The sequence below is a fragment of the Abrus precatorius genome, unplaced genomic scaffold (assembly GCF_003935025.1).
Source record: "Abrus precatorius isolate BTA unplaced genomic scaffold, Abrus_2018 Scaffold11, whole genome shotgun sequence".
Classification (NCBI taxonomy): Eukaryota; Viridiplantae; Streptophyta; class Magnoliopsida; order Fabales; family Fabaceae; genus Abrus; species Abrus precatorius.
In genome coordinates this window covers 313,721-385,447 of record NW_020874303.1, presented here as the reverse complement: position 1 = coordinate 385,447, position 71,727 = coordinate 313,721, and the positions used below count along the sequence as shown (strand labels likewise).

The 71,727-nt window shown below is 31.6% G+C and overlaps 6 protein-coding genes across 17 annotated transcripts; 4 read left to right on the top strand and 2 right to left on the bottom strand.

Annotated features, from left to right (window-relative positions):
- The first annotated feature begins 4,618 nt into the window (after positions 1-4,618).
- LOC113854722 (elongation factor 1-beta 2-like) lies at positions 4,619-7,938 on the top strand. 2 transcript variants are annotated; one of them, XM_027485902.1, is made up of 6 exons: positions 4,619-4,889; positions 5,011-5,127; positions 5,234-5,309; positions 6,294-6,411; positions 6,809-6,922; positions 7,020-7,938. In XM_027485902.1, the coding sequence occupies exons 1-6, from the start codon at positions 4,804-4,806 to the stop codon at positions 7,181-7,183; spliced, it is 675 nt and encodes a 224-aa protein (XP_027341703.1). In that variant the 5' UTR covers positions 4,619-4,803; the 3' UTR covers positions 7,184-7,938. The 2 variants fall into 2 exon arrangements, with proteins under 2 accessions (XP_027341703.1, XP_027341704.1); XM_027485903.1 differs by having other exon boundaries at positions 4,754-4,889; positions 5,234-5,291; positions 7,020-7,352.
- Positions 7,939-16,708: 8,770 nt separating this feature from the next.
- Positions 16,709-19,598, top strand: LOC113854157 (probable E3 ubiquitin-protein ligase RHC1A). 9 transcript variants are annotated; one of them, XM_027485035.1, is made up of 3 exons: positions 16,769-16,984; positions 18,094-18,156; positions 18,382-19,545. In XM_027485035.1, exon 3 carries the CDS (start codon positions 18,459-18,461, stop codon positions 19,380-19,382), a length of 924 nt encoding a protein of 307 aa, XP_027340836.1. In that variant the 5' UTR covers positions 16,769-16,984; positions 18,094-18,156; positions 18,382-18,458; the 3' UTR covers positions 19,383-19,545. The 9 variants fall into 9 exon arrangements, with proteins under 9 accessions (XP_027340838.1, XP_027340837.1, XP_027340836.1 ...); XM_027485034.1 differs by lacking the exon at positions 16,769-16,984 and adding an exon at positions 16,999-18,002; XM_027485037.1 differs by lacking the exon at positions 18,094-18,156 and having other exon boundaries at positions 16,709-16,984; positions 18,399-19,598.
- Positions 19,599-26,514: 6,916 nt separating this feature from the next.
- LOC113854839 (4-diphosphocytidyl-2-C-methyl-D-erythritol kinase, chloroplastic/chromoplastic) lies at positions 26,515-32,477 on the top strand. Of its 2 annotated transcripts, none has more exons than XM_027486096.1 (11): positions 26,515-26,805; positions 27,008-27,103; positions 27,186-27,254; positions 27,370-27,474; positions 27,572-27,619; positions 27,762-27,962; positions 28,509-28,601; positions 28,687-28,786; positions 29,174-29,273; positions 30,772-30,857; positions 32,210-32,477. In XM_027486096.1, the coding sequence occupies exons 1-11, from the start codon at positions 26,617-26,619 to the stop codon at positions 32,299-32,301; spliced, it is 1,179 nt and encodes a 392-aa protein (XP_027341897.1). In that variant the 5' UTR covers positions 26,515-26,616; the 3' UTR covers positions 32,302-32,477. The 2 variants fall into 2 exon arrangements, with proteins under 2 accessions (XP_027341897.1, XP_027341896.1); XM_027486095.1 differs by having other exon boundaries at positions 27,563-27,619; positions 32,210-32,415.
- Positions 32,478-33,596: 1,119 nt separating this feature from the next.
- Positions 33,597-41,244, bottom strand: LOC113854838. 2 transcript variants are annotated; one of them, XM_027486094.1, is made up of 3 exons: positions 40,932-41,141; positions 34,693-36,342; positions 33,597-33,643 (listed from the first exon to the last, which is right to left on the bottom strand). In XM_027486094.1, the coding sequence occupies exons 2-3, from the start codon at positions 36,311-36,313 to the stop codon at positions 33,627-33,629; spliced, it is 1,638 nt and encodes a 545-aa protein (XP_027341895.1). In that variant the 5' UTR covers positions 36,314-36,342; positions 40,932-41,141; the 3' UTR covers positions 33,597-33,626. The 2 variants fall into 2 exon arrangements, with proteins under 2 accessions (XP_027341895.1, XP_027341894.1); XM_027486093.1 differs by lacking the exon at positions 33,597-33,643 and having other exon boundaries at positions 34,317-36,342; positions 40,932-41,244.
- A 3,136-nt stretch (positions 41,245-44,380) lies between these two features.
- LOC113856679 (nudix hydrolase 3) lies at positions 44,381-68,574 on the top strand. Its single transcript, XM_027488639.1, has 21 exons — positions 44,381-44,544; positions 44,627-44,806; positions 46,424-46,501; positions 46,973-47,069; positions 48,657-48,790; positions 50,711-50,792; positions 55,844-55,930; positions 56,251-56,357; positions 56,759-56,930; positions 57,243-57,472; positions 57,576-57,657; positions 58,820-58,885; positions 60,040-60,117; positions 60,216-60,311; positions 60,720-60,826; positions 60,954-61,122; positions 62,666-62,749; positions 63,321-63,415; positions 63,503-63,593; positions 63,689-63,835; positions 68,078-68,574. The coding sequence occupies exons 1-21, from the start codon at positions 44,435-44,437 to the stop codon at positions 68,129-68,131; spliced, it is 2,346 nt and encodes a 781-aa protein (XP_027344440.1). The 5' UTR covers positions 44,381-44,434; the 3' UTR covers positions 68,132-68,574.
- A 610-nt stretch (positions 68,575-69,184) lies between these two features.
- Positions 69,185-69,835, bottom strand: LOC113854132 (Werner Syndrome-like exonuclease). The gene has a single exon (XM_027484998.1). It carries the CDS (start codon positions 69,818-69,820, stop codon positions 69,185-69,187), a length of 636 nt encoding a protein of 211 aa, XP_027340799.1. The 5' UTR covers positions 69,821-69,835.
- Positions 69,836-71,727: the final 1,892 nt, after the last annotated feature.

Below are 71,727 nucleotides of genomic sequence, written 5' to 3'. Positions count from 1 at the left end.
TTAAAATAAAAAAAAATTAGTTAAATGTAAAAGAAGAAAAAAAATCAGGTCGTCTTACGCAACCAGAAATGCCATTTTGAACAAATTTAAGCACATTCTGATAGTCAAAAGCCACTATCCAACTATTTTCTCACCAACAAGAAATGCATGTACCTGATCTCAAATCTGAACCCAACTGCAACCAGAATTTTTCTTTTGTTTGCCTCATCCCATCTTTCAGCTTCTGCGTACATATTTAAAACTTAAAAGGAGTATATAGTATCCACAGTGATGAGGCTTTAATTTAGACAAATGCTCGGCTGGGCAGTTCCCCAGTTCTATGTTCCCTTGTATTCATCATGCTCCAATCAGTGCACCCAAAATTAGCATCTGGTACAACACAGAGGCCTGTAATAAGCTCTGCAGCTTCTTCCATTAGACCAACCCTTCCATGAGCTTGCATTAGCATCACTAATTCTACAGTTGCAAATTCAAGTCTGTTCTGAGCAATATTTGCAACCAGAGCATTCCAAGATACAATGCTTCTTTTACCCATCCTTAAACTGAACCCATGGGACATCCATTCCCAATTTTATGAGTCCCAATTCTCCTAATACAAGTAGCATACTAGAAATGGTAACAGTGTTCAGTCTCATTATCTTAAAAACATCCAAAGGATCCATGTATTTCCCTCTAAAAGAAAAACTAGTAATAACAGCATTCCAAGAAATCTCATTTCTCTCATCAATTTCATTAAAACTTTCTTGGAAGCCTTCTCACTCCCACATTTCCATAAACATTAACCAAAGCATTTTCAACCTTAACATGGCCCAACAAACCAAGCTTCATAACATGACAGAACACAACTCTCAGCCATCACCTCATCCTCAGTTTCTGCACCCACCGGCAACACACTAACAACAGTAACCAAATCCGGTTCGGTAACCATCCCTTTGAAAAATGCAAATGCCTCTTCATAAAGCCTATGAAGAGAACACAGCCCAATAACAGTATTCCACGGCACCTTATCCCTCTCACACATTTCTTTCAAACACCTTCATTGCATCACCAAAAAGCCCACAATTGCTATAAAAGGCCAAAAGGGTATTCCCAGCAAAGACATCCCCGTCAAGTTAACAAGAAACCATGCGAGGGTCATGCCAATCCACAATTTGTCTACCCGTACAACTACTTGATCCATGTTCAAAACAAGGTTGGATTTGGATGTGATAATCAACTCTTCTTTTCTTGATTCCTTGACCATGAGTTGTTCAACATAGATCATGCATTCATCAATGACATCTTCTATAGAAAAAGATGCTTCTCTCAACTGCTTCATCCATGTTTTGATTCCATCATTTGTATTGTTTCTTCTATTTCAACCCTTCTATCTGCATCCTTGAGGAAGGCTTGAACGTTTTCTAGTGCATTTTTTATATCTGCAAATTCTTTGGGTACATTCCAAAGCAAATTTGCTTCATCCCTTATAGGTGGAAACAATTTCTCTCGTGCAAATGACATTGCATTTGAGTCTAACTTTGATTTCATCTGAATTGTGAACTGAAAATGGTACTTTCAGAATTATTTTTCACTTGTATAACTAAAAATTTAAAGTTGCTTATGGTATTAATCGTCTTGTATGTATAATTTCATTATTTTCAATTGCCCTTTGTCTGCATATATTCAGGCTTATGATTACTATGAACCCTTATTTTCTTAACGTGAATATGAGCTTTGCCACAACTAAAATGATATACTAACTTGATTGACGAAATGCCAACTGACATGGAAAATTTCATGATGGAAACAGCCTCCAAACTTGAAAGAATAATTATAAAACACATATTTATTACATTTTAAAGAAATGAGCGAGGAGTAGAACCTGTAATTTGTCATGCCTCACAATAACTTAATGCATTGTTTTGATCAGAAGAAATAAATAAAATGAAATAGGATATGAATAATATATTTTTTATTGAAACTTTTATTTAAGTTATTTTTTTCTCTTAACATATTTCTTTTATAAACCACTTTATTTATTTGTATTATACATATACAATGTAAAAATTCGTTGAAAATATATATCAAACATAAATTTTTAAATTATTTTATGTTTTCATAGAGTATGAATTTTATCAATTTAATCATTTATTTGAAATTTTTTTATGAATTTGATTAAATTTATAAAATTTCATTAAAAAAGAATTAATAAATATTTATCAACTTACTTTATTTTAATGTTTTATATTTTTAAAAAGAATAAGTGAATATCAATTATTAAATAATATACCTATAAATATCCAAATTGTAAATTAAAAATTGACATACATGATTATAAAGATAATATTATATAACTTAATGATTAAATTGATAAATTTTACATTATACAAAGATAATATTTTTCTCTTTTAGATTAACTTAGTGGAGAGAAATACTCTATCTTGAATCCGAATCTCAATAAATGTAGTTGTGTTAAATACACTTGTGATCTAGATAAATAAAATAAAATTGTGCATTTCATGGATTACTAAATTAGTAATGATAAAACATGACAGTAACAAACAAACAAAAAGTATAAAGGTAAATTAATAGAGAAATTGGTTATTCACACTCAATCATAAAACACTAAATCAATCGTTTGATCCAAAACACTAAATCAATCATAAAAAAATAAATTCAATTAAATTAAAGAATCACATTTTATACCGTGGTTTGATTCAATTTTGAATTTCTTATCTTAAAATTAAAATAAGTTGCGTTTATAATAAATTTATAATTTTTTTAATTGTATTTTTATATAAATCATTTTTCACTCAATTTTATCATAACATTGTATAAATATATAGTACATCATTTCTATTAACTTTAAATTCTCATTTTTTCCAATTAAATATATTTTGTTTTTTTGTTTTCTATCAATTTTTTTTTGTAATATTATCCTTTTAATCATAATTTCTTCTCTCTATTTTTCATTTTTTTCAATAAAGTCATTTCAATTTTTAAGCTACTGTTTGTTCTAAACTTAAAAATAGATTAAAAATCATATAATAAAAAATTAATTTTTGAAAAATAAAATAGTTTAATAATAAATAAATTTTGAAAAAATAAATTCAAATTGAACTGATATTTTGCAGTTCGATTTTCAAATTATATTCAAACTTAACCGAACTAAGTTACATGTTATTTCTATATGCGGTTGAAATGACTTTTTTCAGTAAAAATCAGATCAAACCAAATCATGAACATCCTTATTTTGTATATATATAAAAATAAATAAATATAATGATAAAGGATCTGCTCTATGAAGCCCTTTGCTAGAAGTGAAATCATGAAGTTTAGATTTATTAACAATATGTTAGAGTACAAACTCCTCACATGATCAGCCTAATAATTCTAGAGGGAAATCTAAGAGAGAGTTGAATAAGAGAAAAATAGGATAAGAACGTAATCATATCCAATGTTTGATGCAAGCTTAATAATATATAGAATAATTTCAGAATATGATATAAATATACAAAAAATTGATAAAATTGTCCTTTTATCTATATTTATTAAATTAAATTTTATTTTTTTTACTTTGTATAAGTTGTTTATTTTTAATTTATAGAAAGCATATAAATATTTTAATATATTTTGTAATTTTAATACAAAGAAAGGAGAAAGAGGAGAGAAAGAAGTAATAAAATAAATAGTTATTTTATGGAAGACAATTATTATTATTTTTTTACCTAATTTTATTCTCAAGATTACAATTACACTAGTCAAATAAGATATAATAAATTAATCATATTCTAAAACATTTGATTAAAAATAAAAATGATATGTTATTTTATCTTATTTACTCTTTTCCTGACCATCCAATAGACCCTTAACCTATTAACATAAGATAAGATAACTTAATATGATAAGTTATCATATCATGTTACTTAATAAATACTAAAAATAAAATAAAATAAAATAAATTATCTTATCATATTTTCTTATTTTGACCGATAAATTGACTCTAAAAGCGCTTATACTTTGAAAATACACCTAAAAACACTCCCATTGAATAATATTCCTAAAAATATTTTTATCTATAAACTAATATTTACAATTTATATATTGTCTATTTATTTCCTAAAATTATAAAAATAATTTTTAGCTTCTTAAATTATAATAATCATTCAATTTCATTTTTAAAATTAATTATTTAACTCCAAAATTATAAATTCATATAAATTTAGTCCTTAAAATTAAGTTTCTAAAATTATAGTTAATAATTTCACAAACTAAAATATAAGTCTTATTTAAAAAAATAATTAATTTTATAATTCTATGAATTAAAATGATCGATTTTAAATTTTATGGAATATTTATTTATAAATTTTAAAAATAAATTGTTAGATATGTGTAATAAAAATTTTATAAACTAAAATAACGTGCTCATAAAATTTGATTAAAATAAGTTATTATTCTGAAAGCATTATTATTTTTACTTTAATTTAAAAAAATTTGATTTTAGTTTCTATTTTAAATAGAGATTTCTTAATTTTAATTTTGTCCTATAAACTAAAATATGCAATTTTTTTTATCATGTTTAAAATTTATATTTAATATTTTTATAAAAAATAAAACCAAAAAAATGGACCAACAACTTGTTACTCAAAAATTTTTAAGCGGACAATTGTGAGTCATCTCTGGAGATTGGGAGGAGAGAGAATATACCTTTATTCCCCTGCAACTCAACTAGGGTTTGTTGTTCACAAAAATATAAATATCAACCATTGAACTCTCTCTCTCTCTCTCTCCCTCTCCCCTCTGCATCCATTCACTCTCCACAAAATGGCTGTTGTTTTCTCAAATCTACACACAGAGTCAGGTCTCAAGTCCCTTAATGACTTCCTCTCTGGAAAGACCTACATTTCTGGGTAACCCACTATTATACACTCAATTTTATTGTTTTTCATTTTTAAACAATAAGTTTCAATCTTTAATAGCTCTTTTCTTGTTTCTGGTTAATTCCCGTTCTGGGTCTGATTGGGTTTTCAGGGATCAGTTCACAAAGGATGACATCAAAGTGTATGCTGCTGTTTTGGAGAAGCCAGATGGCACTTTTGCCAATGTTGGAAAGTGGTACGAGGTTGTCTCTTCCCATCTTGCTGCGAGGTTGGTTCCAAATGGGTGTCATTTGTTTTGCTATTTTTTTAATCCAAAATTGGGTTTTTATTTCGTTTTTGTGTGTTAATTTTTCATTTTGGTGTGTCATGTGAAGCTTCGGTGGCAGTGCTCAAGGGGTAAGATTCAGTGGCAAGGCTCCTGCTCCAGCTGAGGCTGCTCCTGCAAAACCGGTGTGCATATATTTGATGCCATTTTGCTATTTATTAAAAAAAATGTCGAAAATGATTATGTATTCAAGTTATTGATTATATATATATTTGGTGTAATTCAACTTTGATGATGACAGGATATATACTGTAATTCCCCTTGGCGCACCATAGTTGCATTAGCTATTATAAAGGATAAATAACAAATAACCTCATGGTGTATCAATTATTTTCAACTTCATACATAAAGTTTGTTTTGTAAACATATCCCCTTTGAAGCTTGGATAAGAATACAAAAAAAATGTTAAATTCACTAGTGTCCCATTGCTAGGATGGGAAATGAGCAGAGTCAGCTTGCAAACTACTCAAGTGTCACTTTTTTTGTCAAGGCGCATCTAACTTGTGTAACCTATAGGACTTTGGGACTCAAAATATAATGTTTGTCATTCAAATCCAAACTTTTGAGGGTTGTGTTATAACTTATGTAATAAATTTTTATGTGTGAAAATTGAAAATGGATGAAACATCCGGTGGTTATTTGTATTTGTACACCTTATTAAATATGATATGCTTTTAATGTGAATTATTTTTATTGAGTGGATTGAGTGATAGAAAGTGTTGTGGAGTGGTTTATAATGGTGATAGTGGAGTGGAAATACTTTGTATAATTTGCTTGTTGAAAAAAGATGATTAAAACATCTTGTAATTTGTCTTTTATAAAGTAATGTATCTCCATGATTAGAAATTCTTGAGTTGTCGTGGTGGGAAGGGGTTTGGTTAAGGCTATGAACCCTACTAACCACTCCCCCTATTGCTCAAAAGTTTCCTAAATATTGGTTTGCGCTTTGCATCATATGCTATCCTACTTCATTGCTCCCATTGGATGCTAAGTTGTGACTACAAATGGTAGATTATTGTTGTTTTAGTACTTTTACCTTGGCTAATACGCCAATTACTTCAAATCTTCAACTAGTTTGGTTATTGGGATTTTTTTTTTTAATTTGCCAGGATGCTTCTGCTGCTGACGATGATGATGACCTTGATCTCTTTGGTGATGAGACAGAGGAAGACAAAAAGGCAGCAGAGGAAAGGGAGGCTGCTAAAAAACCTGCCAAGAAGAAAGAGAGTAAGATGTCTTGACTGTTGACTTAATTTTTGCAGTTTGTAAAAGCATTTCACATTGATGAAATGTTGCAAAAAGGTTGTCCTTGAATTTATATAATCCATTTCATTACCTGTTGTGTGAGAGCTAGGAATATTGAGTTATATAATGAAATTGTACTATTTTTTGCTTCTTTGGTTTAAAGTTGAGTGGAAGTGATTTTGATGAAATTGATTGAGCAGTTGAGTATAATTGAGATACATGCATAAATTAATCTCAACCACATATTTTTATTGGAATGTGTCCTTTTTTAATTGGAAACTGGGAGCATTGATTTTCCAATTGTAAAACAAACACGCGCTTTGTTTGCTCTTGTTTCCCTTCTTAAATGCGGCTGAAATTGTCTATTGGCATTTTTTAGGTGGCAAATCTTCGGTTCTGCTTGATGTTAAGCCGTGGGATGATGAGACAGACATGAAGAAGCTAGAAGAGGCTGTTCGTAGCGTTGAGATGCCTGGTCTATTGTGGGGAGCATGTATGTTACTTTCTTTGCTTCTCTCTTAAATATTATTCGGATGTGTTTAACTTGTATAGATAATGTGAACAAAATGCTTTTGTTGATATTTATGCAGCCAAACTGGTTCCTGTTGGTTATGGGATCAAGAAGTTGCAGATCATGTTAACCATTGTTGATGACCTTGTATCCGTGGACTCCCTTATTGAGGAGCATCTGACGGTTGAGCCCTGCAACGAGCATGTCCAAAGCTGTGACATTGTTGCATTCAACAAAATTTAAGTGTTTCTTGTTGGACTTCATGCGGCTGATAGCTTGCGTTTCTTTGATAAGTCTAAACAACGCCTTTTTCATCATTAATGTCTAGTCTGTGTTTCAGTGGTGGTTTTTTCATACTAGAATTCTGAGAAGTAAAAGAAATATATATTTTGAATATATATCTTGTGGTATTTCCTCCAATGTTATTCTTGAAAAAGTACTAGGTGTGTAGGATTAACGTTAATTAGTGAGGGGTTTCAGTTTAATTGTATATACGACCTTTTGTTACTTGCTTACATTGGAGGTGCTAGCACTGGAAAAGGTGAATTGGTGATGAATCAAGTCTAGCATATCTGCACACTCAACTCAAGTCTTGCTGAAGACAACGTCTAAAATAAAATGGGTCAGTGCCCTTCCTCTTTTTCTCTTTACCTAGGTGGTCAAAATAGTAGACCAAAACCAAACACCCCTTTACAAAGAAGAGTGTGTTTGGTGAACATGATAAGATATAAGAGTTGGACAAGAATATAATTCGATAAGAGCAGGATAGTTTTTTTCTCTTATTTTACAGAGCGTCATTTTTTTTCTGTTTGTTTTAAACTTATGTCTTTTCATAGGATAAAATTTACATTAGAATGAAGACTAAGACAAGGTCATAGGATATATTTATTATATTTTGATGGTTGAATTAAACATCAAATAGAATTGGATGAGGCTGCAGCATAGACTTGTGTTGTACCAAATGAGTTTGAAGACAATTATTAATTTTGAATATTTTTATAAGATTGTGTATTATAAAATAAATGTGATTTTGAGATTTCATAATAAATCACATGCACTAAAATTCTAGGATTTGAAAGGAACCAATCTAGCGAAATCCATATTGTTAAGTAGGATATTATCCTTCATCAAACCCATGCTTAGTACCCTTAATTGAGTAACAGGTATGAATGCATGACATAATTTGAGGACAAGTCTTGAATTTCAGGGGTAAAAAAGAGCCTTGCACAAATTTCAGTGTAAGCATTTTTTCCAAGATTAAAGACCACAGAATGTTCTTAAGTTGAAACGATCCAAGACAAATTCCAACTTGTAGTTTGGGACTATTGTTAGTATAAATAATTTTTGCACAATCTTCAATTTGTAAGTTGGACAAGCGTGATAAATTTTCAATTCTAATGAAATCGATTATTGTGATTTAACTCAAGTTCAATAACCAAAATATCAAATTTCATTAAAAAAAATATCTAAAACGTTTCTTTCATTAAACTCTAATATCATTTACGATAAAATCCTTCAATTTTTTTTTAAAAAAAAGTAAAAAATTTCTTATTTCTTAAAATTTAAAATTATTTAATGTTCTAATTCTATTGCAAACCCCTCCTCCTCCTCCAAAAAGAAAATTGATTAGAAAATAAAAATATGGAGAATTTTAAGTAAAGGAGATCAACACGGCACCAAATATGCACCATTTTAAAGATAGAGGATATAATTGGATTGAAAAACTTAAATCACTAAATATAAACTAGAGGGACCAAAAGGTACAATTAAACCAATATGTTGCTATAGGAAAAGTCGATGGCTAACTAAATGTGTTGGTAACTTTAGATAAGTTTACCGACTACATAAAAATTATACCAATTTATATAATTAGATTAATGTTGCTGAGGTAGTTAAAAACATAATATTTTTTATGGGTTCACATAAATTAAACTATAGATACCCAATAATAAAAATAAATTAATTTTGCTTTTTATTCGATGAGTTGCATTAACGGGTGTACCCTTCGGTAATAATTTAATAGTTTTTAAAAGTAAATAATCTAAATTATAAAGATTTAGTAGTACCACTTGTAATATGATTAATTTATAAAATAATAGAATAATCAATTCAAATAATATTAATCGCTTTGCACAAAATAATACAAAGTATTATTATTATTATTATTATTATTATTATAATAATAATAATAATAATAATAAAAAGCTAGTGAAAAAATTAAGAGAGATTATGGTCAATGATAGCAGTGATATGTCAATAATAGTTAAAAGTTCTGACAAATGAGTCAGAGACATTTAGAGTGGCTTCTTATTGTAGTCTTATGTATCATAAAGCTCATATGTTCTTAAAAACGATCATCACATTAGAACATAAGAAGTGATATTCTACGTCCTCCTGAACTTCAACTTTTATATTATTTAACCTTCTCCTATTGGTATTGCTCTATGTATAATTTAAGTTGTCAATTTTTCCTCATCTCTTACTCCAACGTACTTGACCTATTGCCTGTTGCTGAAGCTACTAGTGGAACTATGCTTGTTACTCTTGTTAGATCAGTTGGGCCTGGTATTGCAACTCTTAGTTAAAGGCATGCACATGTTTTGTAACATTCTTATTTTGTTATGTTGCATTTTATGTTAGTTGTTTGTGCATATTATTTATTTAGTAGAGTTTGATTGGAATATTCTGCAGAACATCTTGTTATAGTGAGACAAATAATCCAAAATTAAGATGTCTAGAACACTCTCACAGTAGCCAAAGACTCACTTTAACAAAAAGTGAATAAGAATAACTCAGTAACCCTCTTGATATAGCTAGAATTCTCGTTGTAGCGACAGAGAAATTCTCACTATAGTAAAAATGACATATAAAAGAGAAAAACTATTATTTAATTATTTGTTATAACAAGAGTTATTCATTAAATGAGCTTGAATAACTTACTCTTCTTGATATTATTCAACTTTTGTCAACATACGAACCATTTCAATGCCTCCTATACTAGACTTTTGTTGTTCCTTTTCTTGGATCACCATGATATTGTTTTCTAGCACATTTTAACCAAGAAATGAAGCATACAAGAATTAGACACTGAGACATCAATCTCTATACTTCAAGAAATCACTTAATCAAACAAGTATTATCTAAAAAATATCATGATAATTTGTCACAATTTTACTGAAATATGACTTCCTTTGTTTTTGACATATAAATTCAATTAATTAATATTTTAGTTGAAGTACATATAATTCATATTTACTTGGTTATTTTTTCTAAAATTTGCAACAAGTTAAAAAAGAATCTTGTGCAAATTTTAAGGATTGCAAAAATATATGAAAATTAAACACATTTCCATTCAGTGATCTCAACTTTTCATCTAAATTTAAGATTAGTATATCCACATGTTTCTAGATTTTAGTTAGCAAAGTGTTATATTTGTTTTATTAAGAGGCAAGACATAAATAAATACTAATTATGAAGAAAGTGGCTCTATACCCAATCAGTAGTTCCTCCTATGAACTTGAATTTCTTTGTTGGAGGAAGTGGTTCCATGTCTAATAACTGGTCAGGATCTTTGGATCTTTTGGTTTTAGCTACTAATGCCAATTGGTCATTGACAAATGTGAAGCATAGCCAAGGTAGATTCCCCACTTTGTTATTTTCGTTGGATCCTAATAGGATCACAAGAGTATACAATAGAAAGAAGTGAAAGGGAATAGGCGAAAAATTCAATAACTAGCCGTTTAAGTGGTTAAGACAATTGTAATTTGATATTAGTTATTATTATAAATAGTTACATGATGGATTAATGGAGAGTTATGTTTTTGGGGAATTAGTAATTGAGAAGGCTTGGAGAGTGGAGTTCTATTGAATAACTTCAGTGATATTGCTTTATATGTTATTATTTATGTAAACTGTGTGACATTATGAGAATGTTACAACTAAGTGAGAAATACTAGACCACGTTCTCTTCTGCTATCTATCATTTTCGTTATAGCAAGAGCCTCTCTCACTACATCGACAACTTCTTACAGCGAGAGTATTTGTTGAGTTAACCTTATACACTTTTTAACTCAGTGCAACCATAATTTAAACCTAGTTTGGCATGCTAGTGCCTCATATCGTGATGGCAAATCCAAAACTCAGTACACATGTACATTGTGTAGGGTCACCCACATAGAGCTTTGCAAAGAAAGAATATTAAGCAAGCAAAGGAAAAGATTGAATTATATCAATGCGAACAAACAATAACACAGTCCTGCACCCAATTAAGGTGCAGACTATTATCATACAATGTCAGAAATATTCGAGAGATCCTAGCTGCTGTCCTACACAAGCTTTTCCACTCACAAAAGACACCTCAATTCTCCTAACTTTGAACTTTATAACAACCATCACTTGTAAATTGCCCCCTAATTATGAGCTAACTGACTTGGGCCTTAACATTAACTTGCCCACTCTTCCTTTTCTTAGAGTATACTAAAAATTCTACCAGAATCAAACTCTTACGTAACTAACTAAAATCAACTAACAGACAACTACTAGACTTACTTTGTAACATTGAAGGGAACAATATCGTGAGTTGCATCGAGGACATGTGTACTGGGAAAACTGCTTCTGACATCTGTCTTCGTATGAAAAGGAATTAAATAGAGCAGTTGATCAGTTCTCTTACCGGAAATAAATCTTTGGTACATTAAAAAAATAAAAAAATAAAAAAACTAGCGTATATATGGACTTAAGTTAAAATATGTTCAAAACTAGAACTGAAAATCAAAATTTTACTGCATACAAGTCCATGATGGAGCTAAGGGTGCGTGTATGCTTGGAAAGATGAGAATTAAATTTTTTTTAGTATATATGTATATGAATAGAAAACAAAATCAGGCAGAAATTTTTTTAAACTTAATCTTAGAATAATAAAAAAAAAATATATGTAAAAAAGGAAAAACTATAATAAGTTGTAGATGAACATACACATGGCAGATTATTCGGGCAAGGTTCAGTGAGGGCACAGAAGATTTGTCAAATGTAATTATAGTGGCATCCATGTTCCAAAGTGTTGTGTTTCCAATATTTCAAAATATCAAGATAATGTTCAACTGTGTTCAAATTTTATGCATGGGCCTTCCCTTGTTTGCGATCAGAGTCTGCAAGCAGCAGAAGAATAAACGTAATAAATAAACAGTGAAGTTCATAAATAAAACAAGGCTTGGAAAACTTCAAAATAACATTCCATTTGTAACTGAATGGGGAATATAATGGTTGTATTTCATGAATAATTTATATACCAATGTAACATAATGTATCCCTAGAGTTTTGGGATTAGAATCAACATTATACATCGGAAGATGTTATTATAGATATGGAAAAATATACTGCACACATCACACAGTTTAATTATTTAGAAAAGATATACCATTTTAAATCTGTTGGAAACAAAAGTTGAATAAGAAGGTCCAAGGAATTAAGACAGGAAATGAATAGACTCACACCAGCCAAAAGCTTACAAGTTATAAGGAATTGATAGAGAAGCATTGAAAGCACAGTTGCATAAAAAAGGCTATCTGCAAATACAACAATGAAGTCGGCATGCCATATAATATATGCAAATACTAACAATGGGTAGGAGAAGGTGAATATTTTAAATCCGTGAGACATCAAGTTTACAAATGGAGGTTTGGTACTTATTTTGCATTGACAATGTCATCCTAGTGAAAGCAAAAGCAAACTAGTCATAAACTACATCAATGCATATTTAGCAAATTTCAAAAGGCTTCTTGCTAACATGTGCAGATTCACTTCACCTGATGAAGCCAATGTAAAAATTAGCTTCTAATCTCGGATAGCGGCAAATAGCGTAGGCCAGGATGACCGCTATTTGAAGATCTATAATATGCGTATATAATATTGCAAAACATTACAACATGAGTGTTATATTAAACAAAAAGCTTTCATATGATAAAGTTGAAGCAAGAGTGATCAGTGAACAGAAAAGGGGAGGAGACGCTCGAAAATCTGATTTTTCCGGTGAACAGAAAAACAGAGGAGAGATGCCGGACAAACTAATTTCTCCGATGAACAAAAAAACAGAGGATACGTTACATACGCATGAGAGGAGACGCCGGAAAAGCTGATTCCTCCGGCGAAATGGAATGGATGGGCCGGTGGAATGGGAGAGACCGCTCAAACCAGTATAACCCTGGACCTTTTGAATAACAACTTAATGCGAAATAGTAAATAATTTTCTTGAATAAATATTTTTGTTTGTAGGTTCTGTAAAATGTTACGCGTTAAGCGTCAGAAACTGCAGCGATGATCTTTAAAGAACCTTAACAAAAATGGCAAGAACAATTGTAATGAAAAAACCAAAGAGTGAGAATCAATAAACAAGAACAATTGCAAAATGTTATATCTTACTAAATATTTCATTATAATGTTTTAACTAATCTTATGTTTTTCACTAAATATATTATTAGATTTTTCATCTATCTCTATAATGAATATTTTTAAATTTGTTAAATATATTAAAAAAAAGAAATAGGTAGTAAAACTTTTTTCTTTAAATATTAGCGTACTAGATTTTTGGGAACTTAAAATCACGGTTAAAGTAAAATAATCTCACTTTAGTTAATATTACATACTAGTTTGTAAAATATATATTTCTTACGAAAGCATTTATTAATTTAATTTATTAATAGTCAATAACTATTTTAGAGTTTAATTTTGCTCACTTTTATGATAAACTATTTTATATTGTAAAATAATTATAATATACTTAAATATAATTTTTATATTAATTATTACAAAAATAAGAAATTCTTACTGATATGATAATTTATAATTAAATAATATTGTAAAAAAATTTTACACTATTAATACATGTATATTAAATTTATCATTTAATTACTTGTATAATATTTTATGTATAATTGATTTCTATAATTTATTTATTGATATAATTTTACATAAAAAATGATTCTTCTATAATATAATTAACCCTAACTTTAGAAAAGTCTTTAAAGCTCCAATGTGATAAATTAAAAATAATAATAAAATATAAGAGTTTAATAAGATAAAGTGTAAAATAAAACCTTACCTTATCGTATTTTTTTTTTTTATAAATTTCATGATAATTAAATAAATATTATTATATCTTTTGTCGAGACAAAAAAATTATATAAAAATTAAATGATAAAATTATCCTTCTCTAAATTAATATAAATTTTTAAAATTAATGTTTACTATAATTTATGACTTAATATTAAAAATATTAAAATTATAAAAAATTGAAAAATATTTCTATTTACAAATGATATTGGAAGGTGGTATTAAATTATAATAACTTTCTTAAAAAATACAATTAAAATTTAATAATAGAGAAACCGCTCAAACTTTTCGCATACAGAGAATGGGAAAGATGAAATCAACTTATATGTTTTATAAAGGGTAGATAAACTTTCTACCCTTGAAAAATAATCCAAACGGTGAGTTTTATAAAAAGATATAGATAAAATTTCTTTCTTTCTCCGAATCACGCAGCGTTAATGTCTCCTTATTTTAGTTGCAAATTTTTGCAATTGCCGAAATAGGTTTAATCTGGACTAACTTATTAAAATAATAAATTTAATTTAAATTTTTTTAAAAATTTAATTAATTAAATTAATTAAGCTTAAATTTAAGAAAAAATTTATTAAATTTATTAAAATATTTTATTTAAAATTCATAAAATTTATAATAATATATTAAATAATTTTATATAAAAATTATAATATAATAATATATTAAATTAATTTAATTTTAAAATAATAAATATTAAATTAAAAATTTTAATCATTTTTTTCAGAATTAAAAATTGTCTTTACTACGTATTTTTTAAGAAAAAGAGATAGTTTTTTTTACATATTTTATATAAAAAATATTATTATTTATATATTTTAAATTTTTGTTTGTTGTATTTGCTAATTTTAGGTCTAAAACTTATTTAGTTATATTATTTTTGTTGATTTAATATATAAGACTTTATTATATTGGATTTGCTTAATGATTTATAAATTAATATTTATATTATTGTATTTTTGTATATGTGGTGATTTACTTATTTAAATTAAATATATGGTTTGAAAGTTATAAATAGAAATATGTAATTTTATTATACATATTCAAGATATTGAATTATTTTTTTAATAGATAAATTAGATATAAGTCTTATGACTTTTAAAAAATATATTTATTTAAATAGTTTAACAATTTATTTATAAAGAAGCTTAACGAACACCAACGAAAGTTGTTTTAAGTAGCAAACAGTTCAGTATCGAGTTTGAGTTTTTGTATATGCAAAAAATCTCTAATGGTAGACTCATTTACCACATCCAGGTGTACGACCTAAGTTAGATCTAGATTAAATTAGATGAGAAACAAAAAAAAATAAAAATTAATGACTTATTAAATATTTTAAAATAAAATATTATTAAACATGTCAGATTTATTTATATAAAATTTAACATAACCTATTTTCTTTCTTACACATAAGTATGCTTAAAAGTATCATATTATACACATGATAATTTTGTGTGTGTTAATTTGCATAACTTTGACATTGTGACAAATTTTAGTGTACAAGGCCAGATACTTTAAGGTTAAACTTATCTCTCACTATACAAAAAGTTATATTTTTATAAATAATTATAGGATATTATTTTTTATAAATAATTTTAAAACATATTAATTTAGTAGAAACAAAAGCTGTATATACATATACGGGGAATTTTCTTACAAATGTTTATGTCTTTAATAATATTTTTTTCTTTTTCAAAACATAAAATTATACGTCATTTATAAATTGTATTAAAAAATAGGCATGTGCTTTATTTTTTTTTATTTTTGTTACAGCATGTGTTTACTTATTTATCAAAAAACTACCTCTGAGAAATTATTTTTCAAATAATTTTAGTCATTTTAATATCTACAAGTTTTTTTTTATACAATTTTTCTCTACTTATTATTATTGTAGTTGTTATCAACAATTAATTTTAAATGCATATTATCAACTTAAAGACTTTAATAGATAAAATTAATTTTTTTAACGAAACTCCAAATATTATGATAATGCATTTAATTTATCATTCGAGATCTATCACACTGTATAATAAAAATATTTATTTATTTATTTTTATCAATCAACGAAGGCTAATGCAGTAAGAATCAGTTGAAACTTTTATGTATAAAAGAAACATAGTTTGCTTTTATCTTATAAAGTTCTGAAATTATTTGTCATTCGAACTTAACTGTCAATAATACTAAAAATTAGAGAAGGTAACTCAACTCATACGAGACTTTTATGCATAAAAAATAGTTTGCTTTTATCCTATAAAGTTCTGAAATCAATTGTTATTCAGACTTAATTGTCAATAATAATAAAAATTATAAAAGAAATTTTTTAAAAGCATGTTTATGCTCACTCAGAACCATTAAAAATCTCATTTTTATTAACATAATCAAGACAAATACAATTCTTTTATTTTTCAAGAGAAAAAATATTTATAAACTAGAAAGAAAAGACAATAACTTTGAAATATCTTCTAAGAAAAGACAAAGTAACATATCCTTTAAATATTTCGTACAAGAAACTAAAATATAAATATCAATAAAAATATTCTATTTTATTTTTTGTTCTTTTTCTTAATACCATGCATGAGTACAAAAGTCCATGCGTATCAAATCAAACAACACATGACATATACAATAAAGATTCTTTAATAATATTGCATTATGTTTATCAACACATCATATCATTTTTTATGCATTGTTTTCTCTTTTTTATGGAATTAAACAGAATAGTCAAAATTCTGGGGTGAAAATCACAAAGACTTTTCCCTGAAACTTAGCCTCAGTGGGAAGACCCCATCAATTAGTATAGAGAGAAAGAACAATGAAGGTTCTCATCTGCTTTCTCTCTCCAACAACCTCAAAAATCTCACGCAACTATGTTCTGAATTTTCATTCAGTGTAGTTTCTTCCTTTTCTTCTCTCTCTTCCTTTCCTTTGGTAAGTTCACTCTCATGAATTTTGAATATGTCTCCCTCTCCTTGAATTTCTTTTTTATTATTATTGTTATTATTATGTGGATTTTATGCAATTCAATATGATGTTTGGATAATGGGTTTTTATTTAAATGACACCCCATTTGAAAGTTACGTGCTTTGATAACAACAAGGTGTGATTTTTGTGGGATTTCAATTTTCAGTTTGGATTTGTTGTGCTGCTTTCTCTCTCTTCTGTTTCTGTCTCTGCGGTGGTGTGATTGAGGATAAGTTCTATTTCTGTGGTTGAACTTGAAGCTACCTATTTCTTGCATGAATTTTTTTGTCCTCTCTAATGTATTTGTAGTGATTGAATTTATTGTTTAAGGGTAAATTTTAATATAATTTCAATTTGCATGTGTGAATTTATGGAGCTTTGTTTCCGTTCTGTAATTGTTGGACTTGACCTGTTCTTTGTTGTTATGATGGAAGGAAGTATTCTTTTTATCTGATAATAATAACAATACATTCATAACTGAATAAATTCGAAATCCATTTGAAAATTTTTGTTTTGGGTGATTATAGTTGTGGTATTTTGCATCTGGGTAGGCTGGTTTACTCAATGATTCTGAATTGTTTACGTTTTATTATCTGTAATTAGTGTCAAATTTGTTGTAATTCCTCAAGATTTAATTCGAGAGAGTTGACTATAAGCTAGAAGCTCCAGAGTTCCTGTGTTCATTGTAAGACTTCATTTATAATTTCCTTTTTACTGTGGCGGTTATTTTCTTGTTTGAAATATGTTGTCATAACCATGAAATTCAATCTAAAGCTTTCTTTATACTTTAATTGAAGGGTAAAATACTAAAATATCTCTCGTTTGTATGCCTTGGTCACATTGTTTTCTTTGAATCAACTTTTATGGCAACCAAAAATCACTTTTTGAGGTTGAGAATAACATGATGAAACTACCTGATCTGACGACAAGGTAGTGGCTGGAGTTAGAGAGAATGTTCTTTATTTTACTTTGAAACCAAACTTAGGTACAATTCTCTAGGTACTTTTGGTGTTGTTTTCCAAACAAAATTTGAGTTTCATGTGGGTGAAAAAGGTTGACATTTATTGTTATCGTAGGTTCCTGAGGTGAAATCTAATTTTGAATGGAAATTAGCAGCAAAATTACCTAAATAATTGCACGTAAGTTTTGTCCTTAATATTGGTCTCTTTGCTGGTTCTAAATAGTTGGAGCTTGCTTATTCCTTTCTCTCTTGAGTCTACCATTTTACTACTGTTAAGGATATACTTATCAGTATTAAGCATCTGGTGTTCTGCCAGAAGACTTTAGGACTAGTTAGCTGTTAAATGTTGTTGTTAATTTTTTAACCCATTTTTTGGCTTCATTGGTGACTATTATTTCTGAAGCGCTACACTTGGTGCAGAAGCAAAGTGAACTTTTGGTGCATCATTTTCAATTTAAAATTTCTAGTGAAAGAGAAAGGATGTCAAGTGGAGCAACATACTGGTGCTATACATGCAGGCAACCAATCTGGCTTGGGGGAAGTGATGCCACATGCCCTTACTGCAATGGAGGCTTTGTGGAAGAATTTAATGAGATACAACGAGTTGCAACCCGACGCGGTTTTTCATCACAGCCAGAAGATTTTGTTCCAATGCCTGACATAGTTGATGCTATACAAGCTGTTATGGAACAAAGAGGCTCTGAACCAAGAGTTGGACTTAGAGATGCTGTTGAAAATTTCATGAGGCAAAGAATGGCTGGAAGATACTCAAACTTTGATGTTAGAAGGAGGTCTGGTTCTAACTCAGTTCCTGAACAGAATTGGGATGTTTATAGTTCAGGTCCTTATTTGATAGTTCATGGTCAAGGTGGTCAAGCTCCAGGGTTCACCTTGTCTAATAGCCACTCAAGGGGCGGTCCTAGGCATGCTGATTTTGGCAACTACTTTATGGGGACTGCTGGACTGGAAGGACTCCTTGAACAACTCACTACAAATGATCGGCTTGGCCCGCCGCCTGCATCGCGTTCTTCAATTGATGCAATGCCAACTATTAAGATCACACAAGCACATCTTCGCTCTGATTCACACTGTCCAGTTTGTAAAGAAAAATTTGAACTGGGTTCTGAGGCCAGGAAGATGCCATGTAACCATATTTACCATTCAGACTGTATTATTCCATGGTTAGTTCAGCATAACTCATGTCCTGTTTGCCGTGTTGAGCTGCCTCCTCAAGGTCGTCGTGCTAGTTCTCGGGGTATTCGAATTTGGGGTGGAAGGAATGCCAATAGTGGTGGTGACAGCAGTGATATCTCCAGCGGAAGGGAGAATAGCCAGGTGAACAATGGAAGTAGAAATATACTATCATCTTTCTGGCCATTTGGTTCTTCAAGTTCTAATACTTAATCCCTGTGCTAAAGGTTTTATTTCTTCTCCTGCATAAGTGTAATTGGTTGTGAAATAATGCTTGTAATTTCAATGACAAGAAAAAAGTTTCTGAAATTTGTACCTTGAATTTGATCTTTAGATCATAGATGTTTGTGAAAGTGTTTTGTAAATACAATTTTCTTGGAAGCATTTTTCATCTTACATTTTTATTACCTTAGAAGCTTTCACCTTCGTGCATAGGAAATTTGTATGATCCTTTTAGTATGTGTTTGGAAGAGAGGAGGGAAAGGAATCATAGGTGGGGAAAAATGGAGAAACAAAGGATAAATCCTTACCCTTTTTTGGATATTCATATTACCAAAATCAAAGAAGGAAATGGGGGCTTAATTAAATTAAAATGTTTACATAGGCTAATCTGATTATCATAATACATATTTTTCCTCCAAAACTCTCCAATATGGGCATCTCAAAAGAATGGAAGATATTAGAGGATTTATGAAAACTCTCCTTTTCTCCCATTCCCTTTTAAGAGATTCTCAAACAAAATAAAGTCTATTAATAAGTCTTTCCCTTCCCTTATTTTCCTTTAAATCTGTCATCCAAAAATACCTCTAGCCTCTAGGCAGCCTGATGTGCAAGAATATAGTGCTTAATTTTGAGACCGTTCTTAGATGAAGCTTTTAAGTATTGAATTATTCCATTATTTTCTGCTATTTAGATGTGGCTAAAGGTTTTGATACCAAATTAGACAACATAATGAAGAAGCTTTTATGATGTAACAGCACTATTGTGTCCGGTTCTCTAAATATATAGGAAAAAGCTTATCTAAAGTGCCAAGGCTTTTCATGATGCCAACTTATTGGCTTTTTTATAAAGGAAAAAACGTTATAAGGTTTATAATGAACTTAACTTTTAAAAAATCTAAGAGTGAATATCTCCTTAATTACCTCAAAGACAAGTTCACTTTATTAAGAATGCTTTCTGAAAATATTAAACCTTTTTAGTTCTCTTGGGAATGTTGCCAAGTTAATTATTCCACAGCATGATTTTAGTAAAAGCATGGGAATATTAGAATCTTTCTAGACTAGCCTTAGTTGCATTCCTATATTCCACATTTTTGGTGGATACATTTTGGGAGATATTTGGGCATGCTGAGCAAGATATAGCTCGCTGCAAGACATACTTTTTAATTATCAATTTACTCTTTTAAAAATACTTTTTAATACACTTTTTTATTTTAAAAAAATGTTAGCTATATCCTCATAATTTTTAAAACAAATACTTATTAAAAAAATAAACTAAATATAATAAGTGTGTTGAAAAATATATTAAAACCTCTCAATAAATAACTAAGAATATAATTTTACCATGTAGGACAGTAACCCAACAATTTCCATGATCTAAGGATAAGAACATTTGCTTTGAGTTAAAGTACCTCATAAATTAAACCAAAAAGGATTGAATGCTATTAGTATTTTTAGAGTATAATTTTGTAGAAATATTAAACATACAATGCTATAATTGAAAAATGAAAATTGGTGAGCACAAAGGTTGCTCTTGTGTTTTGGCATGAATGGATAGGCAACCAATGGACAAGAGATAAAAGAAGGAAGAAAACAACACAATTTTCATAGAGGATGAAGGACTTTTGGGATTTTTCCTTTTTTGGTGACATCCAAAAAGCACAAAAAGAGGGACCATGTGTTGCCATACATTAATTATCATGAACAGCACATTCTCTGCCGTGAGTGAAGGGTTGCATGGCACAAGAAAACTCTAATTTGCTCCTTAGGCAGGACCCAGATCAGGAAAAACTTGTGAGGTGCAAATGATTATATATTTAATATTTTTTCTAGTTTTGTTTTCCATTTATAAGGTATTTTCAATTCAACTACATAATTTAAAATATATATATTGTTAAAATTAAATGATCTATATTTTTTAAAATTTAATTATAATAATTCAAATTTATTTTCCATTTAAAGTTAAAATTTATTATCATATTAACTGCAGAAAAGCTAAATGGTTCAATATTTACGAAGGATAAATATGAGAAAATAATGAATACTTCTAAGCTTCGGTAAAAAAACTTATATTAAAGTCTTTTTTTAATATCAAATATTAAGGTCATTCTGTAAAATAGGTCTATCAAAAGTTTCTAAAAGATATTTTTGGGTGAAAATAAGAATTTTTATAAATAGAATAGAAGGGAAATTGGGCCACATTGGATTTCATTTTTTATGGATTTGGTGGACATTTTTTTATTGTTCGTTAAAAATCAAAAAAATTTGCACTATTTTGTTTTTGTTTTATATTTTATGAGAAATTATAGCAACTTATTTTTTAACACATTTTTAATTATAATTTATTAAAAATATAAAATTATAAGAAAAAAATTAATTATAAGTAAGAAAGAATTAAAAATAAATAATTTTTATAATTTTTAATAAATTTAGTTAACAGTTTGAGTATGTTAAAAAAAGTATATTAAATAGTGCCGCAACAGCAGTCATGAAACTAAGTAGAAACTTTTGTTATTGTAACTTTAAAATATTTATTTCACTCTAAATAAAAAATTATATTTTTTATTTGTTAATTTATTATTATTTTATTAGTTTTAACTTTTATTTTACAAATTAAAAATTGATAGTTTTTAAGAAACTTTAGTTTTTATGTTTTTTATATAAAGAAATATAATTTTAGAAAGAAAACAATATTTTTTATTTTAAATTCAAAAAGGAAATAATTATTTTATTTAGATTAAAGAAATAAAATATCTTCAAGAAATATTATTTTTTCTATTTTTTATAAAAGAAATGGATTTAAAAGTTATTTAATATTATTTATTTCAAATTAAATTAATAAGAAGTAATAATTTTATTTTTATTTTTATAAAAGGAAAGACAAATTTAAAAAAGAGATTTTTATGTTTTAGAATTTAAAAAAATTAATTGATAAGTCAAGTTTCCACCTCTGTATATTTACAAATGCAAAAGAGAAATTCAAGTCACATAGTTTTCTTAAAAAAAATCATAATTTTATAAGTTTTGAAGATGTTTTTTTTCTTACATTCAAAAAAATTAATTTTTATTTCTTAAAATGCTTGGTCCTTCAAAAAATTTGTACATTAGAAAACAAACATTACATTTTACACGAGAAAGATCATTTTTAAATGATGAAAAGAATTTTTCATTTTAAAATAATTCATTTGATAAGATATTTTAAAAAATTATTTCCTTTATTTTAGAAATAAACTTACTCAACACGTGGATTAACTGGTAGAGGTTAAATAAGTAGAAGAGAACAAACATTGAAACTATATTTAATTTTGGGACTTATTTATGCACCAAGAAATATTAGCACCTATAACAACAATTACATTCTAATTAATTATGTAATATTATTTTAATTTTAAAAATATTTATTTCATTTTAAATAAAAATAATTTATTTTTATGTTACTTGTAAATTTATTATTATTTTATTAGTTTTATTTTTTATCTTACAATTAAAAAAAAGAGCTAATTTATTAGAATCTTTGGTTTTTATGTTTTTTTATATAAAAAAAACACATCTTTAGATAGGAAATGAGATTTTTTTATTTTAAATTTAAAAAGGAGACAATCCTTTTATTTAAATTTAGATTAAAGAAATAAATTATCTACAAGAAATATTATTTTTTCTATTTTTGATAAAAGAAATGAATTTAAAACTTATTTTAATATTTTTTCCAATTAAACTAAGAAAAAGTAACAATTTTATTATTATTTTTTTAGAAAAAAGAAGATAAATTTGAAATTATTTTTTAGTCTTTTGAAATTCAAAATTAGATAGATAAATTATTAAAAAAATATATCTTTGGTATTTTAGAATTAGAAAAAAAAAAACTTACGAGTTAAATTTTTACTTCTATACATCTACAAATGCAAAAGAGAAATATAAGTCATGTAATTCTCTAAAAATAACAGGTTTAAATAAGTTATAAAGATGTTTTTTTTTCTTACACTTAGGAAAATAATTTTTATTTTTTAAAATGCTTGGTCCTTAAAAAAAATGTATATTAGAAATAAATATACCTTTTACACAAGATTACTCTTAATTGATGAAAAAGAAAAATTTAGAAAAAAAAAATATACATTTAGTTTGAATGATGGAGAAATTTTTTTTTGAATTTTGGGAATATTAAATTTAATTTAGGAGAAAATTATTTTAAAAAATAACTTCTTTTATTTTAAAAATAAAGTCACTCACAATATATGAATCCAGTGGTAAGAGACAACAATTTAACTTATGATTTCAAGTTTAGTAAATTTAGCGCAGTAATGACTCTTGCATTTCGAAAGAAGTTTGCAAAGATCTTTTTCATCTTTTTAAGTCTAAGTCTTATAGTTTATATCTTTCACTTGTAATTTAATAATGTCAATTTTTATATATTTATAATTTAATTATTCATAAAATTTATAATTTTTTTTAGATTTTTAAAATTTATTATTTTATATCTTTATAATAATAGCAATTTTTTTTTATCTTTTTTAAATAAATTTTATATATATCTCGTATCTATACGATAATTTTAAGAAAGTTTATAAACATATGTCCAAATGTAATTTTAATTTATAATCACAGATAAGTTTTGAATTAATAGAGCATTGAATGATAAATATTTAACATTTTTTGCAAATTTTAAGTATGAAGTTTATGATTTTTAGAATTAAAACTTTTACATCAATATCAACTCTTACAATTTCAATTTATCATGAAAATAAGTTTTTGTGTTGATAGATTGTTTAATGTTATTTTAGATTTTCCTCATTTACTCCCTACACACTATCACATATGCTTCACATAATTTCTACAATTTTCACTTAAGCCATATTTTCCTTGCTTAAACAAAAGTTACAAGAAAAAAAAAAGAGTTCACTAAATAAATATTGTTTAACTATTTATTAATTCACTTAAATTACATAAAATATTCTAATATTCGCTTAAACGAATAAAGTCAAACTTAAACAAAGTTTGAGTTAAGAAAGCATTTACATTATTATATCATAATTTCACTTAAGTTGACTTATGACTTGACTTAAGTCAAAATGATCTGACTTAATTTAAGTAAAAATTACAAAAATTATTTTTCTTGTTCGTTTTCTAGCATTTAACTACATTTCTTTAGTCACTATCCCTATTTTAATTTAGCCAAATTATTCATTTCTAAGAAAATTGAGTAAGTATATGATGTTTACAAATTTAATAATTCCATTTACAAAAATCACAATGCAAAGAGAGTATAATTGCTTATGTTGTTAGATTTGAAAAATAAGTTTGCATGCTACTTGAGAGAAAAAAAATTAAAGAAAAATTGAAGTAGGATAAAGAAGAATTAAACAAAGCTTTTATAACATTATTTCAAGTAGAGATTACTTAATTTTATTTGATTTTTAGATATTTCTTTTAAATTTTTATTTACTTAAATTTTAAGCACAACCAGTTAGTCAATCGAACCAACTGTTAAAAATATAAAAAATGCTTGAATTATCTGAAAAAAATGAAAAGAGTAAATTTAAGAGAATAGAATTAACTTTTAGATGAATAAAAAAAAGCTTACTTATTTTAAATATTTAGTATTTAAACATTCTTAACTTAAAAAGTTTATTGAAAATTAAATTATAAATATTATAATTTTTAAAATATGTTATATCATATTATTTTCTTAATTTATTTATGAGCATATAATACACTAATTTATATCATCCATTAACCATTGGTCAAGATGTATATTAATCATGAATTTGCATGAATTTTATCTCTCCCCGTTTTATTGATCATCTTGTCAGATTGTTTTCAGAAATTTATTATGAAATGAATCTAAATTTTTTAAAGTGTTTATAAGGGATAATTTTGAGAGAAAAAATAACAAAAAAATGATGAAAGGAGTGCAAATAGCAAAAAATAGAGGTGCAAAAAGCAACCCTCCAAAATAAAAAAGAAAGAAAACCTAAACCATATGGCTCCCGAAAAGCCCAGCATTCAATCAGATTCAAATGGAGCGGGGAAAAAAAAAAATCTGACTCTGGCTTAAAGAATATGACTCATAAAAGGCTTAAATTTTGACCAAAAAAAAAAATTAATCAAGATTAGGTTGAAAGAATCATGCTCATGCAGCTTATTCCCAAATTTGATTTGATTTGGACAAAGCAAAATAAAAACACAAATTTGATTACTACACTTAATTTAGACGAGTTGCATATATTAGCAGGTTTAAATTGTAAATAATCTTAAATAGCTTTTTAAACCGTTTTCTTAATTCTCACAAAAGAGAGTATTTAATGTTTTTATATTTGTAAGGCATTAAATGTGTTTATATTTATTTAATAATTCCTTTCTTCTTCTTTTTGCCATTCAATAATTCCTTGCATTAAAATATTAGAAATTTTACTTAAATATATTTGAAATGAATATAATAGCAATAATTCACACACCATATTCTATATAATTTACTAAATCAACATGCATGTTTTTTAATATTTTAATATTAAATTTAAAATCAGTTTTTTTTCTTGTTCAATGAATATATCTATACCAAATTACCAATGCAGGCCTTCTAAAATGTGTTTACTTCAAATGGTTAAAATTTAGTTATTTTCTAAGTATAAAAAATATTTTTTTTTAAAAAAAAATAGTTCATTTCAATTTTATTATTTTTAGAATATTATTGATATTTAATATATATATATATATATATATATATATATATATACATATTAGTTATTACTTTTTTATTTCATTAAAGGACAAAAATATAATTATGCCAGTTATTAAAAATCTATTTATCATGTTATCATCTAATGAAACAGAATTAACAGCAGCAATTATATAACATCTACTTATATTAAACAATAATTTTATAAAAATTAAAAATAATTAATTTTTATTACTGATGCTTTAAAAAATTTGATTTTATGAATAATTTTTACAAATAATTTCAAACAAGTAAAAATATTTATTTTATTAAAAATATACACTATAATAAATATTTTATATTTATTATTATCTACTTAAAATCATTGGTTAATTTAATATTTTGTTAATGATGATGATGATAATAATAATAATGTCTCAATTTCAGAAGAATTTTACCGAATTTGGTCATGAGGAACACATGAACAAAAAGCACATTTTCTTGACTTCACAGTTGACATTTTCCGATGCACTAAAAAATTTGCAGCTGAATTGAAGTTACAATATTTCACTTATCCATGGCTTCCTCTCACTTTCTCTGCAGTAACCATGTTTTCCCCACTTCCCAAAACCCCTTCAGAAGCATCCATTTTCCTCAATTCAGACCAAATGGGTCATCAAATTTCCCCTCAAAGCTTCAGTTTCAGAGACCCCATTCGGTCAAAGCAATGGTTTCTAATTCCAACACTTCCAGAAAACAAGTAGAGGTTACCCCTTTTGTCCCCTCTTTTTTTGTTTTTCTGTTATGCTTTGTATTGAAGTTTCACTGTGGTTGTTTTTGTTGAATGGCATTTGTTTAGGGATAAAGTTTGAATATTTTTTAAGTGGGTAATGCTTCGGATTGAATTTTGTTGATTTTTATATCTACAGTTTTTTTAAAATGTTGTGAATATGTGTTGGTAAAATTAGATTGTGTATGACCCTGAAGGAAGGATAAACAAGTTGGCGGATGAAGTGGACAAGGATGCTCCTCTTTCAAGGCTTACTTTGTTCTCTCCTTGCAAGGTAACCCTTCCATTCTCTTGCTTAGAGGCTACTCAAATTTGTTTGCTTTTTTGTGTTGAAATTGCCAGCCCTTTTGTTGCAGATAAATGTTTTTTTGAGAATAACCAAGAAGAGAGAAGATGGATACCATGATTTGGCATCCCTTTTTCATGTAAGTGATCACAGTTTGGTAAATGCTTCAATGGATTTTTTTTATCCATTTGCTTGTTTATATGGTTTATGCATTGTTGAGCATGTCTTACTTATGTCTTTTTGAGTATTTTCAGGTGATAAGTCTAGGTGACATAATTAAGTTCTCTTTGTCACCTTCAAAAACCAAGGATAGCCTCTCAGCCAATGTGGCCGGGGTGCCCCTTGATGATAGAAATTTGGTACTACTGTTTCCCTTCTTGAGCTTTTTTCCTTCTTCTGGTCATTTATTTGTTCAGAGAATGTTATATGAAAGTTCTCGTTTTACAGATTATTAAGGCGCTTAATCTTTATAGGAAGAAGACTGGTAGTGACAAGTTCTTTTGGGTATGCAGTAATGATACTATGTTATAGTATCTTCCTTATTTTTATTATTTTTGAATTAAAAAATGCATGCTCCTTTATATTACTTGGAATTCTAGGTAGAACAAGTTTTAATGTTTATTGTATTTATTCATGTTGTTGTCAGATTCATCTTGATAAACGGGTGCCCACTGGGGCAGGGCTTGGTGGAGGAAGTAGCAATGCTGCAACTGCACTATGGGCGGCAAATCAATTCAATGGTTGTCCTGCCTCAGAGAAAGAACTCCAAGAATGGTCAAGTGAGATTGGATCAGATATTCCCTTCTTTTTTTCTCAGGGAGCAGCCTATTGCACTGGTCGAGGTGAGGTTAGTCCAAATAGTAGGTACCTACCGTTTCTCAAAATCAGATTTGAGAATAACCGCTAGATGTTTACTTCATATTAATGCGTGGGTCTCAGTGTGTGCTGCCAATCAATAATATCTGATAATTCTTATTAATTGCTACAATGGATTAGGCTGTGAATAGAGTTATGCCTCTGTCTTGCAATACAACCTAAGAGTCATGGTGCCGAACTTTGATAATCATCCACTGCTGTTTAAATATGAGCTAATGATATTCATTGTTAATATGAGTATGTGCCCAACATTTACAATTGTTTTGTTCATATTACCTAGATTGATCTTTATTCCTGAAACAGCAAAACCATTAATAATATAGTACTGGAAGACATCAGATCATTTAGTCATGAATGGGAAGGAATTTGTCTGTTCCTTAAATATTGAAATTTGAAAGTATTCAACTATTCTATTTGACAGTTATAACCCTTTAACCTTGTGCAGGCAGCTAGGTTTACTCAATGTGATTTCCCAATCATTATATTTTATTCAAGATTTTTCTTGTAACTTGCGCAGGTTGTCCAGGATATTCCTCCACCAGTATCTTTGGACATTCCAATGGTTCTCATAAAGCCCCCACAAGCATGTTCAACTGCAGAAGTCTACAAGGTATTTGACTTTTTAGAATAGTAACAAACCCATGTTTTCCCTCTGGTTTTTACAATCACAAGTTTAACAAGTTCCAATGATACAGCGCCTACGGTTGGACCAGACTAGTAGTGTTGATCCTTTAACATTACTGGAGAAGATCTCAAGGAATGGTATCTCGCAAGATGTTTGTATTAATGATTTAGGTATGCTTGTAGCTGTGTTTTTATCATTTTTCCTTTTCTTTAATATATTTTTCACTTTATCTTTGATTTGATTTTCATGAATGTACATTGTACATAATTCCATGAGGTTTTTAGTGTGAAGGTAGTCTTGCAGAACTGAGATTCCAGTCTCATTGTATAATTGTATTGTATCTAAAACATACTATGAAATATTACCTATGCCCCTTAATGTCTTGCAAACCAAACTTTCCTATCATTGACATTGTTATATTAGATCCTGATAAACTTTGACAAGCATCAGAATACTAATCAAAGTTGGTTGGTACTGTTCTTGTCTAATGCATTTTATTTTTCATTTGATTTTTAATTTTGTTTTCATGTTTTTTTGCCTTGTTTTTTCATCTGCAGAACCTCCAGCATTTGAAGTTCTCCCTTCACTCAAAAAACTGAAGCAGAGAATTACTGCAGCTGGTCGCGGAGAGTATGATGCTGTTTTCATGTCAGGAAGGTGAAAACACTGGAAAACCTAACCTTTAATATCTACTCTGGCATTTTTGTAAAAATCAAATATACTTGCTGGTGCTCTCAGACACAAACATATTTATATTTCGGTGTCCTAGGGTATCCCCACATCTTTTTGTTGAGTCTAATCCCTTCTGTCACCGAGAGATGCAGTTAGACCCTCTCCACAATTACTGTTTCCATGACTCAAACAGCCATCTTCTCCTGGAGCACAGTTCACGTACTACTGTGACCAACCCCTTGTGAATATGATCTGATCTTTGTCATAATGAATTTTATTTATTAAAAAAGAATTATGTGTATTAGCCTAAGTTAATCAAACTCACAGTAGAGCCAGAAACAAGTAAAAATACTTTCATAAGATAGTCATGGTTTTAATTTAAAATTTTATTTAAAATTCTTTGAAGTTCAGGGGGCTTTGACATTGTTAGGACAGAAGGGGGTATCTGCTAAGAATAAAGGGGAGAGAAACAAAATAGTTAGTATTGACAGTTAAAGCAGGTAGTCAATTAGAGGGGAATAGTTATATAAATAAATAGAGGGTGTACAGGTAGAGGATCAGTCTGACTGCTAGCATTTGGGAGCTGAGATGTTTAGAAAGTATGAAGGACTGACACTCCTCTTACTTATGGTGTCAGAATGTTGGACATGCGTCAACACCTTTACGACACACAGACACATCTTGGACATTTCTCACTAGCTGTCCGATTAGAAAAAGTATTGACAGCTCAGACACTTGAGTTAACGCCTTTGTACAGCTAGATACTTCAAGAACAATAGTATTATAGAAAAAATTAAATGGTGAATATACCTATCTAGAAAAATCTAATACACCTTTTATTACTTTTTCTTTTTTTGTAAGGTGACAAAGTTCTTGCTAAACAATGCCTCTTAGTAGTTTTGCCTAGGCTCATCATTATCATAGGAAGGTGAATATAGAAATCTTGATTAACTGCTTAGATCATTTGTCATGTTAATCATTCAATTTCATTTACTTTCTCATGTATGTGTGTGTGCACACTCGTGTCCTACATTTTGGGCATTGGCTATGTTGGATTGTCTATGTGTCTGAGTCTGTGCTTCATAGGTAGAAAAAGCTTTGTGAAAGGAAAACTCTAAGAAGGAGATTTCACTCCTTTTCTGTTCAGATGTCACCTCCTTTTCAATTTTGGTTTGTTGGTTCATGACAAACATCTCTCTCGTACTTTGGTGAAATGAAGTTGTATACTCTTTCCATGAATTTTGTCAGTAGTGAATTTTCCAGAAATACCCATGTAGTTGAATTATTGAATTTATTCCTTTACAAATAGTTTTGAAAGGTTCTAAGCAAAAATAAGCTGAGGTTTACACTTCCCTGTTCTGAAGGATATTAATAGTGTTAAAGTAGTCCAGTGTTTGTTTTGCTCTTCTTGTTGCTTTAATACAAAATCTTGATTTTAAAAGATGCAGTCATCTTATATGCTGTCTTCATACATCTCATGCAGTGGAAGCACCATTGTTGGCATTGGTTCACCTGATCCTCCACAATTTGTTTATGACGATGATGAATACAAAGACGTGTTCTTGTCAGGTAAGCTTATATTGAAAACTCTGTTCATGTATATGATGTATTGAATCTCTGATTCCATACGTAGTTATGTACATCCACTTATCCAGAAGCTAAAATGATTAAATCGGTCTTTCATATGCTGCAACATTTTTTGTTGGAAGGTGGGAAATGAATTTAGCTGTTGACATGTGCTAAGTTTATTTGTATAGCATAAGATCACGAGGTTCCACATGCATTAGAAGCTCTGCAAAATGTGAGCTATTAGGAAACATAAACACCTTGTAGCTGAATTTAATTTTAAAAAAATGCACTGATCAACACACAGTCCACACAAACAGACATGTGGCTATATCTGAAGCCCCCCTTTGAATGCAGTTTTGACGGGGAAAATGAATTCTGGTAAGCCAAATGGCATTTTGGGTGGAGTGTGCTGAAAAGTTTGTGCCACTGGCAGCATGATTTGAAAGGATGCTGCGTTTGTCTCATTAAACATTTTAGATAGTGCTGTCTGCTGGCTCTGGTTTTTAATGTGTCTTGTAGTCCTTAAACCCCTATTCTAGGACAAATATGATTTATTTTCTTATTAATGGTTATTGAAGTAAGAATCGTTCATGAAAGGCTAGAGTTGTCACATTAGTTTGCATTCAATTGATTGAGAGACATTGAAGAAAAAGAACCCCTTTCTGAAAGCACATTTTATTATAAGTTAGAATAAGCACGCATATTGGTTGTTTATACCAAGCTAGGTGGAGCAAAAAATGTCCACCCCTTAAACTAGTTTTGACATATTAGAATGCCACCTCCAAGGGGTTGGTTGATGGAGCAAAACAGAGTCTCACACTAACTGGTCATAAATTTGAACCTCCGCCACCTTGGAATGTGGTGAATGAGCTAGACGGTTTTTCCTGGTTTGGAATGGGGTACCATTCCCTCCCCCTGAACAATTTTGTGCTGAAAAAGAATGTCACCTCCAATGATATAATCTAAATAATCCTCTTAGGTAATAAATAAAGAATTGAATTTTTTTATTTTTTTTTTATGTTATCAATATGCTGAATACATCTTGTTGAGAAAGACAAAAATGAGAATAAGTTAAACCTGTGTGAGATGCACAGCAGAGGTATCTATTTATAATAATGCATAATTATTACATAATATTATATAATATTACATGATATTCTGTTATCAACTATCACTATTTCTACGTTTACCTTGGTTATATAGTTACCTTATTTACATACATTAATCTCAAAACATCTATTTTTTTTAGTACTTACTAATTATTAGAAAGTTGTTTTAGGGCGATCTACCAAAAGCTCATGATTGAATTGGTTCAAATGGGGACTTCTAACCTTTATTCTTTCTAATTGCAGATGCCTATTTTTTAACTCGAGAGGAAAATCAGTGGTACAGGGAACATGTTTCAAGTCCTTCTGCCTCTCCTGTGGTTTCTGAGTCCGTTTAATCAATCATTTTGTAAGATAATAAGATAGTAATGTAAAACTGCATTATTTTGTCTGTTTCCCTGCATCATTTAATGATGTATAAATTAAATTTTTATGCTTTGACTGCTGGGAATCAATAAAATTAAAGAATGAAAGAAAATGGATGAATGAAATATATAAGGCAGGGCCTCTAATTTATAACTGTGCCTAAGCAATTGGTCTTAAAGCATGCCTTTAGGGACTCTTTAAAGGCTGAAATTAATGCTTTAACTTGAAGATAGTCCTAGTCTCCCAGATGCCAAACATGTTTTCAACAGTTTTGAAGTGGCCATGATGCATAGCTTTAACATTGAATTGAAAGTCACAAAAATAAAAGGGGGTAAAATAATAGTCTGAATGGTTATGGATTTCAACATATCAGTTTCAGTTGTCAGTTGTGGCTTCACTTGAGGAATGTGTAAATATTGTGCACCTTACTAATATTAGATGTTGTACCCTTTTGTGTCAAATTCTAGGATTTAATTTAGGAAAAAGTCCATCTTATATCCTTATATGTTTGATCGTATTCTACGCGATACTCCGTACTTTTGAGAGTTTGCAAAAAAGTTTTTCTGTTATTCGGTTGTTCAATTTATCTGTTTCTTGACCAAAAATACCTTAAAAAATGCTTATTTTTGTAAAGATATCAGAAATTAGGGATTTTGGAGTATTTTTATTCAAGAAATGAAGAAATTAGATGACTGAATAATGCAAGAATTTTATTTACACTTTCAAAAGTCAAGATCTAAATTGTACATAATCAAAATTATACAGAGTTAAAGTGATTTTTTTCTTTAATTTATAGATACATTTAATATATTTTAAAAAATAAATTTTAAAGTGACTTAAATTATTTTTAAATGAAATTGAGTAATTTGATATTATATGAAAATTAAATTCTTAAGTTGATTTAGTATGTCTTTCGTAATATAATTTTTGGACTAAATATACTTTTGAATATTAATTTTTTTGAAAAAAAAAAGAATGGTGTAACTAGTAAAAATGAGTGGTGCAAATTTTTTTTATAATTTATGGCAATCGAGTTTTTGAAAAATAGAAAAAGTTAGTCTGCTTCCCTGGTCAATATTATAAAGAGGCGACTTATCAATTAAAAGAGTGTTTTTTTCCCCTTTATAACTAAAATATCAGCATTTAATTATGGGAATAAAGAAAATGTTCCTTTTCTTCCTCGTGTTTAACTAGGTATTCTTAGAGATATTACTGTGAGACTAACCTTCATTGGCGGGGAATGGTGTTATTAGGTGTCCCACCTTGACTCTTGATGTAACAGTTACCAGTATGCTGTTTACCACCTCCAGCCCTCTAAATAACCGTTAACAATGGCGTCTGAATCAAAATAAATTAATTAGAACCGTCCGAATTGAAATGAACAATTTTTCAATTATTCATTGAATATGAATGCAATAATAGGTTGTATGTGGTTAATCTCAGTCGTGTAATTCGTTATTGTGCATTGAAGATGAATGCAGCAAATCAAGTTGTATGTGGTTAATCTCGGTCGTGTTCTTAAATAGGACGTCCATTCTATACTAAACTTGTTAAACAAATTTGACTTGAGCCCAACTCGATTTAATAAAATTATAGCCTTGATCTTTCGAAAATGTACTGCCATAAACCTATTTGGAGACATTTTTTCGGAGAAATTTTTGTCATCCAATCCAATCCGGTCACTCACGTATCAAAACGTATGCATTTTTTTTTAAATGTAAAATTTTAACACAGGCAATATGAATGGTCATAACGACATAATACCCAATAATTTTTTGTCCAGGGTGCAGCCTAACTAAAAAAAAATGCCAGATTTGTATAGGGTAAGGTAAGCAAACGAGGCAACGAGATATCAGGCATGTAACTGAACTGTGCTTGCGATAGGGAGTGACGGGCAATGTGTACTGTGCATGTGAAAGTATGAGAAGTTCACTGAAAGCATACCACCAACATCATATCAACTATAGCATCATAAGAACAAACATCAAATCCACACATTTTTTGGTCTTTCTTTTTATTCATTTAATTTCACCCCTCATTCTACAGAGAAGGAGAAGAAACAAACTGTCTCGGTAAACTGAAAAGATCTTTCCCTTCAAATGGAGAACTCCATTCCCAAGAACCTGATGCTTCCGCAGCAGGAACTGCACCATCTTGCAATCCAGGCAAGGGAACAATGCTACCATTAGAGGGTAATGATCTAATCGATGGCTGAGCAACTACACCAGAAGCATTTGAACCGTATACAGCATTACTCTTTGTAAAAGGTGAAAGCCCAAGCAATAATGCATTAGACCTTGGTGGAGATAAGCCTCGATCCAAGGACCAGTCTATGTTGGTATAATCAAATTGCATTGACCCACCAGTGCTCCAGTCTACCGGAGAAGTTGCCCCCGATGTTGCTGCAGATCCTAACCCAGAAAAGAGTCCGAGAGATGAAGCGGCAGCAAGTGATGGGGATGCACCCGTTCTATTCCATAAGCTATTCCCACGGTTGGCTGCTTGGAAATCGACTGAATTGCCACTCCCGGCCACAAACTGTTGTGGATGTTGATACTGAAGTTGGTGATACAGTTGATTAGAACTGACAAAGTTTGAACCAAGGCTTCTAGCGCTAGGAGTGTGAGACATAAAGCCATTGGACCTCATGATTTCCACACTGTTAGTTGGATACCAACTGGCAGCTACTCCAGGCGGAGAAGAACTCATGCTGGTGGCTGGAATCTGCTTTGCATTTACAGTTTGAGGCCGCTGCATCATAATTACTGGCTCCCTAGCTACTCCAGGTTGAAGGTTCTTATAATCACCTCCAACAGCCATATAAGAAACTTCTGTCTTGGCAGGTGTTGGTGACACTTGCAATGGTGATGCCAATGAATAAGAAGCTGAAGGGTTAGACCCTGCACCTGGCCACCTCTTGTCAGTCGGTATGGCAGCTTGTTGAGGCTTTGCCCATTCAGACTTGGGTTGGATTCTCTTAAGGGGCTGCACATGTCTATTGCTGGATTCTGTAGATCCTCCTAGCATAACTGCTTGCTTTGTATAGTTAAAGTCCTTTTCATCTTTTTTGGGTTGATTTGGAGAAAGAATGGGTTTTGTCTGTGACCTTGCGTTCTGACTCACAACTCCAGGCTGCTTACTATTAAGGGAAGGAGGATCACCAATTTCCTCCAGCTTTGGTAAACCAGATGGCCGATCCAGTTTCAATTCTCTTAAAGACTCTGCAGCCTTATCAAGATCACCCTCACATGCAACAACTGCTCTTTCAACCTCCTGTTTCAAGCAATTATACCTGGTTTCTAGATCAGCAATCCGAGCAAGTTCCTCTGATATGTCAATTTTCAAACTACCCCCACCTACACTTGTGTCCTTGTGATTATCTGCATCTTCCCCGCCTTCAAAAAGCCATGCTACTGATTCCTCCACCCTTCCTTCATTCAGTATTAATGCCACTGTTGCACGCTCATAAGAAAACCCCATTGCCACAAGCTGTTGAGCAAGTGCCTCAAGCTTCCTTGACATCAGATATCCACTGCAACGATCATGCAACTCTTGTGCTCGCCTTTCCTTCTGTCTTTGATGTTTCCTCTCATTCTTTTGGCGGATTTTCTCTCGCTTGTCATTATCAGCTCCAGGTACTGCTTCCAGTTGAGTAGGAGGATTAGAAGCTTTCTCTTTATGGTCCTCTGACTCACCAGACCAACTACCATTGTTAGAAACAGAATCATACTCCACACCAGCTACCACTGAGCCTGCAGGATGTTCATCTGTCTCATCTATGTTCCGAAAACGACCATTAGAATGCACTGGTGAAGTAGATGTGGGTGACATCTCCAGAGTATGGAATGTTCCCAATAAAGGATTGTATGCACTGGCTGGTACACCAGCTACTGCATTACCAGATCCTGAAGACTTAGCAGACGACTTCTGCACTTCCTTGCCAGCCTTTTTGTCTTTAGACTTAGATTTGGAAGCAGGAGACATCTCTTCAGAAATGTGAAGCAAATATGTCCCTGCAATATAAAAGAAAAATAATGAGACCGATTGTTTTCTAATGGACTACCAAATTATTGGAGTAATATCTAACAAATATGTTATGCATCAAATAAAAAACCAAACCAAATCTACAAGATAACATTCATTTAACATCATAACTCGTAAGTGTGGATCCATTTGCAAATAACAAGCTTAAGTACTGGAGGTAGACACACCCAGTAAATATTACAAACTACAAAGGGACAAGGAAACCCAGGGGGAGGGGGGTTGTTTAATTGATACAAAAGTAAGCATTAATTCAAAATCCAATTGGATTTGTTCTTGCATTGGTTAGCAGTTTCCTTCTATGGAATAACTGGTTTGGTGCACATTGTCTTTGCTGCAATAATATTCAACTGTTTCCACATGTAAATTTTTGAGGATTTGGCATTAGCAGAGATGCTGAAAGGCTTTTTGGTGCTGTTATCAATTTGGGGTTCTCTGGTGTATGAGTGCAAAGCAAAGCTAGAATCTTTACTGGTTGTCATTTTCCTACCTTTTATGTGGTGCTTTACTCATGGTCATTTTACTGGTTGTCTTTCTTGTTCTTAGTTTTTCCTCTTTATTCTTGGTCCTCATTTCTTTAGTTAATGAGGATTCCTTATCTTCTTGCAATTGCATTTGTATCTTTCTCTTCTATCTTTATAAATTCTTTGTTTACAAGAAAAAAGAAAGAAAGACAATGCATAATTTCCTAGAGATTCCAAAATCTTTCCAGGATTATAATAGCTTTGAAAAATGAATTTAAGAACACAAGACCCTTCTTCTACCACTGATTACTAACTTCATTTACGTCCATAGAGATCTCTAGAAATTTAATAAGAAGAATATAATGGATAATTTATTTTATGACAAAAATCATGTTTTTCAAAAGAAGCACAGAGCAGTGCAGGGGAATTGAGTTGTTGCTTGAAATAGACAAGAATATGAAACAAAAAAAGAAAATTTGTTTGATCCAAGTATGGAAAGGATGGAATCTAATAGTGCATGAATCAAATAGTCTAAAATATAAGCTTTCACACATACCATTACAGCACTTCAATCAGGCACGATTACTATAACAATGAATTTCTAAAACAAAAAATATTAAGAACCAATACCAAAGGATCCAGTCAACCATTTTATCCCTTACTTTATACACAACAAAAGTAGATAAACTATTTGATCAATATTGAAAGGAAGTAAAATGATAGTGCAGGAATCTGCGTCTCATAAGAACTGGGTCAGGCCGTGAATTTCCAATGGACTGAATGAAAAATATACAGTAACACAGGACATTTGAGAGGCCCCGATCTCACCTCAACTCCTCAGTCAATACCTCCTTCCTAATCTCTCTACTCTTCTCTTGTTTAATATTTCTTCATAGCTTAGAACAGAATGTCCCTCCAATTTTCCTCTATGCCCTCCATGAAGGCAGTTAGTTTAACCCCAATCTAGCTAATTCCCTTTCCCAATTATGGTTTACATCACAACATTTATTCTTCACATACACCCTCACTATAGGAGATTCCTAATGCAATATAATGTATCACACAGATACAATTACAGGCAGTACTTCAATCAGGTACAAGTACAAATATATTGAAATTTTAACTAAAGAGCCAAAAATCATTACTTAAAACCATGGTCATTAATTAACTGGACTACAAACTGATCCACACAAATGATCAGATCACTGGTCCAATTGCAAGTGTTCTGGTCCATCTGGAAAAAAATAAGCCACACAGATTCTTTAGAAAAATTACAAAAGCCAGCCTCTTTTCCCAGCTTCTACCTGGGCCATGATGGCTGAAACAGTCAAACCCTCCAACTCAGTTTGGATTTTACAACTATGAAACAATATTGACCAAGCCCAGATTCTTGTACCCAACCTCACCTAGTGCATAACGCTTTTGTTGTTGAGAGAAAATAATATGTTGGAGGAAATCATTTCATTCAATTGCAACCAAATAACTAAAACAATAAAAACCAAGCTGATCCAAGTTTACTGAATAATTAGGCAACAGATAGAGCTTTAATTAAGACTGACAAGACAAGACAAAAAAATAAGAATAAAGAAGAGATGAACGAATACATCTTAGAGAAATCAAGCCAAACTACGTACCACTTCAAAGTGCACATTGCACAGTACATTTTCTAATCAATCTTTCAAGATACAAATATCAATACCCTATTCCTCTATATGGATAATAAGCACCAAAGCAAAAGTTTAAGGTTTATCAGCTGATGACTTTTAACTGTTTGCAAACCCAACACAGCCTTTCCACTGATGATTGCTACAGCTTACAATTCCCTGATTCCACTACCATAAAAGACATACAATACTGACCTCCAAACCAAGGAACAATTATAAGATACTTGATAGTCCAATATATAACGAGAACTATAGCAGCTAACCCTTAGAAGAAGCTATGACCACTCCCCCTCCTGAACCAAAAGCATAGGATCATGAATCAATCCATGTGCACATGGTAGTCAAAATCGAGATTCAATGTAGGACAGTACTGGAGTAAAACAGGGTTGTGTGAAGTGGAACGGAATTGCAGAGCAGAGGAAACCTTTAGGGAAGAAGTTCTGAATCAATTTTAGGGTTTCAAAAGGTTTTTAGCAAATCAAGTCACAAAGCAGGTCGCAGGTCATTGGATAAAAAATTTGGGTTTATCAACACATGGGGATCGTCCGAGCTTACCGATTCCACGGTCCAGCTCAGCGATCCCACCAATCTTGCTAATTCACAATTCTGTCACTGAGCTAGCATGGAGAGGGGGTTGGAGATCGTAAAATCGCACAAGGCTGCACACCATTTTGACTATCATCACCATGCATGTGCAGAAAAACCAGATCAGTTTGAGTTCCCTACTGTTACTCCAAGTTCTCCAACATTAATCTATGATCTAATCTTTCCACCCTGATCTGTATAGAATCTTTTGATAAAACATGGAAGCGAACAATCATAACAGGACTATATGTCTGTACGGGATCTCACAGCATATTTATCAGTTGAAGGAACACTTAAACAGAAACAACAATCAGAATTATCATTATTTGATTAATATTCTTTTCATGCATATCCCCATGCAAATGAGGATGGACTGAAGTTAAAAATCATAGTCCCCTTTCACCTTATTAATTAATATTATTTACCTTCCAATCCTTTCATCGAGAGGACAGGAAACAGCATTACATATAAAAAAAGCATTACACACTCCTAATGCAATGAAGCACATCCAGAAGAAAACCAAACTCCAAATTAAGGGCAGATCAAAAGTTCATAACCGTCATATGCAACCACTCAACTACCTTTGAATTTGAATGATATGCAACTAATACACTAATAGAGTAGTGACAGTATTATACTAATGACAGCACAGACACCTAGAAAAGCAACAAGCCTAATGATAGTGTCATAAAGACCACATCTTCTGATATAGCAAGATGTGCACATTCAGCTACATCAAAATTCAACTGCCACCATATTTATCTTAGAACAAGCACAACCATATAGTAATAGTCATACAAAAAAAGAACCTCACATTTTCAGATAATAAACTACAAGATATTCAATGCTACACTGCTACTAATTATTGCCACATCATCCCACTTCTAAACAACCAATATAGTCATTAAAGTGGCAGATAGAACTGAATGTTCACCAAAGATGGTTAAAACAAATTCAGTATTATCATCACAAACTTAAAAAAATAACAGAATTATATATGTATTCATCCAAACACTCTAAGATGACTCGCATAATTAGCTATAGACCATTATACCTTTAAAAACAACCAATCACTTTCCAAAACAGCTTTCCCACACTAAATCATCAATTACAACACAAAGATTTAGGCTCCCCCACAAAATACGATCATCAGCAGTTATTATTACCCAAGGCACCATTGCCCTTCATTTCAGCAATTTTTAACATTTCAATTAGTAACAAAAAGGAATTGTACAAAAATGATCCTCTGAATACGAAACAGAAGGTGGACATTGATGCCACGCCACAGCTAGTAGCTCAACTCAAACAAAAAGTTAAAAGTTCTTCCCCAAAGCTCAATACACTCTCCCAAATTTTCACAACTGCCAACCACTCTTATCAAATAAAATTAAAACTCTGACTAAACAACCAACCCAAAACACCGAAATTCCCCCAAAACACTGCAACAAACACATTCAAGCCCATGAAAAAATTCCCACTGCCTCCCCAAACAAAAACACAGATTGTCAATGTGCACCCAATACAAAACAATCAACAAAATCCGCACCAGCGAAAGAACCACCGCGAATCCCTCTCAAGGATCCATGAACAAACCAAAACCCAAACCAAATCCAGACACGCCCCCGAAGTCCCGATTCCAAAACCGCAAATTCGACAACTACGAAATGCGAATCTTCCACAATTACAAAAAATTGAATAAAACAAACAAACAAAACCTAAATAAAAAAACTGAAACTATATTACAGTCCAATTCACACAGCATCTATGGGTTCAGATTAAAAACGAAAAAACAGAGAGAAATTTGAGAAATAGAGAAGAATAACGAGGAGAAGGAGAAGAAAAACGAACCTGTAGATCGAGCTGTTGAATGGGGGAAAACCGTTGAGATGTTGGAGAGAGAGGGAGGGAGGGAGATAGGTTTTTCGAGGCTGAAAACTGAAATTGAGGGAATTAGGGTTTTGATTTGAAGAAACACGAGAGATCTGAAAATTTGCGAAAAGCGAAACGAAAAAACATCTAAATTCTCTTAACGGAACATAAATAGTGATATTCACTCATTGCTTTCTTCAATTCTTCTCATTTTCTTAAATAATAATTAATAATAATATTTTTTATTTACTTTCATATGGGGAACCACTTTTTTTTCTTTCGCTTGTTTTGCGTTTTCATTTTTCTCTTCTTCTTTTTTTATGGAGATATTCTCTCAGTGACCCACGTGTGAGTCAGAACTCAAAAATAAAATTATAATTATTACAGCGGCACTTCTAGAATATGCTACACCAAAAAATGTCAACTTGTCAAGTTTAATAATAATAATAATATTAATAATTAATAATAATAAGTAAAATAAATAAATAAATAAAGCCAAGAATTTAGCAGATACACAATAAAAAGGAAACATTTTGAAATAGAGAAACTACCAAATCGTAAAAACGAGTAAATAAGAAGTAAAGGCTAAAGGGTACGCTTTTTTTCAAAATATAAATACTTTTCATATAAATGATATTTTCAAAATCGAATCAATCGTAATATTAATCTCAACCATAATTGATTTTGAATTAAATTAAAGTAATAAAAAATATATTTTAAAGTTGAATAATATATTAAAAAATAAATTATTATAAAATATAAAACAATTCAGTAACGTAAAATTTTAAATAAATATAAAATAATCATATAACATATTTTATAATATAAAATTTTATAATAAAATAATTAAATATTAATAATTTACATGTAAATATCATATATGAATGTTGATTTAAAAATAAAAGGTAAAAATAGTTGTATATGTATATCCATTGAATACTTTTTTCTTAATTAATGTCATAAATGCATTCAATTAGCATGTTTTCAAAAATATATCCATGTTTTGATACATTTACTTTTCAATAGAACATAAGACTTCTTTATTCATCCATTGACTAGTTGATTAAGTGTATCAGATTTTATATAAAAATAAAGTTAATAAGTATTTCTTCATATTATTTACTGTAATGTTTAATATATTATTAAAATATAAATAAATATTAATAATTAAATGATATATTTATAAATATTTAAATTATGTAAATTTTAATATATATATATATATATATATATATATATATATAATGATTAAGCCAATATTATATAACTAAGTTAGATTAGTAAATTTTGTATTTTATAAATATTTTTAAGTAATATGAATATTTATTTTTTCAGTCTAGACTATAAATATTTTTTATTTAAAATAATTATGTTCGAGTCAAATAAAACTATAATTAATGACAATAAATTTTATCTGAATATTTAATATAATTTTATCTATTGAAACTTAATTATATGTTGCGTTGGAAAAGTCCTACCAATAACTTAAATTCCAAATTCTAAAATTCCACATATTCATAATATATAAATATATTTGATACATGATTTCAAAGAATCTTTAATATGCATATATAATAAATAATATCTTATAAAAAATATATTTTTATATTATAATATATTTATTCATAACTTAAATTTTCATATTACAAAACCAAAAATAATTATAAAAAAAAATCAATTACAAGACTAAGTTTAATTTATATTACATGTCTTTAATTATTATTAACAATTTGTTTTACACATTTTGGCTTATTAACTATTATATTTTTTTGTATTTAATTATGACAAATTGACTTTTTTTTACAAATACATAATATACTACTTATTAGATATTTTATATACAAATAAATTAAAATAGATTGTCTTATATAAAATAATAAAATTATGGAATTGAAATATTAATTTAAAAATTATGTATACTAGTAAAAAAAAATATAATAAACGCTAAATTCAATTAGTATGACATTATAAATTCCAATTTTTATTTGAAACTATGAGAATATAGTCGCTTAAAAATTTTGAATGGATAATATTATCGAATATAGTGGTCTTAATTAATAATAGATATATTTTTAATACATTTTACTATTTAATTAAAATAATAGATACATTTCTTACTTATTTTTTAACAATATCGTATTAATATTATTCTTGAATTTGTGTTTAGTTCAAATTATTTTCTAAAAATAATCACATTTTTTTCTTTGAGTGATAACCTTAAAAAATAATAATAATAATTTTAGAAGTTTTCTAAAATAAAAGTGCTTTTAGAAATTATTTTTTTATCATACTAAATGATTTTTATATTGAATTTTTTTTATTTTTAAATTTATATCTTTATTTAATTTATTTTTTATCTTACTTTTAGATGAATGAGTATAATACTAAGGTTAGCATTTTTATTATAATTTTTAATATAAAACTATATTGATTTATTTATAATATAATTTTTATTTGATATATCAAAATTTCATAGAATGTTTGGATTTTTCATATATAAAAAATAAAAATTTATTATATTTGAGATGTTAAATTATACTGTTGCTCAAAACTTTAGATGCTCAATTTTATTATATGAATGAATTCATAACTTTTCTACCATGATATATGTAAGCGATTCTTATTATATAAATTCAAAATCTTATTAGTTAATATTTATGATACTTTTTCATCAATTAAATATTTTATCCAAAAAAAAAATTATCTAAACATATTTAATTTTTTTAATTTTGATAATTTTTTTTATATTTTATTAACTATAATTATGATTGATCTATGTATTACTAAATCAATAAGTTTTGTATAATAAATATATACATGATATTGAGCCATAAAATAATGATTTGATTTAATAACATGGTTTTTCAGTATCTTAAAAATTTATGATTCTTTTATTAAGTACTTATTTTTTCTAAATAAATTTATCAATTATTTTATATTTTTAGTTAAAATATATATTTAATCCTTATAATTAACATTCATTTATGAATTAATTTATATATTTAAAAAATTTATATTTAATTTTTATATAAGTATTTTATTATATTTTAATAATTGTCATTATAATACTCTCGGTTATAAGAACTAAAATGCGTAAACGATAATGATCAAATCATAACAAAGTACTTTTATATATATATAAAGCATAACTTTTCTAAATACAAGCACTGAATATATAATTTAACATAAACTAAAACAAATTGAGACTAAAATAAATTTTCTTTAAAAAAACTATTTTTTTTTAAATTTTAAGTCACATATAATCTCCAATATTAATTTAAAAGTTTATTCCACCAACTTTTACATGGCTAAATACTCTCTTAAGCCATATTTTCTATCAAAACAGTAAAAGAAAAAGTAAGTGAAAGTAGTTCACCCTTTCCTTAAGCAAGGCATTTCCCCCTATTTAAAATTCCATTTCCATAGTACAAGTTGAAGGGAAATTTGGCGTTGACTCACCAACTCTCACTCGGCGCAACGCAATGGCCGAAAAAGGCCATATTCAACCCTCTGAGACGCATAACCAACAAGCAGAAGAGTACCTCGACGTTCTCACCAAAACCGGTCACAGAACTGGCGTTTCCAAACCCAGGTAATCGTAAATTCGCGATCATTCTCATTCAACTCAACGCAATTCCTCAAAATCTTACACGACTATGCGTGTGTGTTTTTAGAGGAGACGTTCATCGCGATGGCGATTATCATCGCGCCGTTCACGTGTGGATATTCGCTGAGAGAACGCAGGAATTGCTTCTCCAACGACGTGCTTCGTGCAAGGACTCGTGGCCTCATCTTTGGGACATTTCCAGCGCCGGTCACATTTCCGCTGGTGATTCCTCACTCATCACTGCTAGGTACTCTCTTCCTTGTGAATTACCATTTCTGTCCCTGAGAGAGTGAACTATTTGACCTTGGACAAGTGAATTTGGTTCTTAACTTTGTTAACTGTGAATTTGGTGCTTGGTATTATGGAAAGGCAAATTTACTCTAACGCTTTTGACTAGCATTGGCCAATTTGATGTAGATTTTATGACTAGTATCGGTGTTTCAACTTTCATCGTGGTACTAATGTTTAGAAATAAGTTCTTAGTTTGCTTGTTTTTTTGCAATAATTATATTTTTCTGAATTTTTTATTATATTTATAAATGTATCTTAAAGCATCGTATCATAGGTTTTTCAAGAGAAGACGCATTGTTGTATCAGATACGATACGAATTGTATCTAACACCCATATTTTATATTTTATCTGTGTATCTTATAGGTTAGGACCAAATTGATTGAACGTTACTAAACGAAATTGATTGTCAAAGTTGCTAGTAAATTTGTTATTTCAGGAATCAAATTGATGTTTTTGGCATGTCAAAGACCAAGTTGATCATTGATGGACCGTTTGACATGTTCAGCTTAATTATTTTTAGAAGGAATTTTTTTTTTTTTTTTTTTGAAATCTTTCTTGAGAAGTTACAAAAATAATTTTATTTTGTTGTAATAAGTTGGTTTGAATGTGAATGGCTTTGATTAAGCCTTGTGATAGGAACTAGGTATTTTATTAAGAAGAATTAGGGATGAATCCCAATTACAAAACTAACACTGCTGAACTTCAAGGGCCTGCACCTCCCAATGCCATAAAGGCCTCAATTTCCTTTCACCAATTCCCCCTCCCTCTTTAATCTCCACTCTTATTTATAGGCAACATGCCTTGTTCAACTAACTCACCTAACTCACCTAACTAACCAACTAATGGAGATTAACTAAGTAATTTGTTTAGACAAACTATCAATGGAGTGACCTATCAATAATCCCCTCCCTAAAGCTTCACCTTGTCCTCAAGGTGAAGGATTACAGAACTCCAACTGGGTCCCACCATCTTGATTTTACTTCCCAAACGTTGTCTTGTATTCCTCCTACCTCTAACACTTCCCTTTCATCAAGGTCTTCTTCCAACAACATGACCCTTAATTGTTTATTCTTGTAAATGTGGTCCGGGAAAAATTTCTCATCACATCTGAAACAGTCTTTTTTGCTGTCTTTCATTATACTCCACTGCTGACAATTCCTTAAAATTTCTCCCCCTTCTACTAACTCCAAGATTTTCAATGGGTTTATTGAAAGAATTTATACTGGAATTATTCGTTGTTGTAGAATTCAAATTTGAATTGTTCAGTGTAGAAGACTCCACACAACCTTCTTTTCTAAAGCTTTCTTTAGCACTTCTCTTGGTACCCGATCATATGCCTTTTCCAAATCAATAAAAACCATGTGCAAGTCTTTTCTGCATATATAGCTTCTATTGTAGACTTTTCTGGCATAAAACCAAATTGAAATTGGGTATTGAGCTGAATATAGAAATTGAATTACTAATCAAAAGTCTCTAGTGTTGTTGTTATGATTGATTTTTCAGGAGGGAGCTGCATATAGAAATTGAATTACTAATCAAGTGTTAGTGTCATTGTTATGATTAATTTTTCAGGAGGGAGCTCGAAGAAGAGTTGGGTGTAACCCTTCCTAAGGATGCATTCGAATTGATATTTGTTTTCCTCCAAGAGTGGTAAGTGGTTTATGGTGTATTTCTGTATTTTTTTATTTTGTCAATAACTAAAAATATTAGGGCTCGTTTTGTTCTTTGTTTTTATTTTAGTTTTTAATTATAATATTATAATTATAATTGCATAAATGCTGCCTGTTTGCTTTCATTCTGTGTTCTATTTCCAAAATTTCCTTGGTTTTACAATTTACTTATCAGAAATTTAAAAATAGAATGTGAAGGTGACATTCTTATGATTATAATGAAAAGATATAAACTGAAAATTAAAAATTGAAAAAAAAAAAAAAACCTTCCTTTCAAGATAAGGGTTTTTTCAGACTTTAGAGGGGTCTATTTCACGTTTGCTTAGTTGATTTGAGTTTTTCATTTTATTGTGTGCATGTAGTATTTGTTATCTTCAACTATTACTGTGTCTTCGACTCATTTTATTTTATCTGCGGACTAGCTGATGTTAACTTTAAATATGGAATGCAGTGTCATAAATGATGGAAAATACATCAATAATGAATATAATGATGTGTATCTGGTAACAACTCTTGATCCAATACCTCTGGAAGCCTTTACACTTCAGGTGAGGATGTATAAGATATATTCAAATTGGACTTACTGGAGCTCTTTCAGAAACATAATACACCATGTTTGTTCAATTATGGAGCTATCGTTTATGGTTTTTCTTTATTCAGCAAATTTAGCTTGTTCTGGAAGTGCTAGATTTCAGTATGAAGGTCTGGCATTTGTGATCGTTGTATAGTATTTTATGATTCACTTATAATTTCAAGTTTATGCTTAGTAATTAATGATTTGAGCCTTGTTTTTAAATTTAAATTTTGAAAACTTGATTTCGTTTTTATTATTTCTCCTTGATACCTATTCTAGTTCTACATGAATTTATGCTTTTTTAATTTTGTTTCAACAAGCATATTTGGGGTAATCTATAAATTAAACTTTTGCATTTATAAGCTTATATTTAGACATATGTGTATTAAATGTGACACTATTTCTTCTTTCGCATGGGAATTACTTTTAAATATCTGGTGGAAGGAATGCTAGACCTAGGAGGAGCAAATTCCATGATTTTTCTAATCTAAAAAACAATATTTATTAACATCAGTAACATCAATGTCTAATATCATTTGTTTCAGCTGAACAATCTTCACACGATAAGAAGAATTATGCAGTTTGCAATAGATCATTCATAGTTATGTTTCACTTTGATTTATGTTTTTTTATCTGCTATATTCATTGAATTCCTTTAGATGCATTATTGTCATTATAATTCTCAGGGTATTAGTCTATAAGGCAATAATGAGTTGAAAGTAATGTAATATCTCTCTCTCTTCCCCAATGTTGCATGGATACGGGTACAGTACTGGTACCGGGTACACAGCATTTTTAAAAAAACTAAGATACGGGTACGTCGATTAAAAAAATATAAAAAATTATATATAAAATAAAAGCACACAAATTTTAATATATCATATATTATATAATATAAAAGAGGCATATATTTGTCCACAAAGATAATAAAACATTTTACAATACTAGATGCCGCCACTGCCGCTGGATGCCGAATGCTGGACACCGCTCTGCCGTTGCCGCTGGACACTATTGCTGCCGCTGGATGCTGCTGCTGCTATTGGACGCTGAACAACGCTGCTGCTGCAAGTTGAGGGTGATGGAGGTGGTTGGCTGGTTGCTAAGGTTGGAACTTGGAAGATTGATGGAGTTTTGTGGAGTTTCGATGCTGAGCAGAACTTGGGAAGTACAGGTTGGGGGCTGAAATTTGGAGGATGAACTGGGAAATGTTGGGAGAAAACGGGTCAAAATTTTGGCCTAAAATAAAACCTAATTGAACTGATATTTTTTTAAAATTTCTCAATTCTCCGTGCCCATTATCACACCCGACGTACCCAAAGACGTACCCCTTTTTTTTAATTTGTAAAATCTTTTGGGTACGTACTGGGTACTTACCCAGGCATACCAGCTGTGTACCCGTCCCGGTACCGGTACTTGAACGGAAATTAAGTACCCGTGCTTCAGAGCTCTTCCCATAAGTGATTCTATACAAATGATTGTTATTTGATGTGCTACTATAATTCCAAGCCTCTCCTTTACGCATTTCCTGATCTTTTATGAGGTGATCTTCATTCGTTGGCAGGAAACAGAGGTTTCTGCTGTTAAATATATCTCTTATGAAGGGTATAAAAGGTTACTAGCCAAAGAAGATTCAGACTATGTCCCTTACGATGTTAATGGACAATATGGTCAACTCTTTGATATAATCGAAAAGAGGTATGTGTTTTGAATGATGAAAAGCTTCTTAATTTTTATACGTGAAGTGAAACCTCTTTCATTATACAATCACTCTTGTAAAAATTATCATTATTCTGGTTTAGTTCCCATCATAAAACTTCACTCTTGGTAACACCATGTCTTTCTATTTTCTCCTATTAAAAAAAAAAAATTCAATAGAAAAGAAATGAAGTACAGCTAGAAATAAGAAAACATATCCTTTAAAACAGAATACAAGGAAAAGGAAAGAATTGAGAGTGCAACACTCCAATGCTATCTTTGGTGACAATTCTACTTGCTTTGTAGCTACCATAACAATTTAAAGTTTGAGATATTAATTGGGCTATAGGTGCTTCCAAGCTCATGATTGCTACTAGAACATAATTTTTTTCCCTTATCTTCTTGGAGTCGGGATTTTTCTTGTCTGCTTGGGTGTCTTTGGTCGCTTGGATTTTCCCTTTCTTTGCATGGGGATGATAGATTGCCAAGCTGTTTTGCTTAATTGATCGGGGTGGATGCTTCGTCCTGGTGCCTCAATTGGTTGTTTGAGGAGGCAGATTGTTGGCTCATAAGCATGCACAAATTCCAACACAGCTAATGTCCATATATATATATATATAGATAGATAGATAGATAAGCAAGATTAAGTTATTCTATTAGTAACTTTGACAATAGTTATTTTGTTTAACAACTCTTTATACATATTGAATTTTGTCAATCCAACTGTTGAATTTAAAAAGTCATATAACTCGAAAACTAATTAACAATTCACCGGACCAATTTATATTATGTCTAATATACATTTTTAAAATATAAGTAAATGTTGATTATGAAATTATATAGCTATGAACATCTAGTTTATCTAAAACTTGATATACATAATTAAAATGAACATATAATCTTATTTATAGGTTGACTTGACAGAATTCAATATTTATAAAAGTTATTAAGTTGAGTAACTTTTGTCAAAGTTACTTTACTCTTGGAGCTTCATCTTTGCATATATATATATATATGTGTGTGTGTGTGTGTGTGTGTGTGTGTGTGTATAGTAAAATGAGTCTTTATTATACAAGAGTGAAAAATAAATTTAGACTGTATAATTATACATGGATGATTAAGATTAAAAGATTTAAGAAGTCACATGATCACTTAAAGAAAGTCATATGACTTTTTAAAAATCTTAAATGATTTGTATGTTTTAATCCTCGCCATTCATAATGAGATCTAATGATTAAAATTTGTTTCTCCACTCTCACATAAAAATGGTCCTCTTATTTGATATGTCGCCTATATATATATATATATATATATATATACACGTGTGTGTGAATGTATATATGTATAAAAGAGACAAAAAGAAACTCAACTGAAGTTAAATATAAGCAACATAATAGAAAATCCAAATGGGTAATCAATAATCATATGTTCTTGTATGAATGCCTTCTTTCTATGACAAGGAGTGGAAAAAAGTGCTAAGAGACATTATTTTTAATATTTAGAATATATTTAAGGTGACTTATGTATATAGTTCATAAAATGTCCATTCATATTTAAGGTGTTGACTCAAGAATTCAAGTTATATGAAATTTTTGGTTCAAGTATTTGAGTTGACAACAAATACTTGTTTAATTGGACCCTAAGTGAGAAGTGTTTGACATGTGTTGTTGAAGTATTGGTGTTGGAAACACATCTTACACTCCGGCACCTCATGCAATGGGAGTGTCTGTGCTTTATAGCTTAGAAGTTGGCTTAGTAGGGTGTGTCAATGTTGTTTTTGGCAAGTTGAAGAGTAACCATTACAAATATAGACATTTCTCTCCTACTATACCAAGAAACAGCGGTACATGTGTTTACACTAAATTCTAACATTGATTATATGTTCATTTTGGTATTCTTTCATTTACATATTTGTTGAAGGTACAAGGAAAATACTGTAGCACGCAGTTTGACTCTTCAGAAGCAAATAAGTCGTTACGCTCCCATTTCCCTCAGTGCAGAGGTTGTTGTAATTTTTATTTGTTTTGGTTGTTATATTGTACTGACCTATATCTATCTACTGTTTATCTTTTAATTCTATTTGCCCCAGTACCTTTTGTCCATTTGGATAGCATAACGTTAAAGTATGTATTGTATTAGTATATTACAACCCTCTTTGAATACATCTCATTTCTGTCATATCACAATCCTCCTTGAGCTTGAATACAAATTAACCTTATTTTATGTCTGAAACTAAAGTGGTTTGTTTGACATAATGGGACCCTATGAATAAATGAAAAGAGTAGCTGTAATGTCTTTATATCAGTGTTCTTTGAGTGTTTTAGTTACATGTTTGGGGGTATTTCTGAGCTAATTCTGTCAGCTAGCATTTATCTGTCATTTCTGAGTTTTCAGCATATTCAAGATTGTTGATATGTAAATATAGTAATTAGGCATGATTGTTGATATGTAAATATAGTAATTAGGCATGATGTGTAATTATAGTAATTAGGTCAATGAAATAGCGTAATTACAGCAGGATATCAGGATTACCTTAATAATATGTAATTAATATAGATTCCCTTGTACATGTATAAATTCAGACCCTTGGGTCATATGCAATACACAGAAAACACATTAAGGTTTCAGACTTGATATGGTATCAAATTTAGGTTTCGATCTAACACCTCTTCCTCGATTGCTACAGTAACCGTGCTACAATACGGAGCCCTTTTCTGGCCCAGATCTCTGCCGCCGTTGACTTTTCCAGCCATCTAAGGCTGCGACCAGAACGGTCTTTTCGCCGGCGACCACCGTCCTGCGCATCAGTTTCACGCACCGCCATATTTTTGCCTGCGCATCTCTCTTTTTTTTTTTTTTTTTTGCGACCTCCCTGGTACGTTGTTATAGCCTTTTTCCTCTCTTCTCCTTCATCCCACAATGTCTACCTCTGACAGTGCTGCTGTGACCTTCATCACTGTGCCTTTGATACCTTGTGAGAAACTCCTCGGGGCTCCCAATTATTCCTCTTGGGCAGCAGCTGTTGAACTTTGGTTCCAAGGACAAGGCTGCTCTGACCATTTCACAACATAGGCTAAAGACATTGCTGCAGACAAACATGACCATTGGAAGCAAGTTGATGCCTCCCTTTGTAGTGTTCTCTGGTTCTCCATTGATACCAAACTGCAACAACAATACCGTCCATTTAAAACCTGCTATGAGATTTGGGATAAGGCCAAACGAGTTTATTCCAATCAAGTTCACTGTCTCTATACATTCATTGCCAACCTTATCTCTATCAAAAAACAGGACATGGATATGCAAACTTACTTAGGTAACCTTGACAGCTTAATGTCTGAATTTAATGCTCTTATGCCATTTACTAATGATGCAGAAAAACATGCCCAACAACGAAGCGAATTCTTCATGGTGCTTGCTTTTCACGGCCTTTCTCCAGAACTTGACTCTGTTCACAATCAGGTTCTTTCTAGCCCTACAGTGCCATCATTTGATTTTATCTCTGAGCAGTTACTACGCATGTCCACTCCTCAATCATTTGCAGCAACCCCACTTCTCACATCTCCTCTTGATTCCATTGCACTCTTGCTGAACTCCTTTCTTCCTGGCGGTCGTGGGAGGGGACGTGGTAACACCTATTCTCGTCTGCATCCTCGCTGTGCCTACTGCAAACGTTTTGGCCATCTTGAGGCTCAGTGTCACACCAAGGCCAGAGCCCAAAATCCTAGTGTGAATCTTGCTCACATGCCATCTCTAGCCCCTACCATATCCTCTCATATTCCTGTGCTTACATTAGAATACCAGGACTATCTCCGATACAAAGCCGCCATACAATCAGATTCACTTACCAACCCCCAATCCGCTCCACCAGTTGCCTCTGTAGCACAAGCAGGTACTCTTGTTACCTGCATTTCCCAGTCTCCATCCTTTGGTCTTTGGATTCTTGATTCTGGCGCCTCTGATCACATGTCTGGTAATGTTTCCCTTTTCTCACACCTCACTCATCTCGATTCTCTTCCTCCTGTCACTTTAGCTAATGGTTCTCAAACCAACTTCTCTGGCATTGGTAATACTAGGTCCCAGGTCTCTCCTTAGAGTCAATATTATTTGTTCCAAATTGCCCTTTCAATCTCATTTCCGTCAGTAAATTTACTCGGTCGTCCAATTATTCAGTTCTTTTCACTAATAATTCTGTTCTTGTGCAGGATTGGACTACCGAATAGACGATTGGAGTAGGATATGAATCTCGAGGATTGTATTATCTTACTGCATCGGCTCCGATTGCTTGTTCAACTATCGAATCCCCTGCTCTTTTTCATCAACGATTGGGTCATCTGAACCTTCAAAAACTGCAGATCATGGTTCCACACTTACCTAAAGCATCCACCATAGACTGCGAGTCCTATAAGTTAGCCAAACATATTCGAGCTACTTTTCCGAGTCGTGTCAATAACAGAGCTGTGTCTCCTTTTTATTTAGTCCATTCGGATATTTGGAGTCCGAGTCGTATTACTTCTACTTTAGGATATCAATATTTTGTCACTTTTATAGACGATTTTTCTCGTTGCACTTGGTTATTTCTACATAAAAATCGTTTCGATGTTTTCTCTACTTTTCGTTCTTTTGCTTCTGAAATACAAATCCAATTTAACAGTAAAATTAATATCTTACGAACTGACAATGCTTGCGAATACTTGTTACTGCTTTTCAATCTTTCTTGTCTGACCAGGGTATTCTGCATCAGTCTTCCTGTGCCCATACACCACAACAAAATGGTGTTGCTGAACGAAAAAATCGTCACTTAGTTGAAACAGTCCGCACTCTCCTCATCCACTACAAAGTACCACTCCGTTTCTAGGGAGATGCTGTCCTTACTGCTTGTTTTTTAATCAACCGCATGTCATCTTTTGTCCTCAACAATCAGGTACCTCATTCCATTTTGTTTCCTACACAACCTCTTTACTCTCTTCCTCCTCATGTTTTGGTGTACCTGCTTTGTCCATGACCTTTCTCCAGGACGTGACAAACTCACTGCCAAATCACTAAAATGTCTCTTCCTGGGATACTTTCGTCTTCGGAAAGATTATCGATGCTATTCTCCCGACCTTCGCCGTTACCTAGTCTCTGCTGATATCAGTTTCTTCGAAAGTTGTCCCTTCTTTTTCGCCTCTTCTGACACTACATCGCATGGGCATCTTGCGCTTCAAACATCACTTGTCCCTACATTTTCAGACCAAGGATCTCGGTCCTCTCAAATATTTTCTTGGTATTGAAGTTCCCCAATCCAGCCATGGAATTTCTCTCAATCAGCGCAAATACGCCCTTGATATTCTTACTGAAACTGGCATGCTTGACTGTCGTTCGACTGATTCCCCTATGGAGCCCAATATCAAGCTCCTTCCGGCTCAGGGGGAGCCTTTGAAAGACCCAGAAAGGTATCGACGCTTGGTTGGTAAACTCAACTATCTCACCATCATAAGACCAGACATCACCTTTGCCGTTAGTGTAGTCAGTCAGTTCTTAAACGCTCCCTATACCAGCCATTGGGATGCTGTTGTTCGCATTCTCAGGTACATCAAACATGCACCAGGCAAAGGGCTACTTTATCTGAATAAGGGAAACTCTGCTATTGTTGGCTACGCTGATGCTGATTGGACTGGATCACCATCAGATAGACGGTCTACTTTGGGATACTGTATTTTTATTGGGGGGAACTTAATTTCATGGAAAAGCAAGAAGCAGCACATTGTTGCTAGATCCAGCGCAGAAGCAGAATATCGTGTTATGGCTGTGACCACATGTGAACTTACCTGGCTAAAACAATTACTCCTACGACTTAAAGTAGGAGAGGTCGATAAGATGAAGTTAATTTGTGACAATCAGGCAGCACTACACATAGCATCTAATCCGGTTTTTCATGAACGAACCAAGCACATAGAAATTGATTGCCATTTTATTAAAGAATCGAGACAAGCTTTGTTGGCTCTAATGATCAGTTGGCAGACTTGTTTACAAAATCTTTAAGGGGGCCTCGAGTGGAATATATTTGTAACAAGCTTGGTGCATATGATTTGTATGCCCCAGCTTGAGGGGGAGTGTTGATATGTAAATATAGTAATTAAGCATGATTGTTGATATGTAAATATAGTAATTAGGCATGATGTGTAATTATAATAATTAGGTCAATAAAATAGCGTAATTACAGCAGGATATCAGGATTACTTTTATTAAGGTAATAATATGCAATTAATATAGATTCCCTTGTACATGTATAAATTTAGACCCTTGGGTCATATGCAATACACAGAAAACACATTAAGGTTTCAGACTTGATAAAGATAAAACTTGAATTTGTTCTCACCAAAAATAACATTGAAATATGAGAGTCAGCCAAATGTTGATTCAACCTGGTACTTAATCTTAGAGCTGAATAAAAAAGTCTTTATAATTCCAGAATTCTAGTATATTGGAACTATATGGTATTTGGTTCAGATTCTATGATTCCATTTGTTTGATGTTGGACATTGCACACCTTTCCATTGTTTTTCTAATTGTTTTGCATGGTCTAGAGATGGTATCCCTTTCAGACTTATCTTTCTTGAACTATTTACAAAATATATAATTTTGATTGGATTCTGTTATCTCTTGGCAACATTATGTTGATCCTGAATGATATTGGGAACGCTGCATCGCATTGTGTACTGAAAGCCCCATATCAAAGCATTAGCAGTAAATAGGTATAGAATAAAATATTTTATTGATTTATAGGCTAAAGGAAATTATAATATATTCACATTATGCACGTGATTGTCATGAGATGAATGATACTAGCAATTAATTCTCTGGAGTTTTTACATCAGTGAGATTAACTATGAAAGTTTTGGATGAATTTTTGTTGCAAATAAATTAATTAGAAGTGTCTTTTATGAGTGTTGAAGGTTATGATATATTATGATTGTGAGTTTATCAATCCTGGGACTATTAATAAGATGTTTATCCAAAAATTTGAGGTCCCCCTTCAACATTAAAAATAAATTTAATTTTTCATTCTGTCAGTTGACAGGGCTTACCGATTCAGACAAAGAGGCTCTAGGTTTTGTTGTCAAGGCTGCAACTGTTATGGACGAAATTTTTCATCTGCAGGTTGTTTACAATCCGTTTATGGCTTTATTTGTAATTTGTATGCATTTGTTTATGGACCTTGTCTGTATTTATTTTATGTTATATGTTCACTATGCATGTTCATATGAAGTATAAAAAATTCAATAGTAATTTCACTTTTAAACTTTTATCCAAGCAAATAATTTTTCATATGCATGTATTATGTGCCATGTAGCATGCTTGATAAGCTCCAAAAATATATTCTCATTTTTTAATTGTGATTTGTAGAGTAGAACCAAGACAATGGATATGTTCAAATGATAGTGTCCATTACTAAGTTTGTTTATTTATTTCCCTATCAGTCATGGTACAGTAATCCAGCTCTTAGAGATTGGTTGAAAGGGCATGCTGATACATCAGAGTTGAACAAGTTGAAATGGTCATATTATCAGATTAACAAGAGCCCATGGTAAGTATTTTCTTGACTATCTAATCTACCGGTTGAATGGTGTGTATAATAGATAGATAGGCAGGTTTAGGTAAATTTTTATGCCAGAAAATCATCCTGGACTTGAGACAAAAAAAATCCTATAATTTGGCTCATTTGCCCACTTTAGCATTTAGATTCCCACCAAAATCTGTTTTCTTAATCCATAGGATCCTTTAACAATCGTAGACCTGTTTTGACAATTGAAATTGCCAAGACCAAATGCTAGATGGTGTTCTTGACAGATATATGAACATCTGTCTGCCTTGAATAATGTAAATTGTTAGTTTTAAGAATATACAAGTAGAACTTACTTATTTTAAAGTGTCCCTTTTGTGTCCATGTACGTTGTTGTGTAATTATAATCTATTCATTGTTGGCAGGTCTTGCCTTGATGAAGATGAGGCATTTTTGACAACTGCAGATTCAGCAATAAGATTGCTTTCTAAAGCAACGAGGACAGTTAGAGATTGGAAAGGTTTGGAATACAGAGCAGCATTTCCCATGCTGAAACCAGATGGTGCTAATTTCTACCCGCCAGACATGGACAAAATGGTATCATCATGCTAAACATCTGTTGTCTAAACAACTGTGTTAGAGCATTTGTTAATTGTTACTTTAATTTCCTTATTTTCATTTTTATTTGTATAGATTTATTTCCCTGTAATTAGTTTACTTTTGTTTCTTGTAATTATGATTGCAAGATTATTTCCTACAAATACCAGGTCAGAATTAATTAGTCACCTGATATATATTCGTCATCTCTCTGTATACAAAGTTTAAGTGAAAAAATATATGTTCAGTTTACCTCATATTTCAAGAAATTGGTTGGAAAAATTGAAAATTGATAAATATTTTCTTTTGCAGGAGTTTGAATTATGGAAGGACAGTCTAGGAAAGGATCAACAGAAAGAGGCAACTGGATTTTTCAATGTTATTAAAAGGCACAGTGAATTTATTTTAGATTCTAATCAGTCCGATAACAAAGCAGGTTCTCATGATCTATATATAGTTCCTTACTCTGAAGAGTACAAGTCTCTTCTTGCAAAAGCTGCTGATTTATTGCATAAAGCTGGGGACATTACCAACTCACCAAGGTATGTTTTTTTTCAATCTACATTCATTATTAAGCAGTCACTGTTCCACTTCATGCTGAATACTACTTACAAATGGTGGTTAACTCATTCTTTCCTATTGTAGTTTGAAGAGGCTGCTACATAGCAAGGCTGATGCTTTCCTTTCAAATGATTATTATGACTCCGATATAGCCTGGTTGGAATTGGTTAGTCATTTTCTGTAGTTTACTATTTGCTACAGTAGTTATAAAGTTGTAGGCAAGTTGGTAAGATGCTCTGTGAATGCTGAATAATTTCTAGTTACTATCAAAAGAGCTCCATTATTTAAATATTCTATATAAAAAATTTTATGTAGTTGTATTGTTAGCTTTACTAATGTAAATGAGAGAGTTTATTCAATCACTGCTAATTCTTATCAGGATTTCATTTCATTGTGTGATGTGTACCTATTCTTCTAGTCATACACATAGACATGGACAAGCTATGCTACTTTCATGATACTTGGTCCTCTTTTCTTCCATATTCATTTCCCTCCTCTCTTGTATAACATTTTGTTAGTAAGTTAAATTTATTTCTTTCGTAAAACAAAAGAAAATAGCAAATATCATGATTGTTTCTCAACAACTTCTAATTGACTATATTCACAGATTTATTTAAGTCAAGGTTATCATTTTTATTTTTAATGTGCTAAAAGTATTATTAATGTTATATTGTTTTAACTCATTGCCAAATTGTTTTTAATAGGTGTGGGGGACGTCTTTTTTTCCTCCCACAAATCAGCAAGTAACAAATCTAATCCTTGGGAATTTTCTGCTGCTGAAGAAAATGTTGAGAAAATATCACTTAGGGATCATCTGAATCTATATATGACAATAATTCGTTTAATCTGGAAAAAAAGGAGTAATAGTAAAAAAATACCAAGGAACTTAGGCCTCTACTTATTAAATGGTCATTGCCCTAACATGTGATGAATCCCTTGCTTTATGCATATGTTTGTATATTTTAACACCCATCCACCTACACACCAACCCAAATGCTTTTACAGGAAAGAACCTCTATGTTGCTTCCCATTGATAGTTGATGGGACTATGAATCTGGTCATACAAATCACTAAACGGTCCTGCACATTCAATTTAGGAAACCCTTATCAGTTGAAAATTATGCTTTCTTGGATAGGCTTTTATTACCAGTAAGCAATATTGGGGAAAAAATAGGCTTTCTCTAATTTTAGCTTACTAGTATCCTTACCGTTATGTTTTTATTATAATAACAACAAAGCCTTAGCACACTTGTATCCTTTCTGTACTGTGATTTGTTGTGAAAATTTTTGGATCATAAAATTATTTTTTCCTTCTATTTTCTGTGCAGGACTCGAAGTTGGATGTTACAATTGGGCCATATGAAACTTATGAGGATAAACTTTTTGGATACAAGGTAATTCTCAACATTGAGGCTTTCTGCAGCTTATACAATTAAAGTCCTATGAAGGCTATGATTATTTTAAACTTAAATGTTCTTTTTATATTGGAAAAGTTAATGCATCTCAAAATTGTAGCGTATTACTATTGAATTAAGTTGTGTCATTACCAGCTAATTTATTAAAATATTGACAACCACAACAACAACAATTAAGCCTTATCCTACTAGGTGTGGTTGGCCACATAGATTACACAATGTCATTGAGTTTGGTCAAAAACCAAATTTTCTAAAATATTATTGACCATAATATCCCTTTTAATAATTTTCCCTAAAGTTCTTCTTGATCTCCCTCTACTTCTTTACTATGGATTAAAAGTCATGCCATCTACTATCTTCATTGGTGTCTCCAATGGCTTTATTTGCACTATTTAAACTATCTTAATTGATTTTCTGTCATCTTTTTCTCAATAGGTGTTTTTCAGTTATCGAGCTTCTTTTTTCAATGTTTGCTTTTAACCATATATTTGGATATCTATAATCATGATTCTCATTGGTTGAGCCTACATCATGGGATCTAATTTCTTCTTGTGACCTTTTCCTTTCCGATAAGCATTCATTCAAGAATGTACACCAGAGAACACACCAAAGCCAATAACTATGGGATTGAAAACTGATGCAATATATACTTACGCTCTTTATAAATAATAGGGAAAATCTGGCTCTGATTATAAATTGATTTTGAAACTGGTTTAAAACCAGTTTGATCAAAACTAAACCAGTTTTAGGAAAAGTAAATGGTTTGACATAACCAGTTTATAATTGGATTTGGTTTGGTTTTACACCAAACCAATCCATGCACACCCGTTACTTCAATCTTAGATCTGGTGATCTGTGTCAAGGCTTAGGTGTGTAAATTTGCTATGGAAGTGTATAGCAACTTTGTCCAGCCAGAGCTTAATGGACCAAGTTATGGTGCAATGAAGGTTAATGTATATCTTTGAATGCCATGTTCTGGGTTGAATTTCTAAACTCTTTTACACTATTATGAATAAACAAATATAAATTATCCCAATAATGTAAATTCAGTGATAACTTGCTGGCATTATCTCAGTTGAAAAGACCACTATCTTTGAGCTTATGAATCAGTAATTTCTTTGCAATTCTTTTAGGCTACCTTTGAAGCATATATTGGAATCAGGGACGATGAAGCAACAGCTCAACTGAAACTCTTTGGTGATAATCTACAGGTACTATGCTTCAAGCAATTTAATGTGTGAATAAGATCTGTAGTTTCTATTTTGTCTAAATTAAGTGCAACTGACGTCTCAAATAATTCTGTCTTAAGCTTCTGGAGGAAAATCTCCCAATGGACAGTGCATACAAATCAAAAGATGTGAATGCAGCTCCTATCCGTGTGATACAGCTTCTATATAATGCAGGGGTGAGTGTTAGGAATATTTGACTATTGAGTGTGAGTGTGTGTTTCTGTCTGTGTATAATTAAAGTAAGGAAAGATGCTTCTGAGTTCTGACAATAATTATCCAGTTTCTGTCAATTTTGAACTAACCTGCTGTTGAAAATACTGGTATAAAGCATGATTTAAATGGCAAGACCATTGGCTGCAGAGGAATGCTTTTGAAAATAAATAGAAACCTAATGACCAAAAAATGATGATTCTGTACCAATAATATTGTCCATGACATCTGGCTTAAGCAGTTATTGTGGTGGACGCAAAATTTCCCTATGTCCTTTCTAATAAAATTCACAAGGGGTTCTCTGTTGTAAATTTGCAATTCTGTATTTTGCTTAACTATGAAACTGGAAATTTTACATCTATGAATTATTTTAGGATGTCAAGGGACCACAGACTCTTGCTTTCAATCTGCCAAATGATGAGCGTATTGTAAAAGAGCAGGGATCATCAATGGTCATGCTTAAGAATGTTTCAGAGGCTAAGTAAAGTTTGACCCTAAAATATCTAGTTTGTTCAAGTTACAACTTACAACTTGTAAATGGGTCTCTTTTTGTTGCATATTTTCTAAATTGATATTTTATGTTGGGGAAACTTGCCAATTCTAAACAGGTTCAAGCATATTCTTCTTCCTATAGCAGCTGCCTGCATTGCAAAGGAGCAACAAGAACATGTAGATTTTGAATCATTCTTTACGCATACAATTTGCCATGAATGCTGCCATGGAATTGGACCACATACCATAACACTTCCTAGTGGTCGGAAGTCTACTGTCAGATTGGTCAGTTACACAATTTACCTCAATTGAGCAATTTATTTGATTGTTAAAACTCTGGTAGTAAGCTCACTAACTTAGTGATGATGTTAATATGAGCCACTAAATTCATTGTTGTATTTTATTATTATTGTTAAAAAGTTACTTAATGAGATATTCCGTGGACATAATGCAGTAGTATATCTTATCATATATTATCCTATAGGATTAGTTTCATTACTTTCCATTATCTCTTGGGATTGGTTATCATTTATGAAGCTTGGATGCCTCTCCTATTTCTCCTATTCAAAGTGCCGTGGTATGGAACATGTTTGTGACACTGACATGTGTTGGACACTTTTCATTTGGTGTTCAATTAGTTTTCTTTTTTGTTGGCTTAGACACTCGAAGTTGAGGAACACATTAATATTATTAATTTTGTTTTAGCTTTTAGAAAAGTAAAACAGAGAATATAATGCCTCAGTTTTTTATAATTTTTTTTTTTTTAAGAAGCTTATTATCATAGTAAAAATGTTTAACTTAGAAGTTGGTTTGAGAAGGTGAATACTCTTATCTTGAAAGATATGGTTTCATCTTATTTTAGGAGTTAGTTTTGAAAGCGATCAAATGCCACATTACATTGTAAAATGATGCCTCTTAATTTTCTTTTGTGAGGTTCAATATCATAGGAAAAAGTTGAGTATACACGAGAGTACAAAAATTATTTTTGATTTAGATCTTTTGTTCATGTTTCATTTCATTTGAGTCTTTCTGTCTCTTTCTATCACTCTTCCCTACAAAGTGTCATATTTTGGACATGAGCTACTTTAGTGTTCATGTCCTTGTAGTGTACATATCTGTGTCAGAGTTCGTGCTTTGTAGGTTATTTTTGGGAGGCTTATTATAAGTATAAATAAGGTTTAGTGCCCTAGGTTTATATACAAATTTATACACATATAATACATTTCATTATGTAGGAATAATACTGATCTATCCTAGCCTTTCTAATTTATGGCTTTTGAAGTCATTTTTCACTAAACCTCCTATGTTCACAGACTTCAACAAAAAATATTTGCTACGTGTAAAAACTAATACCCAATCAGAATCACTCAGGACTCTTCATATACATGTTACCTTTTGCTTTTTAGGGCACTATTGTTCTTACTATTTGGTACATTATTAACTGCATGCTCTCCTATGTCGTTGATAACCAAGTGCCTCACTCATGTTATTTCCTTAAGAGCCTCTGCATTCCTTGGGTTTGCTACTTTCCCTATTTTGTCCACAATCTCACACCAGATCTCGATATGCTTTTGGTTTAGTCTAAGTGTGTATTTCTTGGTTATATCAGCCTTAAAAGGTTATGATTGTTTCTTCTTAAATATTTGATGTTATATCGCACCTTCCTATCTGTTGATGTCAACTCTTGTGCATTCAGTAATTTGTTGGATGGCATCAATCAAATAATGAGAAGCATCTTAAGCTTAGAAAATTACTATTGTGTGTATACTTCCTTGCTTCAGTCTATTTGTGTATAATATTACCTGCAATATCTTACCTTTTGATACAGGAATTACAAGAATTTTACTCAGCTCTGGAAGAAGCAAAAGCCGATATAGTTGGCCTTTGGGCGTTGAGATTCTTAATATCCCAGGTAATTATTTACTTTTTTTTTTCTCTTGGGGAAGAAATATGAGTTTATTAAGGGAAAGGAATTGCAATGCAGGAGGGTTGGGAGTCCTCCTAGATTGGGGAAAGTCAATAAAAGGAACCTGAACAGAAAAGGAAAAACCATAAGCTCAACTATGGTCTCAATACGTTGGAGTTTCTAAGAAAACCCCTTAAAAATTTGCAAACACATAATAGTTTCTTAAAAGTCTTATTTGCACTCAAGGCAAATGAATTGTAGACAAACACTGCAGAATTCCATTATACTTTTCACTTAACTATAGTAAACATCTAGTAGGGACTTGAGAGGACAAACACTATTTTTGACAATTGAACCACATGAGAACAAATTACCATATTTTGTTAACTTCAAATATTAACTATGCTTTACATATGACTTGTTCTGCTCTATGCTTTTGAAGTGTCTTCAACTCTTAATCACTTGCTAACTGAGTAGTTTCTGTGTTATGTTTTATGTTTGACTTACATTTTCTAGACTACTGTTTGAGGCTTACAATTGATGCTAATGTCATTTATTGTCTCTGTGATTTTACCAGGACTTGCTTTCCGAAAGTTTATTGAAGTCCATGTATGTTTCTTTTCTTGCTGGATGCTTCCGGTCAGTACGTTTTGGTTTAGAGGAAGCTCATGGGTGCGCTGCCTAGCTATGCATTCTTCTTTCATCTGGTGTTTATTGTTATGATATGATTTGGCATCTAAATCTACTGCATATTGTCAGTAAAGGACAAGCATTGCAGTTCAACTGGTTATATGAGAAAGGAGCCTTTGTATTGCATACTGAAGACACAGTTTCTGTTGATTTTTCCAAGGTATTATTGCTTCAAGACACACTATCTTGGTCCCTCCATCTTGAGTTTGCTTGACCCTAAGATGGGTACTATTAATTATATTTCTCTTCCACAAGATTGAAGGAGCAGTTGAAAGCCTAAGCCGGGAGATCCTTACCATACAAGCCAAAGGCGATAAAGAGGCCGCTGGTTTTCTTCTTCAGAAATACTGTGTGATGACAGAACCACTGAAAGTTGCTCTAAAAAAGTTGGAGAATATTCAGGTATAAATCTTTAGACCACAGAATTCTGTTAACTTTTGTTGCGATAAGATGATGACTACATTGTAGTGCCTAATGAAGTGCTTGTTCTTCACACACTTCTATGGCTTTGCAAGTCATTTTTCTTGCATAGGCTTTTTGGAGTGCCTAATGAACCACTGTTAACTTTTTGGAGCAGTCCTAATACTGTTCATAGGCTTACATTACATGTGTGCAACTTTGCAACTCACTTCCCTTAGGATAAATGATAGAGCCTAATTCCAGATTGGTCCTATTGAGCCATTGGCCCATGAAACAAAGTCATTCCCTAAGAAATTGTTAGTGTACTCACAGAAGAAAAGAGAAGGAGCTGACGTGGCATGAGAGAAGGGGGTGCGGGCAGTTAGAGGAGAGAGAGAGAGTGGGATATCCATATCTTTCTATTATTTAGGGAAGGATGTGAGGTTGTGGAGGGTGTGCTGTTTTTCTGATATCTTGGGTAGAGGAAACTTAGTGGTTTCTCTATTAGGAGCATTGCCCTGGACAGTAAGGAGTCATCCTTCTTGCTGTATTTCTTCTTTTGTCATTAATTAAGGATCAAAGTCTATTTTCTTCTTCAATTCTCTGTTTCACTTTTATATTTGTTGCTTGGGAACGTATTATATGGTTCGACCTGCCGGATTCATTGGATCATTGAATGCCAACAAAGAAAAAAAGAGGACAAGCAAAACCAGCGGAAGAAATGGAAGCGAGGTTGGGAAAGGTAGAAGGAGAATTGGATAAAATCAGAAACACGATGGAAACCATACAACTTCAAGCAACACAAAGCCAGTCAATCATTGATGCTATGCGGAAGGAAGCAGTTGAAAACCAGGCAAAACTTGTCAAAACCTTGAGAAGGGAGGCAGCGGAGAATCAAACGAGACTGGTGGAATTAATGACAAAAACTTTGAGTAAACGCACTAATGTGGAAGGGGAAAACTCCATGGGAGGAAGGAAGTCTGCAAATTCGAAGGGAAACGTTTATTGGGGCATGTCAGGATCAGGCCTGAAATCTTTGGAAGGTGAAGCTCTGCATGAATTTCGTCAATCCGTTAAGAAAATTGAGTTACCCTTGTTCTACGGGGAGGATCTGTCAGGATGGATTACTCGAGCAGAAATTTACTTCAGAGTACAGGAGACCAACGAGGAGGTAAAGTTGAACTTGGCTCAGATTTGTATAGAGGATGGAACACTCCATTTCTTCAATGCGCTGTTAAATGATTATGAAGATCTCGCATGGAAAATTTTGAAGGAGTTGCTCCAGCGCTGCAGTGGATTGGGTGAAAGGAGTATGTTTGAGCAACTCACCTTTTTACAAAAAACAGAGGGTGTAGAGGAGTATATCGAGCAATTCGAGTGTTTAGTGGCTCAGGTTCTGAGAATGGAAGATGAACAATATTTCGCCTTCTTCATTCATGAGTTACAGGAAGAAATTCGCTCACGATTGAGGAGTCTTCATACCGCAAATCCATTGAGTAGAGGAAGAATGATGAATACTGCGCAAGTTGTGGAAGTGGAACTATCATCGCGAAGGTCTATTTGGCAGGGAAGACGAGACATGCGTACAGGGGGATCATCAAATATGGGTCTCAAAACCCATTTGAATGTGATGGGTCGAACTGGGTCACGAATTTATGGTTCAGGGGTGGAATGAATGGGCCTGGCCCAAATGCTAAGGATGAGGATGGTGAAATAGCAATAAAACATGGAAGATAGCAAAGTTCATCAAGGACTACGGTAAAATAGCAAAGTCCCTCACTGAACTCACTAAGAAGAATGGATTTGGGTGGAATGATAAGGCGCAAATGGCCTTTGAGGAGCTTAAGAGAAGAATTACAACTGCATTAGTGCTAACTCTACCTAACTTTGAGGTAGATTTTGAATTGGAGTGTGATGCCTTAGGTATGGGAATTGGAGTAATCCTAATGTAGAACCGCAAACCAGTAGCATTCTTTAGCAAGGCCCTGGGTAGTCAAAACTTAGCCAAATCTGCGTATGAGAAAGAGTTAATGGCAGTAACTTTAGCAATAAAACATTCCCTATCTGGGAGAAGGTTTAAGGTATATTCATATCAAAAGAGTTTGAAACAATTGCTGCAACAAAGGGTTACGTTAGGGAGTCAACAAAATTGGCTTGCAAAATTGCTTGGGTATGATTTTGAGATAGTATACAAACCTGGTTTGAAGAATAAAGGGACGGATGCACCATCAAGAATTATAGGAGAAACAGAATTCAGGGCATTAATGTACATACCTGTGTGGTTAGATTGACAAGAGGCCATAGCCGAAGTACATGCTGAAGACAAATGGAAGAAGATCATTGAAGCTCTGCAGCAAGGAAAAGAGGTAACTCCAGGGTTTACCTACAAACAAGGTATCCTGTTTTGTAAGGATAGAGTAGTAATTTCAGAGAAATCTTCTTGGATCTCCAAATTGTTAGAAGAGTTCCATGCGACCCCATAAAGGGGGCACTCTGGATTTTAATGTACTTATAGAAGGTTAGCTGCAAACTTGTATTGGAAGGGTATGAAGAATGACACCTTGGAGTTTGTGCTAACTTTTGATACATGTCAACAGCAGAAGTATATGACTACTGCTCCGGGGGGGACTCTTACAACCTCTCCCTCTTCCAGAAAAGGTATGGGAGGACATTAGCTTGGATTTTATAACCCAGGTCAAACGGATTTGAAGCTGTCTTGGTTGTAGTGGACAGACTGACTGAATATAGTCACTTTATTCCTCTCAAACACCCTTACACTGTGCGAACCATTGCTGAGTTATTTGTGAAGGAAGTGGTAAGGCTACATGGGATTCCAAATTCGGTGGTTAGTGATCGAGATCCCCTGTTTATGAGTTTTTTTTGAAAGAAGTTCTTCAAGAGGCAGGGAACGTCGCTGAAAATGAGTACAGCTTACCATCCCCAAACGGATGGCCAAACTGAAGTCACAAATCATTGCTTGGAGACCTACTTAAGGTGTTTTATTACCGACTAGCCTAAAGGGTGGGTTATGTGGCTTTCATGTGTAGAATATTGGTTCAATACTAATTTTCATTCGTCAATCGAAACTACCCCATTTGAGGCAGTCTACGGACAAAAACCTCCTGTGATGGTGAGATGTGTTCAAGGAGAAATCAGGGTGGAAGCAGTGCAAAGGGAGCTCTTAGACCGTGATGAAGCATTGAGGAAACTTAAAAATCATCTAGTAAGAGCTTAGGAGAGGATGAGTTCCAAGCTGACAAGCATAGACAGGGGAGAAGCTTTGAAAAAGGGGACATGGTATTCTTGAAGTTAAAACTGCATAGACAACATTCTGTTGAGGCAAGAATCAGTCCAAAATTGAGTGCTAGGTACTATGGACCTTTTGAAGTCTTAGAAAGGATTGGAGAAGTTGCATATCGCTTGAAGCTGCCCCCGTATAGAAGAGTACACCTGATATTTCATGTCTCTTTGCTCAAAAAAGCAATAGGGAATTACAAGGCTGAACCCAAATTACCAACTGGCTTGGAGGATGATAGAGCAGAAATAAATGAACCCGAAGCAATACTTGCTACACAAAACATACACAAAAGGGAGAACAAGGTTCAGTGGCTGGTACTTTGGAAAGGAAAGACTAGAGAGGAGGCTACATGGGAAGATGCCTTAACAATTAGAAGCCAATTTCTTGAAGTATGTCTTGAGGACAAGACAGCTATTGAAGAGGTGGGGGGCAATGATAGAGCCCAATTCCAGATTGGTCCTATTGAGCCATTGGCCCATGAAACAAAGCCATTTCCTAAGAAATTGTTAGTGTACTCACGAAAGAAAAGAGGAGGAGCTGACGTGGCATGAGAGAAAGGGGTGCGGGCAATTAGAGGAGAGAGAGAGTGGGATATCCATATCTTTCTGTTATTTAGGGGAGGATGTGAGATTGTGGAGGGTGTGCTGTTTTTCTGATATCTTGGGTAGAGGAAACTTAGTCGTTTCTCTATTAGGAGCATTGCTCTGGGCAGTAAGGAGTCATCCTTCTTGCTGTATTTCTTCTTTTGTCATTAATTAAGGATTAAAGTCTATTTTCTTCTTCAATTCTCTGTTTCACTTTTATATTTGTTGCTTGGGAACATATTAATAAATTTCACGTTTATAAATTCTCCTACATTATTCTCGTAAGACATTATTCTTTCACATGACCTGCGAGTTTGAAATATCACAAGTCTAATTCTGTGTATATTGTATTTTCTAACCTAGGTACCTGTTGATGTAACTCCTACCTTTCCCATTGCCTACAAAATATTGCAATGAAGGCATGAGAACCAAGGTGCAAAAATTTCGTTGCTTGCCGTCGTCTTTGCATCAGCCAGGAAAATTTTATCCAAACAATCTTTGCGCTAGTTGTTTACAATGAAATAAGGGAATACTTATTTCTGTTTAGCCTTGATTGATTCAAATTGAAAACAATCTGTCATAGAGGGGAGTTTTAAACGTTGTCTTAAATTATAATGTTACTATGCTATTGATGAGTGGCTCAACTGGCGGCATGAGGTTTTTTTATTTCATTCTTGTTGATGCTCCTTTGTTGGTAGGACGTGAGAAAGTGTAATATTCTCGTCCTTAACAAGGGTTCATATTTTGATCTTGAGATAGAGCGACATCTTACCTACACTTGTTTCATCAAAAAAGGAAATTGTGTAAAACAATAAAAAAACTATAATTAATTATCTTTATCTAATAAAAACATTCTTTTCCAAATTCGATTTAGTTAATAAGTAAAAAGCATAGTTGAAATCTATACATAGATCTGTCAACAATCTGCACGGTTGAACATAAAATAAACTCAGTTCAAGCCTTTAAGTACTAACCTTATCTTTCTTCTTCACTTAATCGTTTTAACACTTATCACCCTTCTATTTTTTTCTTTCCTTAATTTTGTATGAAAATTTCTGGTGCATATGCACAAATAATAAGTCCTTATTAACCTGAGATTTTAGGCCGATGGTTATGAAAAGTGAGAGTTGCCTTTGTTAAAACAATAGAAGCCTGTTAGCATCCACCTTTGTATAGGAGATGTATCAAACTAAGGGGGTTATTAATTAAGATATGCACTTAATAAAATATGTCCTATTAATTACCAAGCAATAACATTAATATATCACACTTAAAATTTTCGAATACATAAATCACAATAAATACCAACATTGCTATTTACTACAGAGTCAGCAGCTAGCACTACACACGTAGCATCCATGCCAACCCCAGATAACAGAAAAACAGTCTACCACAATATATGATGATGGCAAACATATTCACCTGAAGTCTACCATCTATTAATATTCTACAATATTCTATGAATTATGATTACCACTTGCCAGAAATCATCCACTTCCCCAACCTATAGGAGTAGTATGCATCAACACAAGCATACTTCACTTGAGCACAAGTAAGTTCCTTGACCTCCCAGTTACTTAAGGCAACATGTTTTGGCTTCTCCATATCTTCTCCAGTAAGTAACTCCACCAAAGTCTTCAGCCCCGCCCTTCTGAACTCCTTTTGACCGAACTCCTCAGCTGCCATTGCTGCAACATCTGCAAAATATGCAACCTCTAGCCCATAATCTTCCTCGAGCTTCTTCGCATCGCCAGATATTTTCACTCCAGTGTAAGTTATGTTTGGGTTCTCCAGGGCCATGTAAAGGCATCTGGGAATAGAGGAAGCTTGGTAGAGTTGGAAGATGAGGCAACAGTTCTTAATGCAAAGTTGTATGATGGCAGCAGGGTTCGTAACACCACGGGTAAAACTCGGTCGCCATTCAATGTCAAGGCCAACAACCTTCCGCTGACGCCTGTTTGGGGCTTGAAGATGGTCTTCGATCCACGAAGAAAGGACAGTGCGAGATGAGGTGACTGTGGTTGTGATAACGCGGCGGTTGATGGTAACTGCATAAACATTTGTTGATCTTTTAGGGGTATGCAGTTTCTCAATACGAATTCCCATTAGTTTTGTTTCTAAGTAAAGAGAAGATGGCAGGTGATGAATGTTACTAGGGAACTTGATGTCTTTTATGGATGGTGGTGAAAGTTGAAGAGCTAAAAAAGTTACGTTGTCAATAATTGTAAAGTAAAGTTGGATAAGATGGTGGGGACATATATGAACTGACTAATTTTGTTTGTTTCTTTTGTTATCGGGATGGAATTTATTTGATTTTAACGGTCCAATGATGTTATGTTGACGTAAAAGGGTTTCATAAACAACTTGCAAGAGGTGTATGAAATGAAATTGTTGCCTAATTCTAATCTAGTTGATTCAGAAGTTTGTTATGCTGCTGTAAACATTTTTCCATGCTAGCGGAATTTCTTTATGCTTATTTATACAATGATTGAGAACAGAGGTTAAAGATTCATTTTAGATTGATTAATATCCCTAAAATAAGTAATTTGACTAAAAAAGTACTCAAAATTTAAAATTTAAAATTTTAGTCTTTAAAATTAATAATCATCAATTATATTAATTTTTGTGATTAGAGGTTAAAATTAAGTATTAAAATTGATTATTTGTTACTTGAAATGACCGTTCATTTTGGATACAAAATGGTATCGTCTTAAAATATTTTAAAAATAGTTTATTTTTATATATGATTTTTAACATTTTTGAATAAGAAAGTCTTATTCATCTTTTGTTTTGTTTTGTTCCGTAACATCTTTTTCTTTCGACTACTCTTGTAATATATCACGAAATGTAGGAATGATCAAACCAACATCTCTAGTAATATGTTTGAGAAAAATTGTACAATCTCTCCCTTATTAGCCTTAAAGTGGTTATGAACTACAAATAAATCATTGTAAGGAATACAAGGGTATTTGTTGTCCTACATATGAGACTTCTTTCAATGAATCGATCATGATTAATTATCTGTTTATAGATTTGAGACTTGAACATGGTGATGCAACTAAAAAAAATTAAAGATAAAAGACTTTGCAGCGTGAATGTCATTATAGTGATAGTTAAAGAAAAGAAAAAGATGTTATAAAAGAAAGTAAAGTAAAAGAAAGACTTTATTGCTTAAAAAATGTTAAAAGTTAAGAATTAAAATAAATTATTTTTTAAAAATTTTAAAATAATATTTTTTTATGTTGAGAATAGACTGTCATGTGTTATTTAACATCTCTTAAGAATAAAGATTAACATGAATATTGATTATTAATTTTAGAAAACAAAATTTTAAATTTAAAAAATTAAACAACATTACATATTTCAAAGAATAAAGTAACAGTTTATTAATTATAATTAACAACCAAACAAATTGGGATAACATGACTATTATAGCAAAAGTGGCGGTCAATATAAATTTGGTATCACAAGTGGCCATGAACCGAAATTAGCAGCAGCTGTTAAAGACAATAACTGGGAAGAAGGAAAGTTGGATAAGACTTGATGGGGCATATTTTGTCACAGGATAGTACTAGTAGTAGCCTATCAGAAGAAACAACTTCTCGTCTAAGGAGGAAAAAGTTGAAAAGCATTTGTTGGGTTACTGTTTTAGTATAATTTATAAAAGGAACAGATAGACTTCTTTTAATTGTATCCAAAACATGTCTTTTTAAATAAAATATATAAATTTATTTTTTGATGTATAAATTAATAATTACTTTTCTATTTTTATTTAATTATAAGGTTTATAATAAGATATAAAATATAGCAAAAGTGGTGGTGGATGTCAAAGTGGTGGCTTGCTCGCTTTGAATGTGCCCTACCCAAATGCTCTTCGTAAACAGAGACTATAATTTCACAAACCCCCTTGCCTGGGAACGTTGCTCTGTCAAGGCAACGAGCTTGACTTTTGCCAAACCTCTACGTCCTTCGCGCTGGGGCCAGGGGCTTGAGAAACCCCAGCCGATATTCGC

What these genes read in the sequence shown, in the direction of transcription:
- LOC113856679 (XM_027488639.1), top strand. Translation starts at nt 44,435, where the DNA reads ATGGCCGAAAAAGGCCATATTCAACCCTCTGAGACGCATAACCAACAA. An exon ending in TGGAAGCCTTTACACTTCAG is followed by an intron (nt 47,070 to 48,656) that starts GTGAGGATGTAT and finishes ATTCGTTGGCAG; the next exon opens with GAAACAGAGGTTTCTGCTGT. An exon ending in ATATAGCCTGGTTGGAATTG is followed by an intron (nt 57,658 to 58,819) that starts GTTAGTCATTTT and finishes TTTTCTGTGCAG; the next exon opens with GACTCGAAGTTGGATGTTAC.
- LOC113854839 (XM_027486095.1), top strand. Translation starts at nt 26,617, where the DNA reads ATGGCTTCCTCTCACTTTCTCTGCAGTAACCATGTTTTCCCCACTTCC. An exon ending in CTTTGTTCTCTCCTTGCAAG is followed by an intron (nt 27,104 to 27,185) that starts GTAACCCTTCCA and finishes CTTTTGTTGCAG; the next exon opens with ATAAATGTTTTTTTGAGAAT. An exon ending in CAACTGCAGAAGTCTACAAG is followed by an intron (nt 28,602 to 28,686) that starts GTATTTGACTTT and finishes CCAATGATACAG; the next exon opens with CGCCTACGGTTGGACCAGAC.
- LOC113854838 (XM_027486093.1), bottom strand. Translation starts at nt 36,313, where the DNA reads ATGTCTCCTGCTTCCAAATCTAAGTCTAAAGACAAAAAGGCTGGCAAG.
- LOC113854132 (XM_027484998.1), bottom strand. Translation starts at nt 69,820, where the DNA reads ATGGGAATTCGTATTGAGAAACTGCATACCCCTAAAAGATCAACAAAT.
- LOC113854722 (XM_027485902.1), top strand. Translation starts at nt 4,804, where the DNA reads ATGGCTGTTGTTTTCTCAAATCTACACACAGAGTCAGGTCTCAAGTCC. An exon ending in TCTTCCCATCTTGCTGCGAG is followed by an intron (nt 5,128 to 5,233) that starts GTTGGTTCCAAA and finishes TGTCATGTGAAG; the next exon opens with CTTCGGTGGCAGTGCTCAAG. An exon ending in ACCTGCCAAGAAGAAAGAGA is followed by an intron (nt 6,412 to 6,808) that starts GTAAGATGTCTT and finishes GGCATTTTTTAG; the next exon opens with GTGGCAAATCTTCGGTTCTG.
- LOC113854157 (XM_027485037.1), top strand. Translation starts at nt 18,459, where the DNA reads ATGTCAAGTGGAGCAACATACTGGTGCTATACATGCAGGCAACCAATC.